The following is a 72089-nucleotide window of genomic DNA, read 5'->3' as shown; positions in this document are numbered from 1 at the left end:
TGATATATTTCACTTAGGAAGTCAGAATTTTACAATACTTCCAAAATCTCCCAGTTTAACTGTGAACATGAATTTAATATTTTAACCTAAAATGCTTAATCTTGTTTGTTCACAACCTTTTAGGTTATTCCAATAGCTATTTCTTTTTTTATTCCTTTGCAAAGTAGATTTTCTTTGAAGGCTAAGAACTTTATCCTTGTAGACTCTCATATCTTTTTCTAAAGAGATGAAAATTTCAAACTTCAAACTGTTATGCTGTTAAGTGAAACTTTTAAAAAATGCTTTGTGAACTTCTACTTTTGAAATAGAATTCATTTCACTTTGCATGGTGTGCAATAGTAAAATATTGTCTGAGACCAGAAAGGAGGAGAAGTCAAACTGGGATTATAATGCACATTACAAATGACAACCTGAACTGAATGCAACACTACCATAAAGTAGTAAAATAAATAACTATAAATTCTATCCAATAAAAATTTAAACTTGTATATTTGAAAATTTTGAAAATGTATCTGAAGATTGTTTAGCCTTAAAGAACTTATGCTCTAGAGACACAGAAATGTAAATTGTTAATGAAAATGTTAGTAATATTGTGCTGAGTCCATTACATAAGTAAAATCAAATATATATAGGGCAAAAGTTGATTAATTTTAATAGCAGTATTGGATAAAGCTATCACAGATAAAGAAGATTTGAAATGGTACAGGAAGCATGAACAGAATTCTGATAGATTAATGAGTGGAAAAAAAAAATAACTTCAACTGAAAAGATCATATGATCAAAGAGCTGACATTCAGTTCAATAATGATAATTAAAGTCAAAAGTTTTTGTTAGTTATATATTTTTTAAGAATTTGAATGTAATACTAAGTTACTAACATTCTGACTTGCTTCATTGATTGTTTCTCACAATTCCTTTGTTAGAGGAAAGTCACTTGAGTGATTACATGATTGCAGTTAAGCTTTTGGAGTTATTCTTGGCTGCATTGCGAAGTATGGAATGGAAGAGAAAGAAGTTAATCCAGGAAAATCAATTATAATATCTTATTATGAATGACAGAAATCATGAGGCCATCTTTGTGTGTGTGTGTGTGTGTGTGTGTGTGTGTGTGTGTGTGTGTGTGTGTGTCAGAGTCCCACTCTGTCACCCAGATTGGAGGGCAGTGGCCCAGACTAGAGGGGAGTGGCATGCTTTCGGTCCCTGCAGCCTCAACCTGCTGGGCTCCAGCGATCCTTCTGCCTCAGCCTTCCAAGTAGCTGGAACTACAGGCACGCGCTACCACACCCAGCTAATTTTTGATTTATTGTAGAGATGAGGTCTCACCAAGTTGCCTGGGTGGGTCTCGAACCCGTGGGCTCAGGCAATCCACTCACCTCGGCCTCCCAAAGCGGGGGGATTACAGGCTGAGCCATCGAGCCCGGCAGAGGCCATCTTTTGAACTTACTAAAAATAACTAAATTATTGACGCTATTGCATTATTGATGATATTACATTTATATTATTCTTCAGTATAAAAAGCCAAAATAATGTACCTAAAAGTCATTGTAGGGAATATTAAATTCAGTAAAGAATGAAAATAATGCTTATATACAGATATAGGGATCTTATCTTTACTTATTATAATAATGATTTGGTTGCGAGTGATATAAATAGAAATCTAACTAATTAATAGGCATATGAGAAATGTATGTTTTCATATCTAGCAACTGTAAGAGGAAGTGGAATTGGCTAAAACTTAAAAATTGCTGAAACCAGGGACTTGAAAGCCATCAATATTTTTTAAAATCAGTTTCTAATTTCTGCTTGCTTTTAGGTTTTGCCTGTATCATCGCAAAATGCTTTTTTCTACAGGACTAAAACTATAGCCATTAAGTAGATAGTTTAATGATATCATAGTTTCAGATCAGTGAGGATCAGGAATACCACCACTTGTTGCATGACTGAGTCAGCATTGATCATAGTCACTGTGACTGGGGACATGGAGTAATATGTAAGGACAGAAGTTCTCATCTGGATCAAATAAAGTGAAGGAGAGAGTATTTCCATAAAGGATATAGTTTTCTATTATTGCTGTCACAAACTTTCAAGATTTTCTTTAAGAAGTTTCTATTTTAAATATAGATGCAGCAAAATGTATCATGCCTCATGCAGGAAGAAAAAAGAAGTAAATATAGGGCTTTTCCTTGAACTCCAAAACGGGGCCAATCCAGTAAAACCCACTACTAAGCATGTCCTCCTGGTCCCAAATTCCAGGTGAGTACTCGTACCCTGAGCTTCCAGACCTGCTTGTAGTGAGGTAAAATACTACAGTTCCAAGGTCCAGGCCTGCCTGGCATTTAGTCTCAGTATGGACTCATTGCTTGGCCAGTCTCAGTAACCTCAAGTTTAAGATTGCTGCTAATACGTAGCTGGACACCATGGTCCTAGGATACAGGACAGTACAACTGACTCCAGGCAGCAGACCAGCACCGATGATACTAGACTCTATACTATATCCAGAGACCAAACTCTATGCACTGGTCTGGCCCGAGGCTCCATGGAAGTCTGCATGGCAACAGGCTTCAGAAGACCCGGGTTCTGCCCTGTTACAACAGATCCAGGGTCTAAGTTCATGCTAGTGAACTTTGTTGCCAAGCAAGACCTGAGACCCTAAGACTACCAGCGTTAAGTCAGGTTGTAGGCCTGAGTAAATCCAGGATTTAGATATGCACCTGGGGATTCAAGATCCAGGCCCACTCCAGTGTCCGGCCAGCACCCATGAACTTAGTTCCAGGCACATTCCAATAGACCCAGAAATTAGGTTTATCCTAGTATGTGACCTACCCCTGCAGACAGGTCAAGGGCCACCCTAGAACCAGTTCAACCCCTGTGGATCCAGGATTCAGTCTGGCCTTGTGGACATAGACTCTAGGCCTACCTTTTTTTACCCAGACTCAAGGCTTATCTCTACAGACCCAATCAACAAGTCCAATGCAGTGAATAAGACTTTGGGCCCAACACCATGGAACTGGGAAACAGTTCTTTTCTACTTACCCAGACATCAGGCCAACCTGTCCAAGGACTCCAGAAGCAAGTCTACCCTCAGATCACACCAAACAGCTTTCCCAGAACCTCTGAAAAGGCTGATTGGTGAAGATCTTTCCCAGATTAAGCCAGTTTACAAACACCAGAACAAATTTCTTCTTCAAATATGTAGATATTAAAATAATCAAGAAGAAATAAATTTTAAAAGAACATAACTCCACCAAAAGAATATACTAATCTCTCTGTAGCTGACACCAAATAAAAGGAAATATCAGAACTCTCTGGAAATAAATTAAAAATAGTTTGTTTAAGAAAGAATAGCAAGCATCAAGAAAAAGAGAAACATTTAGTAAAATAAAAAGGGCTGAGGCAGAAGGATTGCTGGAGTCCAGTAGATCGAGGCTGTGGTGACTGAGAGCAGCCACTGCACTCCAGTCTGGGTGACAGAGTAAGACTCCAACTAAAAAAAAAAAACCAAAAACCAAAAAAAAAAAAAAAAAACCATGGAATTTAAAAGAGAGATTAAAATATATATATATTTTTAAAAATCAAGCAAAAGTTCTGGAGCAGAAATGAAATAAAATGAAGAACATCAGACAAAGAATTGATCAAGCAAAATAAAGACTGTGACTTGAAAGCCAGGTTATTTGAAAAATACATTTAGCAGAGGAAAAAAAAAGAATTTAATAATAAAAATGAGGAAGGTTACTGGATCTATGGGACAGCATCAGAAGAGCAAATGTTTAAGTTACAGAATTTTATAAAGGAAAACAGAAAGACATAGGGGTAGAGAGCAAAGCAAAAACCTACCACAAAACAAAAACCTAGATAAACAAATAATTAAAAGCATTCCATGAGAGAAACTTCACTCAATAACCAAGGAAGTCAGCTGGAGAAGAAAAATAAAAATTTACAAAACATTTAGAAAGAGATGAACAAAATGGTGATAGTAATTTCGTACATATCAATAATTTCAATTACCTTGAATGAAACTGTATTAATGTTTTCTATCAAAAGTTTTACATTAATATATCAAATTATCACATGTATTCTGAAAGTATAGACATCTATTATTTATCAATAAAAAAGTCATAGAATGTCTAAATAAATATAAAACAACACCTAACTATATAATAAACTTTCTCCATAAGAACACATATTGATTGAAAGTGAAAAGTGAAAAGAAACTTTCTATGCTAACAGAAACAAAAAGTGAGCAAAAGTAACTACACTTTTATTAGATAAAATAGGCTTGAAGTAAAAAACTATAAAACTGAATCATAGAAGGTAATTATACAATGATAAAGAGATCATTTTAGCAAGATAATATCACACACACACACACACACACACACCCAACACTGGAAGACTTAAATATATGAAACAAATAGTAACAGATACGAAGACAGAGAGAGTATATAATACAATAGTAAGAACCTCAATACCCCACTTTCAATAATGAACGGATCATCTAGACAGAAAATCAACAAGGAAACATCACACTTAAAGTACCCGTTGCACCAAATAGACCTAGACAAGTACAGAACATGCCAGCAAACAGCTGCAGAATACACATTCTTATTAAGTGCACATGGAATATTCCCCAGGATAGGTCATATATTAGGCCACAAAAAAAGGTTAACAACTTAAAAAATATTAGAATCGAGTTTCTTTTCTGACCACAACATGAAAATAGAATTCAATAATGAGAAATTTTTTTTTAAAATTTACAAATATATAGACGTTAAACAAAATGCTCTTGAATAACCAATGGGTCACTAAAGTAATTTTAAAAGAACATTTAACATTACCTTGAGACAAATGGAAACTAGGTACACAACTTACCAAAATGTATGGAATGCAATAAAGGCAGTTCTAAGATAAACGTTTATAGCAATAAATGTCTACCATAAAAAGAAAAAGATCCTAAATAAACAGTGAAATCATGACTAAGAAGACATAGTTACAAAGAAAATAGCATTTAAAAATAAATATGATACTATGAAGAATATTGTCAACAACTGTGTCATGAAAGAAAATGAAATATGAAAGAAAATGCAATGAATAATTTTATATTTATATATGTGTGTATATATAAAAATATATATTATATATAGCCTATTACAACTACAAGACTATTTTTATAGGTCTCATGTTAAAAACATAAGAAAGAAAAGCATTAAATTAACAAGAGCATTAAAAAGCATAAAAACATACAAATAATTTAATCAAAGCATTATTTTTTTTTAACAAGAACTAGTATATTTAACTGATATTGAAAGTTTTGGGTTAAACTTTCCATCCAAATACAAAAATAAATTTTGCGAATTAGTAGACACACAAAACACCCTCAAAAAAAACCAAAGAGTTCATGTTATTTTAAATGAATATTCTAAAAAAAAAAAAAAAATGCCAGGAAGAGATAATTCTCATTATTTTAAAAAGGAGAAAACTATCTAAATATTTTAATAAAACTAGAATTATTTTGATTCATACAATCAATAAGGACAGCATTAGTAAGGAAAATCATAGGTAGATATCACACAGAAAAATATTAGCCAACAAAACCTTTGATGATATATGACATATGATAAACAATATAAGCTTACTCTACAAGGAGGGATTCCCAAAAACCCAGAATTCTCTTTTAGAGGATGAACCCCTTGTAGTATAGACTTCTCGCTAGGTAAGTGTTCTAGGAACCCATTAGAGTCAGTTTACCAGCTAGTATTGCTGTTGTTGTTTTTTACATTATTTCAACATGAATGCCCATTTCATAATAGGTGATTTACAAACACCCTTGTCCGCATCATGCTGAGCATTCTGCAGTTTTTGTTCAGAAACAATATGAGCCCAGTACACCACCCTCCCTATTCACTGGATCTAGCACAGGATGTTTCTGTTTCTCTGGATGAAAAAAGTCTTCAAAGGAAAACATTTTGCTGATGTGGAAGAGGTGGGCAAAAAAATGGAAGAATTACTAAAAGACATCAAGACTGACCAGTTCAAAAACTGTTTTGAGCAGTGGAAAACATTTTGATAGGTGTATTGCTTCAAAGGGAGAGTACTTTGAAGATGACTATCATTTCAATGTGCAAAAATAAATACCCAATTTTAAAAATAAATTCCAAGCCGGGCTCGGTGGCTCAGCCTGTAATCCCACGACTTTGGGAGGCTGAGGTGAGTGGATTGCCTGAGCCCGCGGGTTCGAGACCCGCCTGGGCAGCAAGACCTCATCTCTACAGTAAATCAAAAAATCCGCCGGGCGTGGTAGTGCATGCCTGTAATTCTGGCTACTCGGAAGGCTGAGGCGGAAGGATCGCCGGAGCCCGGCAGATTGAGGTTGCGGTGGCTGGAAGCGGCCACTGCACTCCAGTCTGGGCGACCGAGTGAGACTCCAACTCAAAACAAATAAAAATAAAAATAAAAAAATAAATTCCAGTTTATTTTGGGTCCCTCCTAGTAGAAATATAAGATTTACCCATAAAAGTAATCATCAAAGTAATCATGACATCAAAAATTAAAATGAGAAGAGCTTAAATTATTCAAATTGCTATTAAAAATTAATTATACAAGATGTACTATGTGTTCATAATAAAATCTTTTAGTGACCTGAAAATAGAGGAAGTAGCCTTCATCTTGACAAGGTATATCTTCAAAAATTATTCTGAAAATAACATTTAAGACATGTAGAACCATTATGTTCAAAAATAGGAAAAGGGCAAATGCTCATCATTTCAATTTAATTGAAAAAACTCTATCTGGATCAACTAGACAAGAAAGTAGATTATATCAGGAATACAAATTAAAAACAATATTCTCTATTGTTTTACAAGATATAATTTGCTGTGAAAGCATATATATAAAGCATTGATATTATATATAAAAAGAGTAAATTAAAATTAACTTTATATATAAATATATAATTATCTTATTATCTACACACTTAGCTATCTAGATTAATATCATTTTATACTTTAGCAACAAACATTTACAGAATATGATTTAAGGATAACATTTCGGAAAACAAAAATCAATGAAATATCTGTGAACCAACCTATGAAAATTTTGTGAACATTTAGACATAAAATTTATAAAACTTTATAGATATTAACTCATGTAAGACAAATAATTCTATTGACATATGTTAACTATTCATATATTTATAAGATAGGTTTTATTTTAGGAATATATTCGAGATTTAAAATAATATGTGTATGAAACAAAAATATTTTATGAATACAATGCATGTATAATAGGACATAGATATATACTTGATAATTTTGAACATCAATATTAGGCTAACAATTTCCTCAAGAAAGACAGTGTAGGAAGTTAGTCTGTCTATAGCTACAAGTAATGGTTATTTCATTTGAAAAATGGATATATTGGCACTATATATAGGAATATCTTATTTTGCATATTATATCATTGCACATAACTTTATTGTCCTTCACAGACATTGCATTTTTTATAAAGTGAAGATTATGGCGGGCTTGCTTTGAGCAATCTACCAACACCATTTTTTTCAACAGCAGTGCTCACTTTGTGACCCTTTGTCACATTTTGGTCATTCTAACAATACTTCAAATGTTTCTATTTTATTATATCTGTTATAGTGATTGTGGGACTATAAAATGCACCCATTAAGAAAACAAACTTAATCAATAAATATTACTTGTTCTCTGCTCCACAGACCTGACTTTCTCTCATCTCTTTCCTTCTCCTTGGGCCTCCCTATTTTCAGAAAGACAATAACATTGAAATTAGTCGATTTAATACTACAATAGTTTTCCGGTGTTTTAAAAAAAGAAAGAGTCACAAGTCTGTCACTTAAAATCAAAAGCTATAAATGATTAAGCTTAGTGAGGAACACACGTCAGAATCAAGATAGGCTTGAAAGCTTTTCTCTACTGCCAGACAGACAAGTTGTGACTGCAAATAAAAAGTTTTTGAAGAAAAATAAAGCTGCTACTCTTATTTGTAAACACAAATAATAAGAAAGTAAAACAGTTTTATGGCTGATATAAAGTTTTGGTGGTATGGATTGAAGATCAAACCAGCCACAACATTCTCTTAAGTAAAAGCCTAATTTATAGTAAGGCTGTAATTATTTTCAATTGTATGAATGCTGAGTGAGATGAAGAAGCTTCAGAAAAAAAAAAATGAAGCTAACAGAGGTTGTTTCATAAAGTTTAAAGAGAGAAGTCATTTTCATAACACCAAAGTGCAAGGTGAAGCAACAAGTGTTTATGTGGAATATAAAGCAAATTATCCAGAAGATTTAGTTATAATAAAAATAACTACACTAGATATTTTCCATGTAGAAAAATAGCCTTCTATTGAAAAAAGATGTCATTTAAACTTTCATATTTGTAGAGGAGAAGACAGTATCTGGGTTCAGAGCTTTAAAGATCACACTTACTCATTTATTGGGAGCTGATGTAGCCATAACTAAGTTAAAACTAATGTTTATTACCACTTGAAAATTCTAGGGCTTTTGATAATTATAATACATCTAGTCTGGCTATAAATGCAGAAACAAAGTCTGGATAAAACTAAATCTGTGTATAGCATCGTTTGTTGAATCTTCAAACCCCACTGTTGAGATATCTTGCTCAGAAAAAAAAATAATAATTATTGTTTTTCAAAATATCACTGCTCATTGACAATGCACAATTTGACACTTGCTAACACAATATCCTTTTTGTTACCCCATGGATCAAAGAGTAAATTCAAATTTCAAGTCTTATTAATTAAGAAATACATTTAGTAATTCTATAGCTACCATAGATAGTACTTCCTCTCATGGATGTGGACAAATTTAATTAAAATTTATCTGGAGCAGGGCTCGGTGGCTCAGCCTGTAATCCCGCGCCTTTGGGAGGCTGAGGTGAGTGGATTGTCTGAGCCCGCGGGTTCAAGACCCGCCTGGGCAGCGAGACCTCATCTCTATAATAAATCAAAAAAAAATCAGCCGGGCGTGGTAGCGCATGCCTGTAATTCCAGCTACTCGGAAAGCTGAGGTGGAAGGATTGCCGGAGCCCAGCAGGTCGAGGCTGCAGTGGCCGGGAGCGGCCACTGCACTCCAGTCTGGGCGACACAGTGAGACTCCGACTCAAAAAAAAAATAAAATTAAAAAAAATTTATCTGGAAAGAATTAACCATTCTAGCTACTATTGAAAACATTCATGATTCATAGGGAAAGGTCAAAATGTCAATATGAATAGGAATTTGGAAGAAGTTGTTTCCAACCTTAATAGGTGACTTTAAGGGGTTAAAGATTTCAGTGGAAAAAATAACTGCAGATATAGTGAATGTAGCAAGAGAAGTAGAATAGAATTGGAGTCAAAGATGTCACTGAATTGGTAAATTCCCATGATTAAACCTAAAGAGATGAGATATTGTTTTGTATGAATGAATAAAGAAAGTAGTGGTTCCCCCCCATGAAATTTACTTCTGGTGAAGATGCTGTCTACAATGTTGAAATAATAACACAATATTTACAAGATTATATTATCTAAGGTGATAAAGCAGCATCAGGGTTTGAGAGGACTGATGACAATTTTGAAAGAAGTTCTAATGAGTAAAACATGCAATCAAACAGCAGCACATACTGCAGAAAATCTTTCATGAGTGGAAAAGTCAAATGATGCCATAAACTTCATTGTTGTCTTACTTAAGAAATTGCCACAGCCACCCAACCTTCAGCAACCACTACCCTGATCAGTTAGCAGTCATCAACATTGAGACAAAATTCTGTACAATTAAAATGATGACACTTTACTGAAGGTTCAGATAATTATTAGGCTTTTTAGTAATAAACTATTTTAAAAATTAAGGAATTTGCATTGGTTTTGGGGCATAACGTTATTGTACTATTAATAGACAACAGTATAGAGATAACTTTTATATGCACTGGAAAATAAAAAAGTGACTAACTTTATTTTAATATCTGCTTTATTATGGTGGTTTGGAACTAAGTTCCATACCTCTGAGATATACCTCTCTGTGTATACATAGACAAGTTATTTTATATATAAATTTCAAGTGTTAATACAAGAATTTAGCAGTTTATTTGTAAAGATGTAGAGAGTAAATTTTTTTCGTATTTGTGGGTTATGAACTCTGTTGCAAATACTCAACTCCACCCTTATAACCTAAAAACAGATATAAACAATATGTAAATGAATGAGTATGACTTTTTCCAATAATCTTATATTTATGAAAGCTAAAATTGTTTTATATAAGTTTTATGTATTAAATATTATTCATTTGATTTTTTAAATAATTTTAAAATATAAAAACCATTCTAAGCTTGCAGGCCTTACGAAATATGTATATGACCAAAGTAGTCAACTGATTCTTTTAATCTGAATATCTATGAACGACACGTACAAAATCTCTTTCTTTTTCTTTTTTTAAAAGCTCTACAGCAGTTTATTAGTAACCATGATGTCTGTCACCGGGCGCAGTGGCTCACGCCTGTAATCACAGCACTTTGGGAGATGAGGCAAGAGCACTGCCTGAGTCCAGTATTTGAGACCAGCCTGGGCAACATGGAGCCCTCGTCTCTATAATATTTCTTTTTAAAAATTATCCATTCATCTCTTTCAGTAAGTAAATAGATAAATACACTGTAATAAATACATTCAACGGAATATTATTCAGTACTAAAAAGAAATGAGCAATCTATTTGTGCAAAGTTGTGGGGGGAGCTCTAAACACAAACTACTAAGTAAAATAAATTAGTATTAAAAGACCATGTTATGTACAAATAAAAACTATATAACACTCTGCAAAAATGCAAAACTATGGATACAGTAAAAAGATCAGTGGTTACCAAGATTAGGTTGACAGGGGAGAGAGCAGAGGGCAGAGAACAGAGACTGTATTGCAGTGAAATATACTTTATGATAGTATAAAAATAGATAAAGGTGAATGATGAATCCACGTCTTAAATGTAAATATTGATGTCTCTCAGCATATTTGGAAAGAGTTAAGCCATTACTTTTTCAAACATTCTCTTTGACCCTTTCCATCTTTCTGCTCATTCTGGATCCACCTGATGTAGGTCTGCTTAAAGGTTTCTCACAAATACTTATAGCTATATTTACTCTCTCTCTTTCTTTTTTTTTTTTCTGTTGCTCAGACTTTTTATTATTCCATACTTTTTATTATTCCATCTTTCTGTTTGCTCGATCTTCCTTCTGCCTGCTCAAGTTAGTCTTTGAATCCCTTTAGTGAATTTTTCATTTTAGTTACTGTAATTTTCAGCTCCAGGTTATCTATTTGGCTTTTATTTTAGTTTTCTATATCTTTATTATTTGCATTTTGTTTGAATATTATTATTAATATTGCTATTATTAATTTTCATTATTTTACTTTCTCCACATCCTGCGGGTCATTGAGATCTATAAAACAATTATTCTTAAGACTTTGCTTGTATATCTCCTCTAAATCTTTTTCAGGAACAATTATTTTTATTTATTTATTTCATTTGACTGGACCATATTTTTTACTTATTTATTTGCTTTCCTTGTGATTATTTATTGTTGCTGAAAATTGGACAATTGAATCTAATAATACAATCATCAAATTCTGAAAATAAAATTTTCCCTACCCCTGAGTTTGCTGGATGCTGTCATTGTTTCTATTTTTTATTGTTTTAGGTTGTCTCTGGGATGAGGATCAGAATGAGACGTAAACTTAAGTTTTCTCATATCTTTTCATACTCATTGCCTGGGCATGAGTGTGATCACTTTCTAATTTCCCTTATATAAGTAGTTGTTTTTGAATTGCCTACTGTTTAGTGTCAGGCACCCATAAAAGGAAAAGAGTGACAAATGAAGTGGAAGAGAGCACCTACCATTTAAATCTCTTGGAAGAGACATCAATTCCATTAGAGAGGAATGGGAGAAGGTACATCAATGGCCACCTGACTTTTTGTTTTTGTCTCTATTATCAGGAGCAGCAATCAGCAATCAGACCATAGATCCCCAATATTTGAATGAGAGAGTTCTTTTTTTGCCTATCCTGGCAAGTCATGTGCAAGCTGCTCTCTAGAAATAGGTGCACAGCTGCCCACCATGTGGCTGAGGGTAGTTGCTACTGTGCAAAGAGCTGAAATTGACTAAAATTAACCACAGTTTACCATCCAAGTCTTCCCCTGGAAGCTGCAAGCCTTCTAAAGACTGAGAATTCCAAAATACTTACATTAGACAGATTGTGCCAGTGGAAAAGTTATTGGGGGGAGACAAATTTCTGGTACTTCCTACTCTTCCACCTTCTCAGAATTCTCAGTGATTTATATACTTTGAATCAACATTCTTCTTAGGTATATGCTTTTATTTTTGTCATTTTAAATGTATTGGAAGAGTTTTTATGTCATATAGACTGCCATTTTGACAGAGATGCTATTCAAAAAATTCTATGTTCACGTATATTTTTGTTTGAAAAAAATAATAGATATTTTTTAATGAAAGTCAATTGCTTAATGATTTTCAAGTATGTGTGGTGTGTTCTTGACCTTTTCTAGCAATAAATGCAAATTTATCTAAAACATTCTAAAAGTATAAAAATGTTGAAACTGGAAGTTAGTGGCTATTTCTGTCAATTTATATATGAAATCTTTAACATTGCAATTAAAAATTAAATTAAATTAAAATTTATTAACTAGTTTATCAGTTTACAACTAATTAAAAACATTTATCCATCTAGCATGTATAATATTCTTTAGTTACCTATGCAAAAGTTCAAGTGTTTTATTATTTATATATTTAATATTTAAACCTTGCTCCCTTTTTAGGGAGTTTGTGATTAAGTAAAATAAGAACATACATATGTGCATTTATTCTTTCATGTCTAAATTTCAGTCATCTTAAAGTACTCTCTGTTTAATGGAATACACCTATTGAGATGCTTCTTCCACTACTCAAAACAGGTTTGAACTCATCTATTTTGATGACTTTTAGTGCTCTGCTGTTTTGTTTGTTTGTTTGTTTCACCTTTTTCACACTGGCAAAGTTTGTCTCTTTGAGGACATTCTGCATCTGGAGCAGGGATGGGGGAAGAAAGAAAGTTTTCAGAGCGAAATCAAGTGAATAAGGAGGGTAAGGCATGGGAGTCAGGTCATATTTGGTCAAAAACTATTGAACACTCAGCATAGTGTGGGCAGATGCACTTCCAAATCAACCATCATGAAATGGACAAACGCCTGAAAGAATCTCAAAAAACAAACAACCAAATAAATAAAAATAACCGAAGCTGAACACAGTCTCTCACAACACTAGCTGGTACACTAATCCAATGGGTTTTTAGAATCTGTGGTGGAAGCCAGCATTACAAGAAACTCGCCCTTCCAAAAGATAATTCTGTTTTTTGGGGGTCCCCTATTGTATTTACTACTCAACAACACATATATATGCAGACAAAAAGCAATCAATGAATGATACTCATAAAAACTGAAGAACACAGTATATTCAGTAAAAATGTAGTTAATATTTTGTTCGTATATACTGTAGGTGCATTAATAACATTTAAGAGATTAAAGATTACTTAATCTGAATTTCATTTCTACAGTCATGCGGGTTTTTTTTGTTTTTGTTTTTGAGTTGGAATCTCACTCTGTCACTCAGACTGGAATGCAGTGGCCGCTCCTGGCCACCGCAGCCTCGACCTGCTGGGCTCCGGCGATCCTTCCGCCTCAGCCTTTTAGGTAGCTGGAACTACAGGTGCGCGGTACCTCGCCCGGCTTATTTTTTGATTTACTGTAGAGATGAGGGCTTGCCAACTTGCCCAGGTGGGTCTCGTACCCGCGGGCTCAGGCAATTCACTCACCTCAGCCTCCCAACGCGCTGGGGATTACAGGCTGAGCCACTGAGCCAGGCAGTCATGCTTTTTTATTGTAATAATTTGAATTCATTTAGCAAATATGTGGGAAATGATATGCTTGTGTGAATTTCTAATTTAAAGTAGTAAAAGTAAGGAGAAAAATAACAAGTATAGTAACTATAATCTTTTCTTTTGCTTAAACTAATAAATTATGGTACATTGTTCCAAAACTCCAGAGATACAAATGATTGTATCATATGCAATTACATTATAGAAATTTAATATGAAGCTAATCAATATTATCTTTAATCTTAAATGGCATAAAGTTTTGCTAGATTTTAAACTGAATAAAATATAAAACTTTATCCTGATGGAAGACCTTTACAAAGGAGAAAAAAAAATCCTATATAGTTCTTTAGACTTGTCAGGAAAAGATGTTAACATTGTAACAAATCAGATAACGGGTAGAGATTTACTGTCTCAAGGGACCTACAATCATTTTAAAAGTGACTTATAAAGGTCTCTTTTGAGTGGAAGATGTAGAAGACTAAGAAATAAAGTAATAGACTGACTGCTATTCATGATTCATACTAATATAATAGTAGGGTTAGAATGCATACACACATTACAAATGCACAAAAAGCAGCTCAGTTAGTTCCTCCAAGGTGAAATTTATTCATTTCTTTTCTGGGAAGTACTGCTATGGGAGTGATAAATTACAGTGCTCTTGGGAATGAGAATAGCTTCATGGTTCCATATTCTACTGCCAGATCTTTTGAGACGTGTAGTGTTTGTGATGGCCCCTGAGCATTTTTCTGAGCGTGGATTTTCCCTTTCTGATGCATCACTGTTAATTTCAGAAATACCTAGCATTGGATGTCCTGTATAGATCCCCGTAACTAGCAACTGAAACCTAAGCAGAAGCTTGAGATTTTCTGGATAGGGATGAACAGATGTTCAACCCTCACATCATATTCTTATAACTTACACACATATCCTAATTGACAAGAAACTAACTGAGAGCTTCAAAGAGAAATTAAACAAATGTTTTTATCTCAAATAACTTTTAGACTTAATTCAACCAAATCTCTTAATATAATTAAGAAATAACAATTTTGTTACATTGATAAAGCTGATTGAAAAATGTATTTTTATCTCCCAAAGTGTGTTAACAGTAAAATTATTTTACATCTTTTCAAACTTTTTAAAAATCAGGCTTCGTAAAATGTATTTTTGCTTCTGGATTTAATTTGTTCAGGTTTGTTGCTTTGGTTGAAGTTTGAGGAAATACGACCTTGTGTAGATATATAGTTGGAAAGGTCAAGAGAATTTCAAAAGGCTTTTCTGTAAATTTGGGGTGTACATTGTTAATATATCTAAACTGGATAAGTGGGGTGGTATTCTTTCCTGTTAACACATTAAAAATATACAATTTTTTTCTTTGAGAATTAATTGCAAAGCATGATACCAAATTGTGTCAATAAATTTTTATACTCTATTTTGCTAAAGTCAAGCATTCAACCTGAAACAAGTTTTCAAACATTCAGAAACAGCCAGCAAAATACTGATCTCTGAGTGAAAGGAAACAGGACAACTGCACAAATTTACGATCTGAGAAGACTTTCCACACCCCAACAAAGAGATCGAGGAACCAAAAAGGAACCTACCTGTTGTAAATCAACCTAAGAAGACAAATTTTAAAAAATAGTAGAAGCTAGGATTCATAAGGCAAAAAGTAAAGAAGAGAGAAATACAGAGGGAAAGAGTTCCAAAGATCTGCACAGGGTTCCCTTGAGTCTTTAGTTAAATACTAATCATATAGCTTAAGTGAAGATAAAATCTCAGTCTGGGGGGAAACTCACCAGAAATTAGCAGACAGATCAATACCAGGAGTTTACATATGGCTTAGAAAAACAAATGTTCCCACCAGCCAGGGAACTCCTTCCGCCTGAGAAGGAGATTTTAGTAATGAAATGTACAAAATGATACATACTGTGGATGTCATTTATCAGTTATGCTCAGCTTCCCCAATTCCTTGTTCAATTGGCCCATGTACAAAATTACCAAGTAGCATGACCTGCGAGTTTAGGTCTTTCCTTTTTAAAAATGTGATTAATTTATCATTGATGGTTCTAGTTGTTCTTACAGCTTTCTGTTATATTAACCTTCTCAATAGCCGACATCCTACCCTCTTCCCTTATTTATTATATAAATATCGGAGGTGCACTTTCTTATCTGATGAGAAGTCTTATTATCAAATGGAGATTCAGAACTTCGAAATGATTAGTTACTGATGGGAACATGGGTCTCCTTTTTTGATAGAAGATGTACGTCTTTAAGCATTAAAAAGTAGCTTCCTGTTAGCAAATTTAACTTCGTTTTTATTTTAATTTTTTTATACAGAAGTGAAACAAAGTAATTAATGATTGTTAACTTGTTGATCGTGTGTTTTTTGTGGCCATTGATGTTTATTTCTTATCATTGAAAACATCTGTGTATAGTAGATATCTTGATGGATTTTTAAAGGCTTTATTGAAATGTGGATTTTTATTTGGGGAATTTTTGTCAGCACCCTCATCCGCGCAAAGTCTCATTCTTTTTCTCTGTCTTTACCTCACTCTTTCTCCCTCTTTTACTCTCTGCCTCTCTTGTGTTTTGTGTCTCTCAGTATTGAAGCTTCTGCTCAATCTTGCCTCTCAGTGAAGGTTTTTTATTCTTTGTTATAAAGAAGTATTCTCATATATACTGTATATTAATGCATTTACTTATCAAATAGCCAAATCATTCTGACTTTATGTATATAAAATATGAAACTTTTATCATGATTTTACACTAATGATCAAATAAGAACAATAAAATGATTGAACATGATCAAATTTGTCTGTTAAAAGTGAATAACCAAAATTTGCATTCCAGAAACAAGAACATTAACTGTGCCCATGGAAATTTTCTCATGAAAATATTATATAAAAGTTTTCATTGGAATGAAGAACAAAAAGAAATTAAAAATTATATTTAATATCAGATAATTATAACCAGTCTACAAACCCACCATAAAATTAACAGCATTGTGTCTCCGACTTTTCTGTTTTAGGTAATTCATGAAAGGCATTTGTTTCTTTCATATTATTTCTAAAATAATATAATATTATTTTAGAATAAAAGTTTAACTTCTAACAGCCCTTTGCTACTCACAATGGCCTTGTCCTCAGGGTATATGTTCTAAGCACCTGAGAGGATGCATGAAACCACAGATGGTACCAAACCTGCTTATTTTCTAATCACAACACATTTCTGTTCATGCCTTTCACCCATAAATGTTATACCTTTTCCATCTTAACTAACCACTTATATCACATTGTGCCTGTAACTTTTGCAGTTTGAGGTGTGACAGCAAAACTAACACAATTTTTTTTCTTCTTCACAATTTCACAAATAGATTTATTTTTACCATACATCTTAGCAACCTAAGCATACAATCTTTTTTCTTTCCTCATTAAGTTGAGAACTTGCACCATGTCATGTCACTTAAAGGAAACTCTTCACTGCTTCTTGTTGACATAGCCAAATTGCTGTCATTACAACTCTCATATTTTGGGCGCATTACTAAGTAAAATGAGAGCTATTTGAACAAAAGTATATTTATTTGTATTATATTTATTACAGATTACATTTGTTCATCATTTCTACCTGGACTCCTGTGCTATGACAGTCCTTGTTTGATTATATTTACAGCTTTGAGGAATACTAGTCAATAATTTTTCACAATATCCCTGAATTGGGATTTCCTGATCATGTTCTCATGTTTAAATTGGGTTACAGATTTTGGGGAAAAGATCACAGATATAAAGTGTTATTCTCATCACATAATATCAAGAGCTCATACTTTCAACTTGATGAACATAATTGATGCTAACCTTCATCATCTAATTCAGGTAATACTTTTCATTTTCTCCACTGTAAAGCTACTGTCTCTCACTCCCTCCATTTTTATATTGTACTCTTTGAAAAAAAGTCAGTATGCATAGTCTGCCCTTAATAACGGGGAATTATGTTTGTACTCCAAAAGAGTGGAGTATCTACTTAAGATATTTTGAATGCCTCTGTATGGAGATTTTTCTCTTGTTACAATTTTATTTGATCATTTATTAGTGTAGACAAATGGATATCGATTTTAAACTTTGAGTTATAATCCAATTTTATGTTTGTTTTTTCCTTATTACTTAAATTGCTCTAGCTCTGGCCACTGACGGTCTTTCACTTGGATCCTGTGCTCCTTTGACAACCCCATTAATGTGCATGCATGTTTGTGGGTGTGTGATTGTGTGTTTGAACACTTCATTTTATTCTGGCATTACAAGATGTTCCAGACTCATCTTGGACATACTGCACCCCAGGCCCAGAATCAGCAATTTCAACAAGCAGCACTGACTCCTCATTATTGAAGAATAATAGTAAAAACCCAAACCTGAGAGCCAGTTGTGCCTGTTGCTACTCAGTGTCCTTTTCTAAGTCTTTCTTAGCTATTCAAGTAAGACAATACGTGTGTAAACACTAGCACATGTATGCTCTTATATCTATAAATATTTCTATATGTATCCATATATATGTATGGTAACATGAGTTCTGTTCTGATGTCTTCATCTTTACCCTATTATCGCATATATCATTTTAACTTTCTCCCCTTGCTAATCTATAAACTAGTAGGTCATTAATGAGAAATGACATTCCCACCACCTGTCATCCATTTAAATGTTCAATTCCATACATAGTTTATATATTTAATATTTCTGACACTGATGTATAAATCAATATCGAAATTGTAAACTTGTACTCCCATGGGAAATAGTTTTATCAACTACAGTACAATATTTATGAGCAGTTGTTTTTTATTTATTTTATTTTTCACATTTGATCTTATAAATCCCACTCATTTCCAAGTAACTTAGGCAAACAATTTTCTTTTTTCCACACTATTCACTTAGGTTGTTTCATACATTTGTAATACAGTTAGATTACCTTGTCATACTCTATATTCCTTCTTGGAATCAATGGCTTCCTACACAATTTTTAAAAATTTGCTTATATCAAGTCATTGCCTTGCTAGACTCTGGTGTGGCCAAGTGCTCTTTGAACTATGGTTGTTGCCATGCTTCCTGGCTTTGACCCCCTCCCCCACCTTGGGGAGGTGAATCTTGTCTTTCTTTCTCTCTCCCTCTCTCTCTCTCTCTCTCTCTCTCTCTCTCTCACACACACACACACACACACACACACACACACACACGCACACAAATTTACTCAAAAAAAATTGCATTTATCATTTGTAATTGTATGGATGTTCCAGAGATTGGTTATCCATTCACCAAATGTAGGAGATTTTAGTTATTTGCAAGTTTTTGTGTTCATGAAAAAATCTTCTAGAAGCCTTCATGTGCAGGTTTTGTTTAAACCCTAATTTTGAAATCAAATTGGCATATTTTTTGTGATATAACGTTTTAGAAGTATTGTCAAATGCATAATGCTATATATGTATTATTATAGAACCATATAAAATATTTTTAGTTCCCCAACAAACCTCTATGCCCCTCTTGGTCAATCATACTCTCATCCTCATAATCCTGGTAAATAGTGATCTTTTTATTGTCTCTGCATATTTGCTTTTTTTCATAAACACATGTAATTGAATCCACAAAGTATGTAGATTTTTCAGACTGACTTCTGTACCTTAGCAATATGCTTTTACTTTTTATGTATATTTTGTGGTTTTATCACTTATTTTTTTCTATGACAAAATAGCTATCATATTTATTTATTTATTTTTATTATTTTAGGGTTGTGGTGTGCATGTAAGCATTGGCTACATAAGTAGATTGTGTATAGGTATGGTTTGGGCGTCTAGTGAGCTCCTATCATTATTACTATTTTTTAATCACTGAATGCAAATCCAGGGTATGGAAGTTCCAGAGTTTTGTAATTCATTCACCTATTTTAGGAGATTTTAGTTTCTTGAAAGTTTTTGTGATTATGAATAAAGCTTCTAAAAGCATACATGTGCAGATTTTCATTTGAGTATAAATTTTGAAACCAGTTTGGTAAATGTCTATGAGCACAATTTCAGGACCATATAATAAGATTATATTTAGTTCTGTAAAAACTGCCAAATTGACTTATAAAGTGTACGTTTGCATTTCTACCAGTAATGAAAGGCAAGTTCTGTTGCTCTGACTTCTTATCAGAATTTTGTATTGTGAGACGTTTGGATTATAGCCATTCTAATAGGCTAATACCCTTATAGTGGAATCTCACTTTTGTAGTTTGGTGTGCTATTCCATTATGACATGTGACATTTAGCATTGTTTCATATAGTTATTCGCCATCTGTATATATTATTTTGTGAAGTGTCTGATTAGAGTGTTTCCCTAAATTTAATTGGATTGTTTAAGTTTTATTGTTGAGTTATAAAAATACCTTGTATTTATATATACAAATTCTTTACATGTGTTTGCAATTTATTTATTCCAGAATGGAATTAGTTCTTTTGGTTCATTAATTCCACTAACAATGCTTATTGTAGGAGAGAAGAGTTCAATTTCAATAAAATTTTTTATCATTTTTTTATCTTTCATACTCTATGAATTCAGTGTTATATGAAAAATCACATAATTTTTTGCCTCAGTTTTCTTCTAGGAGTTTTATAATGTTGTGTTTTATATTTAGTACTATGATGTATTTTGAATTATGTTTGTGAAAGGTATAAGATATGTCATCTGTCCCCATATTTTTTTGACATATGATGTCTAATATTTGAGATCATTTATTTTAAAAACCTATTATTTCTCCAAAGACTCTTGTTTCTTTGAAAATCACTAGATTTGTGTGATTCTATTTATAAGCCTAGTATTCTGATAATCAATGTGCCTGTTCTTTTATCAATGCCATGTTATATTAATTATAATAGATTTATGGTAAATGTAGAACTTAGGTAGTTTCAGTTTCTCAGCATTGCATTTTGCTCATATTTTGCTGGTTATTCTGGAACTCCTATCCTCTATATAGCACTTAAAATAGTTTGTCAGTAACTACAGTTCAACTTGCTTGGATTTTTATTAGAATTTCCTTAAATTCATAAAAAAATTGAAGAATAATGGCCATCATATAAACTTTGAAACTTTTTTATCTGTAAATATGGAATTAATGGCTGACTTTAGATGTTCTTTGATTTATTTTCTGGTTTTAAAATATTTTCTACATATATATCCTGCACATATTTTGTTAGAGACACACCAACATATTTTGTACTATTGTATTTATATACCATAATATATTATAATAACACTAATAAAATGCTAGAGAAGCTATATTAATTTTAGACAGAACAAACCTCAGAACAAAAAAATTATCTAGGATGCCAAAGGGAATTACAAAATAATAAAGGTGTTAAGTTTCCAACAGGTCATAACTTTTAACTCTAGATCTTATCTGAGACTTGCTTTTTAGTTTTATACCAGTATTCTGGAGCAATAACATAACATGGTATATGAAGATCTATCATAAGGGTGATATATCAAGAATGTAATCTAATTTAAATTGTTACATACATCATATTATTAATGTAAAGTTAATATATGATTTTAATTTGATGCTCTATCTAGGGCTGTCAGTGGGGTCTTTAAGTCCCCTGCTATAATAGTGTTAGAGTCAATATCTTTTTTTAGTTCATTTAGTAGTTGTTTTATAAATGCTGGTGCTCCTGTGTTGGGTGCATATATGTTTAGGATGAATTTTTTTTGTTGATGGATTTAACCTTTTATCATTATGTAGTGTCCTTTTTTAACTTTTTAAATTTTTGATAGCTTAAAGGTTGTTTTGTCTGATATTAAGATTGCAACTCCTGACTTCTTTGTGATCCATTTGCCTGAAAAGCCATGTTCCATCCTTTAATTTTGAGTCTGTATGCGTCCTTTGTAGTGAGATGAGTCTCCTGGATGCAGCAAATAATGGGGTCGTGGTTCTTATCCAGTCCACCATTCTATGTCTTTTCAGTGGTGCATTTAGTCCATTCACATTCAGGTTAATTATTGAAATGGGAGTTTATCCCTGTCATGAGGTTCTTATAGAGTTGTTGTTGTTCCCATTTATTTGTTGTCTTTCTTTTGGTTTTTGGGTTGATTCATGTGTGTTTTCCATTTTTTGCCTGTACTCTTGTGAAGAACATTGTAGTTCATTTCTCCTTTTCTTCTGTGTTTAATACTTTCTTAAATGTTTCTTGTAGAGGCAGTCTGGAGGCAGCATAAGTTCTTAGGGATTCGATCTCTGGGAAAGATTTTAATTATTCCTCATTGATGAAACTTAGCTTGGTTGGGTAGTTTATTCTTGCTTGAATTTGTTCATCTTTGAGAACTTTGAAAACTGGGTTCCGTATCTGTCTGGGGATGGGGAGACACCTCTTATCAACAAGGGTGCCTGAACGAAGCATATTTGTATACCTAACCCTTAACTGTACCCCACAATATCATTAAAAAAATATTGATTATAAAAAAAAGACTACATTGACAGTGACTACAGTTTAAACATGTAAGAATAAATACATAATTATTAATAAATAAATCCTGGGGTTTTTTGGATACTCCAGATCCAAAAAAAAAAAAAAAAAGAAAGAAAAAGAAAACTGGGTTCCAAGTTCTCCTAGCCAGATGGATTTCTGTAGATAAATCTGCTGCTATTGTAATTGGTCTTCCCTGGAAGGTAGTCTGACCTTTTTCTCTTGCTGCCTTTAGGATGTTTTCTTATATACCTACTTTTTAAGGAATTATACATGTCTGGAAGTTGGTCTTCTCATTTGTTGTCTTGCAGGGGTTCTCTGAATCTCTTGTGTTTGAATTTTTGCATCACTGATGAGATGAGGGAAGTTTTCTTGAATAATTTCATGGAATGTTTGTTCCAGTGTGGCCTCTGTCTCTCTTTCTGCCTCAGGAAGTCCAATTACTCTTAGGTTCAGTGTCTTGGAGTAATCATTTATGTCTTGAAAGTTTTGTTCTGTCTTTCAAAACTTCTTTTCTATGTTTTTGACAGTATGGGTTAGTTCTGTATTTTGGTCTTTAATCTCTAGAGTCATTCTTCTGCTTGTCTAATTCTGCTTTCCATGTTTATTAGTCTGTTATTTATTTCAATCACAGTATTCTTTACTGCTGTTATTTCAGTTATCAGCTCCTTCCTATTTTCCTCTTGTCTCTCCTCAATTTTTTACATTCTCTCTATTAATGTCTTGATGTCTGAGTTTGACATATGTGAACAGTCATTCTGGGGGCTCTTCATTGTTTGCGTGCTGAAGTCTGTTTTCTCAATGTCTTACCTCCCAGGGGTCTGTGTGCTACCTATAGTCTTCTTTTGGTTTTTCTTCATTTGTGTAGATTTTCCTCCCCACTTTTTCATTTTCCCCTCCTCCATCTTCTTTAATTCTGTTTTTCAGGGGTGGGGGGGTTGCATTTTCTTCTGTTTGTTCAATCTCCTATTCTTACTTAAGTATATCCTCTGACTGTTCAATTCTGGAGCTGGGCTGTAGGTTGGGGACAATTCTTTTTGCAGTTTTGAGATTTAATTGAGGTTTAATTGTGATTCAAAATCTATCTGCAGATCCCAGTATCCACTGACAGGTGTATGGATAATCTGGAACCCACTTTCCACTGCCTTGCAATATGTCCATGCAGTGGGGTTATAGGTTTACTCCCTGAAAGCAAAATGAGGTAACTAAGGGAAAAGAATGGAGCAGGGATTTGGGGGAAGAGGAAGGTGGAGAGAGAGAGTAGTAAAGGGAAAACAGACAAATGTACTGACTATCAAATGAAAAGAGACACGGAGACAAATACATGTGAAAAGAAAAACAGCAACAACAACAACCCAAAAGCCATATGAAAAAGCTGAGACATACATTCATACAAACATACAAGCTAAACAACCTCCTTATTGATGTGCTATTTCACTATACAAAGATGGGGTCTAAAGAGAAAAAACTAGAATAGAATAAAGTCAGTAAACTAACAGAACCAAAGCAGGTATAAATACATTATTGATAACAGCAAGTATGAATACATTATTGATAACAGTAAGAAGAGATGGAAAGCAAAATGGGTAAGACAAACAGACAAAGAATTTTTTATAAAGTTAAAACAGGAAAACAAGCACACTCTGAGATTTTCCTTTAAGTCCAATGTCCTTTCAGCTCTGATTTCTACTTCTCTTTGCAGGCTGGTAGATTTGTTCACAGCTAGGGTCAGTTGCCTCTGGCCTGCTGTGGAGGTGGTTCAGATCTAGACTACCTGCCAGATCTGCCCCTTAGATCTTGCCTGTGTCTATTTAGCATGGGGGAGGAGCTTCTTTCCTTCCCATCTTGATGTTGTTACCTTGGATCCCAAGCTGGAAGGAGGATTGAGTTGGTGGAAGCTGATCTCTTTTTCTGCTGCAACTGGAGACTGCCAGGTGATGCTGGTTGTACTGGGTAGAAGTTGGAGGCCACCCAGGATGGGAGAAGTAGGCAACAGTAGCAACAGTGGTAGCTGCTGCTTCGTAGTGCATGGGAGGAGATCCATGAGGCTGGTTGTGGGTGAGGGGAGGGATGGGGTGTGGCAGAGGCAATGGTAGTGACTGTTTCAGTAGTGCAGTGCTTAGGTGGTGACTTCACAATCCCGGAGTCGTGGATCATCTCAGGCAGGGGCAGGGCGGCTGCCATGGCTGAGGTGGTGACTGAGCAGCATGTGAATAGCAGGCTGCCAATAATGGGATCCGCAGTCCCCAGGGGGAGAGCGAGAGTCTTTATGCATGCTCTCTTTCACTGAGGGTCTCACGCACCAAACTGCCCCATTGCCATCTTGCTAGAAGTCTGTAATTTTAGTCTGGAAGTGTGATACCTCCTGCTTTGTTTCTTTTGCTGAGAATTATTTTGGCTCTTCATAGTCATTTATGTTTCATATGAATTCTGTATTGTTGTTTCTAGGTCTGAGAAGAATGATGCTGATAATTTAATGGGCATGGCATTGAATCTGTAGATTGCCTTTGGTAGGATGGACATATTTACAATGTTTATTCTTCCTATCCATGAGCATGGAATGTTTTCTTCATTTGTTTGTGTCTTCTTGGATTTGTTTGAGCAATATTTTGTAGTTTTCATTGTAAAGGTCTTTCACTTTCCTGGTTAGGAAGATGTCAATGTATTTTTTTTTTTTTTTGTGCAGCTATTTTGAATGGGATGGTGGCTTTTATTTGTTTCTCTGTCTGTTTGTTGTTGGAGTACAAGAATGTGACTGTCTTTTGTACATTTATTTTGTTTCCAGAGACTTTGCCAAAGTCCCTTATCAGTACAAGGAGGTTTTTGACAGATTCTCTTGGATTTTCAAGATATAGAATCAGATAATCTGCAAAGAAAGATAATTTGACATCATCTTTTCCTGTTTGGATACCACTAATTTCCTTCTCTTGTCTAATTGCTCTAGCTAAGACTTCCAACACAATGCGGAACAGGAAGGATGAGAGTGGGCAGCTTTGTCTTGTTCTAGTTTTCCAGGGAAATGCTTCCAGTTTCTGTCAATTTACCAATATGCTGCTGTAGGTTTATTGCTTATGTCACTAACTATTTTGAGGTATGTTCTTGCTATGCCTTGGTTGTTCAAGTGTTTATATCAAAAAGGGATGCTGGATTTTATCAAAAACTTTTCTGTATCTGATGATATAATCAAGTGGTTCTTGTTTTTACATCTGTTGTTATATTTAATTATATTCATGTTCTTGCAGATATTGAAGCAGTCCTTCATCCCAATGACAAAGCCTCCTGGGTCACAGTGGATAATTTTTCAGATGTGTTGTTGAATTCAATTTGCTAGAATCTTGTTTAGAATTTTTGCATCTATGTTCATTAGGGATATTGACCTGTAATTCTCTCTTTTTATTGGATCTTTACTGGTTTGGTTATCAGTTTGATGTTAGTTTCACAAAATGATTTGGGAAGAATTTCATCCTTCTCAATTGCCTGGAATACTTTCTATGAGATTGGTATCAGCTCCTCCTTGTAGGCCTTTAGAATTCTTCTGGAAAGCCATGTGGTCCAGGGATTGTGTGTGTGTGTGTGTGTGTGTGTGTGTGTGTGTGTGTATGTAGGTAGTTTTCTTATGATGGAGCCAATATTCTAGGTTGTTATTGATGAATCTAATGTCTCACTGACTTCTTATTTCAACCATGGGAGATTGTACAATTTGTGTAATATCGAGTCCTCCATTTCATTCAGGTTATCAAACTTGTCTCCATACAGGTATGAATAATAATCTCTGATAATCTTTTTTATTTATTTGGGTCAGTTGTGATTTGATCTTTTGTGTTTCTGACTGTGTTTATTTGGGCCTTTTCTCTATTTTTCTTGGTCTTTCTGGTTAAGAATGCATCAATCTTGTTTATCCTTTCAAAGAACAAGCTTTCTGTTTTGTTGTTTTCTCTATAATATTTTTGTCTTCTATGTTCTATATTTGGCCTCTTACTTTGGCGATCTGGATTCTTCTGCTAAAGTTAGTGTTCAAGTGGTCTTGTCATCCCAGCTTCCTTAGGAGATTTGTTAGGTTGTTAACTTGTGATCTTTACATTTTCAATCTTAGAACAGCTTTCATGGCATCCCAGAAGTTTTGATAAAATGTTTTTTTATTTTCATTTTTTTCCAGGGATCTTAATTTTTTTTCAATTTTTTTTCTTTTGAGTTGGAGTCTCTCCCTCTGTCACCCAGACTGGAGTGCAGTGGCAGGCTCCTGGCTGCTGCAGCCTCTACCTGCTGGGCTCCAGCAATCCTTCCTCCTCAGCCTTCCAAGTAGCTGGAACTACAGGCACGCCCTATCATGCCCAGCTAATTTTTTGATTTATTGTAGAGACAAGGGCTCACCAAGTTGCCCGGGTCGGTCTCAAACCCATGGGCTCAGGAAATCCACTCATCTCGGCCTCCCAGAGTGCTGAGGTTAAAGACTGAGCCACCAAGCCCGGCCAAGGAATCTTAATTTATGTTTTGATTACTGTGTTGACTCAGTAGTCATGTTGCTTAAACTCCGTATCTTTGTGGGTTCAGGAGGAATTTTATTGGTATTGATATCTATTTTTATTCCACTGTGGTCTGCATGGCAGTATTTCAATCTTATGAAATTAGTTTATGCTTGATTTATGGATGAGGATGTAATCAGTCTTGGAGTATGTTCCATGTGGCGATGAGTAGAATGTATATTCTGTGGTTTTTGGGTGAAGTGTTCTGTGGGTATGCTTCAAGTCCATTTGGTCAAGCATCAAGTTGAGGTTCCTGATCATTTCATTGATTTTTTTTTTTTTGGTTTGATGATATATCTAGGGTTGTTAGTGGGGGTATTTAACTTCCCAACTATGATAGTGCTAGAATCAATCTCTTTTTTAGTTTACTTAGTGGTTGCTTTATAAATGCTGGTGCTTCTGTATTGGGTGCATACAAGCTTAGGGTGGATATTTATTGTTGCTAGATTGAACTTTTTATCATTATATAGTATCCTTCTGTATTTTTTAAAAATTTTGATAGATTAAAGACTGTTTTGTCTGATATTAAAATCACAACTCCTTCCTTCTAAGTCTGTGTGTATCCTTTATGGAGAGATGAGTTTTCTGGATGCAGCAAATTATTCAGTCATGCTTTCTTTTGCATCAAGTTTGCCATTCTGTGTCTTTTCAGTGGTGCATTTATTCTGTTCACATTATGGCTGATTATTGAAATGTGAGTGTTTATACCAATCAAGAGGTTCTTGTAAATATTTTTCTTTATTTGTTTTCTTTTACTATTTGGGTTGATGTATGTGTGTGCTTTCAAGTTTACAGTTGTGCTGTAATCTCTGATGATTCTGTGTTCTCCCATTCTCTTGGGAAGTGTATGTTCATTCTTCTTCTTTTTTTTTTCCTTCTGAGTTTTATACATTTTTAAGCATCGCTGGTCTGGAAGTTGCATAATCTTTTAGGGACTGGCTGTCTGTGAAGGATTTTTATTCTCCATCACTAATGAAGCTGAGCTTGGTTGGGTAGGAAATTCTTGGTTCAATTGTCTATCTTTGAGGCCATTTAAAATTGAACTCTGGTCCCTTCAAGATTGTAGTGTTTCTGTCAATAGGTCTGCTGCTTTTCTGATTGGTCTCTCTGGTACATAGTCTGATCTTTCTCTCTTGCTGCCTTTATGTTTTTTTATTTTGTACCTACTTTGTGTAGGTGAATTACCATGCATCTAGGGGTCTTTTCATTTGATGTCTTGTGGGAGTTCTCTGTATCTCTTTTGTTTGAATGGTCATATCTCTGGTGAGATGGGGACAGTTTTCTTGGATAATCTCCCATAATACTTTCTCCAAGGTGTTCTCCATTTGCCTCTCTCCTTCTGGGATATGAATCAGGCATAAATTTGGTCTCCTGATATAATTGCACATCAGTCTCTTGATATTATGTCACATCTCTTATAGTCTAAGTTATTTATTTCTGGGTTTTCTTTATATGTTTTTTAAAGTTCAAGTGACTTCCATGTTTTGGTCTTCAATTTCTGATATTATTTTTCTGCTTGATTAATTCTGCTTTCCATGCTTGTCATCTTGTTATTTATTTCCTGTATAAAATTTCTTACTGCCAAAATATCTGTTACAAGTTCTTTCAGTGAGGCATCTTGTCTTTCTTGAGTATTATTCACTCTTTCCATCCTTTTCCTAATCCTTGTTGTATCCTGGGACTAGTTGTTGGTGACTTCCATTGTCTTTAAGGCCTGATTTTTCAAGGCATTGTCTCTTTGGTAGCTGAGAAATACCTGTGTTTTTCTGTTGATGTTTCCTCATTTGTGACAGATCTCTTTCTTTTCTGTTTGGTTCCATTGTTTATTGGCAGTGGGAGGGTCTTTGACTTCTGATGTTTGCTCAGCCCTCTATTCTTCCTTATTCAGGGTTCTTATTTTTTGTTCTATTTTGAAACAAGACTTAGAGTGGGCAAGCTTTGCTGTCTTTTGTAGTTTTGAGAGTGGACTAAGATAGAGGATAGAGAGCTAGGATTCAGAAACTTCTTGCAAATCACAATGTTCACTGACTGGAGTATGGGTTCCCTAAGCTTCACGCCACACAACCACTCTATATGATGATGTGATGAGTATGTGAGTGTTCTCCCCTGAGTCTGAGATAAAGTATCAGCAATGAAGAGAACAATGAAAAACAGAATGAAACAGGATGGACAAAAATAATAAAATAAAACAAAAACCATCCAGGCAAACAAGCTAAAATTCACAGAAAAACAAAAGCAGAAACCAAAGCAAAAAACAACAAAACAAACACAAACAACAACAACAAAACAAACAAGCAATAAAGCAAAGCAAAACAAAACAAAACAAAAAATCCAAAATAACTAAAAAAACAGGAACAGCAAACACACACACACACACGCGCGCACACACACACACACAATGGAAGAAGAAAGAAAAAAACAGAGAAAGAAAGGGGAGAATGTAAATAGAACTCTCACAAATACATCCACATACACAGTAAGCTAAAAAAAGAGAAGACTGGAAAAAAGAAACTGAAAGATGAACATTCAATCATTCACATACACACATAAACAGAAAACCAAAAGCAAACAAACAAACAAAAAAAAACAAAAGAAAGAAAGAAAGAAAGAAAGAAAGAAAGAAAGAAAGAAAGAAAGAAAAAGAAAGAAAGAAAGGGGGTGGGTGGGAATATAATCCTCACATTCATACACATTCTTGAACAAAGAAAAAAGAAAAAAATTCTGAGCACTAAGCACTCTCTTGTGACAGGTCCTGCAATTGTTCTTCTTGGATGCGCACAAGTAAGTTTCTCTACTGTCTCCTGTGGGGCTGTAGTCTTAGTCCCAATATCCCCAGTTCACAACCCAGGAAAGGTGGAGAGGGCAGTGACGGTGGGTGGGGCTTCAGATCTCCCTTCCCAGTATCATTTGACCCCCTCTGATGGGGAAGTGCAGAACTCTCTCCTACCCAGGTACTTATGAGGGCACCCAGTCAGGTTTATCTTGGAGTGGAGTCCTCCTATAGGGGTCGATGTCCAGGATCTGCCTGGGTTCATCCCTCTCAGTCACTCCTCAGCAGTTAGGGTCTGACATTCAGAGGATTACTGGGGAGGAGGGAGCTGTGGCAGTGGACTCATCACTGATCTCTTTGGGGAGCTTCCTCGTCCTTTTCTGGTCATACCCTTTGTCCCACAACTGAACTGGGGTGAGGGGTGGGTCGCCTGAGACTCCGCACTTGTCTTCTTTCTCTGAAGTTTGTTCTTTTGGAATATTCCCTCTGAGTCACAATCAACCCCAGAGTTGTTAACCCATTAATCACAGACATTTCTTTAAAAAGGCTTAGAACACAAAATACTTATGAAACTATAGCAGTTGAGGTAGTACCCAAAATTGTCTCCTACAATTGAAATTATATTGAGTTGTGGTGACATTTGTGATCTCAAATGGACATATATAAACATTTTACAATTTCCTACTATGTCTGTTGTCAGGGAAATCTTCTAAACTTAAAAACTAGGAAGTACACATTGACCAGCTCCATCTGAAAGAAAGCAAACATATCATTCTCAGATTGAATTACTATTTTGCATGTAGCATTTTCACAGAATGAATCTTCAATGAAAGGCTTGAATTGTTTCCTTCACACTCAATACAGAAAAACGCGTCAAAGTTACAAAAGGATACACACAATGGAGGCTCCTTTGCCCCATGCACAAAGAGTACAGACAGTTCTATGTAAGAGATTTAAGTTATAATGAGAGACTGAAGAACCCTACAAATTGTAGCTTAAATTGAGCTCTTTACTTTTGTATAAATGAATCTGGAAAACTTCCCAGATTATTACTGCTTTTATAAGGCAACATCTGCTTGAATGGTGTGGCTGAAATTGGAGTGAGAATAATATAGCCTAGTCTCATCACTAGTGCAAAGGCTGTGGATATTGACTTATTTCTAGTGTCGTCCAAGTATTTTCACCTTTTTTTTTTTTTTTTTTTTACTTTTGGTAATCCATCTGAACATCTCTTTACCTGATATCTTACTCAAAATAGACACCTCAACCATTCGTGATTTCAAAATAATTTAGTAAAACAGAGTATCTCCATATTTTGTATTCAAATTTAAAAATAATTAAATATATTTTATGACATAGTTAAATAACACTTCAAAAGTTTACAATTACGCAAATTAAAGAGAAAATTATAACCAGCCTTCGATCCTAAATTTTACTTTTTTTTTTTGCTTGAGTTTTGAACACTAGCAATAAAATGATCAAATAATCTGATACTTTGTTTTTAAACACATAAAACTTAATGAAACTTTTAAATACGTTTTTTAGACACATACAATTTTATTTATAAATGGGGCATAAGCATAGAACTTTAGAAAAAAATATTAGTTTGAAATACATGTTATCTAAAAATAGCCCTAAGATCATAAAAATTGTTTATTCTTTCATTTTTGGTTGTTACAAATATTGGATGACCTACATTGTAAATAATGATTATCAGTTACATTTTAAAAATTATTTTTAAATGAAATTTAGTCCCATCTAATCCCTGGTTAACAAAAGTATTTACTGTACCAAAAATAAGGGGCTGTTTTATTATTTTTTTTCCTTAAAAAGTTGGTTATGTCTATCTGAACTTTCTTCAGTATAAGCATTAAAGGAAGATTTCTCCCTTCTAAAGTGGTTAAGAGAACTAAAAAGAAAATGCAGGCTGTTTTGTTCCGCTAAGAGAGGCACTAGAAATATGCTGGCTTTGGGAAAGTCAGCAAATAGGAAGTTTGCCTTAAGGATAGGCAATAATTTGGTCTCACCTCCTGTGGCCAGTAGTTCACTCCCTCTTGACAGAAAATCTATGAAAAGTTCCCAGAAAGACAAACTCTTTGGATTAGGTCAGAATCCAGACTTTTCATTGAAGACCAGATATATGATTAAATAAAAAATGAAAGATGTATCAGACCTACATGTATAAAAGATATATGAAGAGAGAAAGCTTTAGAATCATGGCACAGAGTGATTTTTTAATCTTTAATTACATTACTCAGCATACATCTCTAATAAAGTGATTTTTATGAGATATCTTAATTTCAAATGTTCAAATTTATTTACTTATTTTTTAAAATTTAAAATGTTATTTTATGATTTTGAGAAATAGATGTCACTGAAATATATTTTTCTTTCAATTTCTTCAAGAAAACATTCGTTTTCCATAGTCAGATTATTAGAAAAATGCATTAAATTAGAAATGGATCATACTCATAGAAATAAATGTTCCCAAAGACGTATTACTTTAAATTAACTACCCATAAAAATGTAACTTAGTTTTTATAAATAAATGGTATCATTTACATTTAATATATACAGTACAACATTACAAGGTACATATATATAGAAAATTGGTTATTACAGTGTTTCTGCAGTTAACAATATTACTACAGTGTGTGATTACAGTTAACAAATTGACATATCCATCATTTCACATAGTTGCTTATGTTTCTCACTTTGACAGGAGTAGTTATCATTTACTCATTTAGCAAAAATTCTGACAACCACAATTTTTACCATAGTTCTTATGTTGTACATTGGGTTTTTGACTAGATATTATATACATTGTATTCTTTACCCTCCCATTCTTGACTCCTTAGCTTCTATAGCAGTCTTTACTGATCACTCTTCAACACATTCAAAAACACATGTCAGATATTGACTGGCTCTTCACCCTTCCATGTATTCCCATGTTATTCTACACTACTCCATGTGTGACCCTCATTGCTTTATTTTATTATTTTCTGCTTACTCATCTGGATCCCTATCTAGGAGTATTTTGATCCTGTTCATTAAATAATGTATGCAGCATGGTGCTTAGAAGGGTAAAATAATGTTATTTTTTAAAAAAATTATTTCAAATTTGGAAACAAATAACAAATACTTATTTCTACTTAGTATTTTTTTTTTTTTTAGAAAACTTCAATGTTTAATCTTGTTCATTTTATGTATCACATTTTGGTAGATATAATAAATGTATAAATGTTGAACCTTACTAATTTTTTCTCAAAATAGTAAGAGCCTTCTACAAGAAACCCATAGTCAGAATACTGCTAAACAGACAGAAACTAGAACCACTAGTAATCAAAACAATGCTCAGAAAAAACAAAACAAAGCAAAAAAGAAACAAAAGCAAGAGGTATCACACTCCCAAACTTTAAACTTTATTATAAAGCTACAATAGTCAAACCAGGCTGGTATTCGTACAAGAACAAGCTTATAGACCAATGGAATGGGATAGAGATTCCAGAATCAAAACCTCAATCACTCAACCAACTCATATTTGACAAAAACCCTACCACCAACCATAAGGAGAGGAGAACCTATTCAGTTAATGGTTATGGGAAACCTGGTTGATCACGTGCGGAAGATTAAAACAAGACCCCTACCTATCACCAAACACAAAAATCAACTCTAAATTGATCAAACATCTAAATATAAAACCTCAAACTATAAGAACCTTAGAAAATGCAGGAGACACCCCTATGGAAATTGGAACTGGCAACCAATTCTTGATCAAAACCACAAGTGCCCATGCCATAGGAAATGAGATAGACAAGTGGGACCTCATCAAACTGAAAAAACTTCTGCAAAACCAGAGAAACCATCAAGAGAGTGGGGAGACAGCCCATAAAGTGGGAAAAAATATTTGCCAACTGTGTGTCTGACAAAGGCCTAACATCTAGATCTACAAGGAACTCAAATGTGCCAAAAAAAACCACACAAAAAAACAAACAAAAAAACCCAGCTCCATTACAAAATGGGCAACATATATGAATAGACATTTCTCAACAGAAGACATATGAGAGCCAACAAATACATGAAAAATTCTCAGCCTCACTAGTCATCAAAGAAATGAAAATTAAAATCACACTGGGATACCAACTAACTCCAGTCAGGATATCTGTCATCAATAATTCAAAAAAACAACAGACGCCAGAGAGGATACAGTAAAAAGAGAACAGTTCTACACTGTTCGGGGGTGTGTAAACTAGTACAGCCTCTGTGGAAAATGGTGTGGTGATTTCTAAAAGGTCTAAAAATCGACCTGCCATAAAACCCTGCAATCTCCCTACTGGGAATATTCCTTGGAGGAACTCAGTCACTCTTTAAAACAGATATGTGAACATGTATGTTTATTGAAGCATTGTTCATGATAGCAAAAACACAGAACCAACCAAGCTGCCCTTCAAAAGAGGACTGGATAAAAAAGTGTGGTACATACACACAATGGAATATTACACAGCCATAAGCAAAGACAAAATTATGAACTGCATAGCAACTTGGATGAACTTAGAGTCTATAATACTGAGTGATCTATCACAGAAACAAAGAGCTGTGTATCACATGTTATCACTCATAAGTGGATTTTAAATAATTATCATAATACTATAATGAAAGGATTGGCAGTAGTGGAAATCTGTTGGGGGTGGGAGGAGGGTGAAATTGGCAGTAGTGGGAATCAGCCGGGGGTAAAGTGGGGCACACTTCATCAGCAAGGATACCTGCATAATGAATATTTGTATAGCTAACCCTGAATTGTACCCAGAATTTTTAAAATAAACATTTTTAAAGGTAAAAATATAAATAATAAATAAAAATAATTATTTTTTCAGAAAACAAAATAAAACAAAAAAATTGTTCTACTTGGAAGAGTGATGCTCTAAATAATTATATCATTATATCAGTTAATAACAATTGACCAATATTTTGACGATATCCCCAGAAATTATATTTTAGTGTTAATTATTTCAGAAACTATGAAGACAATATTCACAAATGTATTGGAATAAAATATTTTGTAAATACTTCAAAGTGACAGCCAACAAAAGCAGAAAATGTTTAAAAGTATCTGACCATAAACCCTAAACAATTATTTTTCACTTGTCAATAAAAAAATAAAACTATAAAAAGGAATATAAGTTCACCAATAAAAACAAACACCTGTATTTTATAATATAATTTTAAGTATTCTGTATTTTGTATAATTTTTACAAAAAAGAATAAAACTGAACTATGAAATTTCAATTTCCAATACATGCAACGCTAAGTTTGTCTTTAATATGTCAAATAATACAGATAAATTGAAAGATAGAGGAAGAAGTAAATGAAATTTTTAAAAAAATCTATTAAAGATTATAATAGATGTTGGAGAATTTTCAAAGAAGACTCATATGCTACCAGTTGGAAAGCTACTTATAGCTTAAGTGTATGTGAGTAAGACTATTTTATCCCTACACTTATGCAAGCCCTAAAACCAAGAGTACATCTACTAGACCAAAACAAAACAAAACAAAACAAAAATGACTTTGCTATTTAAGTATTATTTTTATCTTTAATAGGACTCCATTACTTATCACCAAAGACTTCAGTATTAAACTTGGTTAATATTCTTCTAGTTTTCATTTGTATTTTTTTCTCATACAATCTAAAAATTACCATTTTATTTTCTGACTTCTAATTTTTTCTGATGTACTTTTGTCTTAAATTTTCTTCAATTAAACCTAAACCTACATTTTTCAATTTATCTGCTAATAAATATCAACCCTAAAACTTCATAATAGCTTCTAATCTGTGTGTTTGTGTCACTTTATAAAATCTGTTCATCCTTGAAGACACATTTTTAATGACCTTGCATTATGCATCTTGTATGTATTAAACAATTATACATACTAACCTCAAAATTTAAAAAAAGACTGCTCCTAACATACAAATAAAGCCAAAAATTTTTTTTTAACTCCACTAGTGGTTGGTTATTCATATCACAGCATAGTGACATATCATCTGTATTACAACAAGAAAACAAACATGCAATTTCTGATATACTATTTGGTAAATAAGGGTGTGAAGGAACGTGCAATATGAGTAATCTGGAAACATCAGTTAGAAGGTTGAGTTCATTTTTATTCAAGTTATATAATCTCATCCAAGCTCACTGAAATAATTTTAGAAGTTATCTGTTTTAGTTTACTTATATATAATGCTTCCATACATGTTTAAAATCTATCATCTATCTGTCATAATCTATTTATCTCTATTTAAGCAGGATTTTGGAAGTTAATTACATATATATTGCTAGATAAAAACTAAACATATTTGGTTTTCCATTGACTCAATGTGAATTGACTCAGTCACTATTAAATACATAATGACATATATTTAGGTTCTAGGAACATGGAACATTTGAATAATTTAAAGAAAATTCTCATGATAAATATTTAGAAATGCTGGATAAATAGGAACACTTTCAATTCACTATTCATTTTGACAACTCAAATAAAAATAATAGCCAGGCTTGGTGGCTCAGCCTGTAATCCTGCGCCTCGGGTGGCTGAGGTGAGTGGACTGCCTGAGCCCGTGGGTTCGAGACCCACCTGGGCAGGCGAGACCTCATCTCTACAATAAATCAAAAATTAGCCAGGCGTGGTACGCGTGCCTGTAGTTCCAGCTACTTGCAAGGCTGAGGCGGAAGGATCGCCAGAGCCCAGCAGGTCAAGGCTGTGGTGGCCGGGAGTGGCCACTTCATTCCAGTCTGGGCGACAGAATGAGACTCCAAATAAATAAATAAATAAATAAATAAATAAATAAATAAATAAATCAGACTTAGTATGTATTACAAAAAGCAAAATAATTGTGTAAAGACACTTCAAGTGCACTGTGGAGATATGGAAATGTAGAATAGATGAGGAAGATACTAAAAGGGAAATTAATAAATAGTAATAAATATCTGAAAAAAATGAAAAGCATTTCATATAGTAGGGGGAAAACATAGTAATGTGAAAAAAGATAGATTGTCCACCTAAATAAAGTATAATGAGTAGAGACTGAAGATAATAAGGAAAATGCTGCAATTAAAGATAACTCATCCAAAACTCTCTAAAAGTATCTAAAGTTGTAGTTTCTCAAATAATTAAAATTCAATAAATTCAGAATAGTATAAAAAATAAAAACTTAGGTATAGACATTTTGTAAAAAACCTGCATTGAAGGTCAAAAGAACTTAAAGATAACTGTAGAGAAATAAGAGATATAAAGTATTAACACTGACTTTGATAGCATATTTCACAACAAAAATAAAGAAATTAGGGGATAATGGGGTGAGGGAATATAACCATCAAGCAAAAGCAAAACAATTTTTAATAACTAATATATTCTTGCTGAAAAAATTACTATAGGGCATAATTCAGAAATAAAATCAATTCCCAACACAACAAAATAACAAAGGCTTAAGATGTTAGACACCTAGCTTGCCCTACTTTGATCTCTGCACATTCTACATGCCTGTATCAAAACATAATGTATAGCCCATAAATATATACAACTATTATGTGCCCATAAACCTTTTTAAAAATACGTTTAAAACTACAACCTGAAGAAAGTACTATGGAGTAAGAAGAGAAAATCTGAGAAACTAAATTGGTTAATATATGTATAAATCTGAACAAATACATATTTTTTAAAAATAATAATGCTTCCTTGATTATAAGAATTCTAAAGTGCTACATGGTTCAGCATCATGGTATAAATATTAAATACATTTGTATTGTATCAAATCAAATTCATATCCTAAATAACTGTAAATAGAGTTATCTATATATAACACATTTTATAAATGATTATAGAATGGAAGAAAATCACAGAAAGAGCAACAAATGAGGACAACTTGTAAAATCAAATAGAAAAGGGGAAAGAATAGAAGGAAACTTGGTAAGTAGAAAGTACAAAAAGATGAAAAAAAGAATCACAAAACATGAATTATAAAAATAAATGTTCAAGAATTACTCAAAATAATAAATACAAAAATTATCAGATGAGAGTTTTAAAAAATACAATAACAAGCATTTAAAAAGAAGTGTATAAATATAATACCCAGATAGAATCAAAGTAAAAATAAAAAAAGGAAAATGTGTATCTAAACAGTTTTAGATCAAAATAAAGTCTGCAAATGTTTGGTATGTAGTATTATAAGACTAAACAGCCAAGCAAATATTGGAGACAAAAATATGTAAGAAAGTGTTCTAGAAACTCATTGGCATCATTGTACCAGCTAGCATTGTTGTGTGAGACCGTGTTCCAATTTGCTGAATTTTTTTTGTTGTTGAGGTTCTGTCAATGCCTTTGTTTACTTCATGATGGGTAATTTATGAACTGCACTGAGTATTCAACAGTTTTTTTGTACTTGTTTAATCAAAACCAGGTTGACCTCTATGCCCCACCCTCCCTATTCACCCAGTCTCACCCTGACTGAATTTTTTGTTTGTTTCTCCAAATGAAAAAAGATCATCAAAGGGAAGCATTTTGATGATGTGGAAAAGATGAAACAAAAAACAAGAGAAGCACTTTTAAATTGACAAGTTCAAAAATTTTTTGAGCAGTGCAAAAAGTGTGTCAATAGGTGTGTTGCATTAGACAACGAATGCTTTGAAGGTGATTGACATTTAAACATGTAAGACTAAATATACACTCTGTTATTTTAAAAATTTTGAGTTTTTTGAGTCCTCCCTCATATAATTGACAACGTTATATATATTTAAGGTATACAAGTAAAATTTTAACATACATATATTGTAAAATGATTACCACAACCAAGCTAATTAACAAATTCATAATTGTACATAGTTATCTTTTTTCAGTATGTATGCAAGAACACAAGATATAATGCATTAGCATTATTCATGTATGGAATCCAGTTTTTAAATTATGGGCATAATGCTGTACATTAAAAGTTTCCAGAATTAATTTGCTTTATAACTGAACCAATTTATTTTCACTTCCCCCTCTGTCCAGCCTCTGATAATCACTATTCCACTCTCTATTTCTTAAGTTCAACTTTTTTAGATGGCACACATAAATGAGATCACACAGTATGTATATGTAACTTTCTGTAAGTAGCTCTTGTCATTTATCATAATGTCTTCCAGGGTTATAGATGTTTGTAAATAGTAATATTGTAAAGATTGAATTATATTCTATTATTATATTTAAAAAATTTATTCATCTGTCAACAGTCAGCTGTTTTCATATCTTGGATATTGTGAATAGTGTTGCAATAAACATGAGTGTAGCTATCTCTCTGAAATAGTGATTTTATTCCTTTGAATATACACCCAGAAGAGGGACCGCTGAATCATACTAATTTACCTTACTACTAAAAACACATAAGCCTTTTTTTATCCACATCTTCAGCAACATTTGAATATCTTTTGACATTGAAACTATAAGAAAAGCAGTTGAAGAAAACAAAGCAAAACAAAAGTCAAAAGCATATTATTAAAATAGATGAATACCATAGGAAATTTATTATTTAAGAGAAGAAACAATGGCCAACCAAATATTGAGAAAAAATGAAACAGTTACAATAAAGAATGATTAAAAAGACATACAGAAAACATAAACATGTTCCTGTATATTATACATAAACATTTTAGATAATAGAAAACCAAATACATTTACAAAATATAAAAATATGAATGTGTTAAAGAAACACAAAATTTTCTAGGAAAATATGACTGTACTCAGATTTAGTTTTGAAATCTGAATAAATAACCTTGCATTGTCAACTAATAGAATATACATCACCAAAATACAAAATAAACTAAAAAAACACTTTTTGATATTTTTAAAGTGAACTCATATTTCAAGAAAGCAGTATTTTCAGAAACATTTTAAGAAATTGTATGGAATTTTAAAAAACACTTAGAATCATATTACCGTCACAATATAAACAGGACAAATATAAACCTAAATATGTATATCGTACTTAGTATAAAATCATATGCCAACAGCTTGGGTTTGTTCAACAAATAAAAACATTATTAAAATTTAGAACAATTTTAATGCAATAATTAATTCAGTAAAGAAAATAAAGGTTATAATAAAGTTTCAATTCACAAAAATTATATTATAAAACTTCACTTCAATTTATAATTACACTTCTAGTAAAACCAAGAATATTATTGTTAGGAGTCTCACTCTGTCACCCAAACAGGAGTGCAGTGGCCGCTCCCGGCCACCGCAGCCTCGACCTGCTGGGCTCCAGCGATCCTTCCGCCTCAGCCTTCCGAGTGGCCGGAATTACAGGCATGTGCTACCACACCCGGCTGATTTTTTGATTTATTATAGAGATGAGGTCTCGCTGCCCAGGCGGGTCTCGAACCCTCGGGCTCAGGCAATCCACTCACCTCAGCCTCCCAAAGGTGCAGGATTACAGGCTGAGCCACAGAGTCCGGCTATTTTTTGTTTAATTTCAACAAAAGCCCAGCATCTTATCCATGACTATTCCAACCGAATTACCATTTCTTACTAATCTATAAAAGAGAAAAAAAGCAATCGATTTAAAACTGAGTTGAGTAGAATAATAAAGGTTGATGTTATTTGTACATGTATTATATTGTGCATAAACTATCAAACAAATCTAGAGTTCAGGAATAAATTATATAAAATAATCCAACATGGTTTCTAGATACAATATAAATAAAATTTAAAGAGTTCTATATGTGACTAAATAATCAAATACTTATATTTTATACACTTCTATTTGCAATAGCATGTAACAATACACATTGAGCCGGGCTCGGTGGCTCAGCCCGTAATCCCGCGCCTTTGGGAGGCTGAGGTGAGTGGATTGCCTGGGCCGCAGGTTCGAGAACCGCCTGGGCAGCGAGACCTCATATCTACAATAAATCAAAAAATCAGCCAGGCGTGGTAGCGCATGCCTGTAATTCAGGCTACTTGGAAGTCTGAGGCGGAAGGATGGCCGGAGCCCAGCAGGTCGAGGCTGCGGTGGCCGGAAGCGGCCACTGCACTCCAGTCTGGGCGACCGAGTGAGACTCCAACTCAAAAAAAAAAAAAAAAAAAAAAAAAAATACACATTGAATGATATCAGTAAGTACAAAATATTCTATATTTATGTGAATAAGTTGAATATTTTAAAGATGGTAGTTTCATTTTGATGTATTTAAAATAAAATAATCCTTCATAAAGACTCAGTGTAGTGCTTGGAAAAATGTTCTTGATATCCACATAAGGAAATTTACAAAAAGGACGAAGATAATTTTGAAAAATAAAAGCAATAAATTTGTTGAGCACACACAGATAATAACACACTACAGTGAAGCAGGAAATTTTTGCCTTCTATTAGAAGATTGGTATGTAACAAAAGTGTCATTAGATGTCAGTAGAGAAAGGTTAACTCTTCAATAAGTGGTTCCCAGGACAAGTAACAATTATGAGAATATATATGTGGAATGTATGTCAGATAAACAACAAAATATCCTCAACATATAAAATGTAGCTTTAAAAATAAAATCACTTCAATATTAAAATATATATTTCTTCTATTAAAAATAAGCATGCCCTGAACTATACACGTATATCACATTATTAAATGAAAATACACTTCTTAATGCATTCTACAGAACAATACTATACAAAAAGTTCAAGACAAACTTTAGACTAAGTGGGATGTTTTTGCAAAAAAATTCAATCACAAAAAATCTTAATAATTGTACAGATTATAGCATTTCAAATAAGCAAGAAATGCCACACACATTTCAGTTGAAATACAGAAACTAAATGAAACAGATGATTATAAAAATGGAATACCAAAGTGCTAATATATGTATGAAATCATATACAAAATCTCAAGTAATTAAGAAAATGCAAATTTTAAGGGAAAAATTTAAGTTTTTAATCCAAAAAGCAGGAAAAAAAAACAAAACAAACAGAATTGTGGCATTAACTGTAGGTGATCACTGTTGAAAATGTCAGCTTTTATATCTGCTTAGAGAGCAATTTGGCAATTCCTAGAAAATGTAAAGATAGTAGTTTTATAAGATTTATGAATTTTACATCTTATCATCCACAATTAAGAAACTCTCTTAAATGTATGCAAGTATATTCATAACTGTGCTTTCTGTATTGGTAAAAGTATGAAAAAAATTGTCCTCAATATATGGTGACACACAGACATAATTTACTCATTAATTGTAATGCTATATTATCTTTAATCAGTGAAATGTATGCATGTGTATCAATATGAGCTATAGTTAAGAATAATATTGAGCAATAAATAAAAATTATATAAGAATAAAAAGGACTGTAAAATATGATAATGAATAATAAAAATTTTATAAAGTTTACAACACAGCAAACAGTTGTATATAATATAGACAGAATGTTTTATTAAAAAAGTGAATATATCTATATATATACACAGACACATATATATGTATATATATGTTTATATATACATATATGTATATTTTGAAACAGGGTTTCACTCTGTGACCCAGGCTGTAGTGCAGTGGCATGATCACAGCTCACCACAGTCTTGATTTCCTGCACTTAAGAGAACTTTCTTTTTTAGCCTTCTGAATAACTGGAACTACAGATGTGTGCCACCATGCCCAGCTAATTTTTGGACGGTTTTGTAGAGGCAAGGTCTTACTATATTACCCAGGTTCCTCTCAAACTCCTGGGCTCAAGCGATTCTTCTATCTTGGTCTCCCCAAGTGTTGGCATAGCAGGTGTGAGTCACTGTGCTCAATCTACAAAAATATTAATCAGAAAAAAGACATGTTCTTCAGAAGAATAATAACTTGTATTAAAAGGGGAAATAGAGTTGTTAGGTCTATTTCTTACGTGTAGCGGTTACACCTTATTTAAAAATAATTACAAGATTGAACACCGTGACTAATGCTTGTAATCCCAGAACTTGGGGAAGCCGAGGTGGGAGGGAAACTTGAGGCCAGGTATTCAAGACCAGTGGAACAACACAGCAAGACCCCGATCTCTATTAAAAAAAAATTTTAAATAGCCAGGAATAGTGGAAGATGACTGTAATTTTAGTTATTAGGAAGACTGAAGCGAGAAGATCACTTGAGATTAGGACATCAAGGCTTCAGTGAGGTCTTTGATCATGCACTCCAACCTGGGAGACAGAGTTATAACTTATTTAAAATGAATTAAATGACACAACACATTGACTCACTTCTGTAATTCTAGAATTTTGAAAGGTTGAGGTGTAAGAATGCTTGAGGCCAAAAGCCTGAGACCAACTTGGGCAACATAACAAGAGCTCATGTCTATAAAAAAATACTTTTAAAAAAATTAGTCAAATGTGGTGGTGTATTCTGTAGTTCCAGCTATTAGAGAGGCAGAGTCGGGAGGATCACTGTAACACAGGAGTTTGAGGCTACAGTGAGCAGTGAGCTATGATCATGTCACTGCACTTCAGCTTCAGATCATATCTCTACTCAAAAAAAAGATTGAAAAATAAAAGAAAAAAATAATTATAGTACACTACTATATCAAGTATGGCAAAATGTTTACATTTAAGGGAAGGTATATATATGTGTATATATGTGTGTATATATGCAAAAATCTTTATGAATTATATATATGAAGACAGATCACGTATTTTTCTGTTACATCTCTTGAGCTTTCTACATATTCAAAATATTTAATAATTTGAAAAAAATACATTTGATGACACATTATTTAGATAGCTATATTTCTGAATATAATCTTATTTATCATTCAATTAAATAAAAGAAAAAAGCACACTAAAATAATGGATTTATTCCATTATACTGAATTTGATATTCAGAAAATATTATTAGACACCAGATGTCAAAAGCCCCCAAAAAAAATTAATTTCAAAAATTGATTTGACACCCACAGTTCGGAGATACACTCAGAATCATTGAAATTAGTTTATGTCAATGTTCAGAGACTAGATAAATAAATTATGATATATTCAAATGACATCCTATCCACATCATGCCACCTTCTTGCCTCATATGGAGAAAAACCTTCTCATATACCATTTTGTAGTGATCTTCACAATATACTGAAATATGTAAAAAATAAAATAATATGTTGGAGATGGGTTATCATGTTTATATGCACTTTCACAGTAATTGAGAAATAAACTATTGGAAAATGCTTATAAAATCTGATTTACTTTATTTACATTTTAGTGAAGTCTGACCACTTGAGTATTTAAAATATGAGATATTTTGAAGCACACAATCATCTGCTGTTGAAAATCTAAATTTGCTTGGTAATTTCCTGGTGTCAGTGTCTCTGGTGATAAACCAAATTATAGGAGATCTGAAGTATGGAGATTTAACAACTCTCTAATTAAAACTGCGGCATTTGTGCAACAGATGAAGACTATTTCAGAATAAATTAATATCAATAAAAACCAAGAAACTAGCCGGGGTGTTTTGTGGGAAGCTGCCAGAGCAGTCATGAGGGGTAGAATAATTTGCTTCACACCAAGAGCAGCACAAAAAGTATACAGTGAGTACAAATGTCAATTAGAAGAAGCTAATGAGATGTAAAAAGCAACATTAAAAAAACAGGTATCTTAGGACCTGCCAACATTTGATTAAACAGAGAAACTAAGTTCTTTTGTGGTGAATAACACAATGTGTTAAAGCATAATGAACAAACGCACTATAAAGGAAAAATAATTGTAACAATTATTTGCATGTGATTAGAATGCAAAGAGTAGTAAAATGAATTGAATAAGGTGAATGTTTTCATTGTTTGACTACTGAATATCATGAAATATTTGGAGATTTTTGGCATATGGTAAATTCACGCATGCTGAAAATTATTTACAAAGATAGTCCATGTATGAATGCATGTGGATTAAAAGATAATTTGTTTCTTTTCAGACTTTGTGAAATGAAATAAAATAATGAATTATGTACTTTGTTTCAAGAATATATTACCATAAATTGAATTTGTAGATTTTAAAAATGTGCTTGTAGTAAAGAGATACCTTGCAAACTAAAAAGTCATCTTGGACTATATTTTTGAAACTTTAAAATTTATAATGGATTGAAAAATTTAATTTTCTTAGTGCTGTATTATGTTTCCAGAGTGACACTTCATGAATAAATATATGCAAATGAATATATGCAATGGAAATAAACAAATTAGTCAATTGCAGAATTTTAAAGATTGCCTCTGAAAACTGTCATAGAAAAGTATTACAGTAAAGAGTTCCTACAACTTATTTTCATGATGTAACTAAAAAATTCTTAGAGTTTATAAAAAGGTTCAGATATAATATACAAATTCTAGTACTTTCTCACATTCTTTAGCTAAAATTAATTTCCTTAAAATAACACACAAAAGACATAGGCTTTTGATGACACTAGGATAAAGCATAGAGAGTTATTAAGAATGTTAAAAATTATGAAGCAATCATCTGAATAAAAATAATCAGTTAATGACTGGGATATTCTATCATGTCAGAGAAGTGCCTTTATATCTAAATCTTGATTTCAAGTTATACTGTTTTGCAAAAATATCCATCATTCACTTTGGCTGAAATGAATTAGTTGAAAAAATAAATACAACATGTTTAAAATAGAATAGTCAATAACCAGTGTGAATTAGGCACAACTAAAAGACCAGCAAAGTTTTTTAGAATGAATAAAAATAAGAAAATATTAAAAATTTTATAGAACAAAAAAAATTTTTTTTGTTATGTCTTTTTAAATTTATATTTGTATTTGTAAGGTACAGGTGATCATCTTAGACATTCAGTACTTATTTTTGATCCAGTAAATTATTGAAAAACAATTTGATGTAGTGGCCAAAATACTAATATCAAAGACACTGCACAAAATAACTGTATAGTCTTAGAAAAATTACTTAATTTCTTTGTGACTCTTTGAATTGTGCTCTTTTGTCTTTTAATTTAGCATTTATAGACAAAAGATAAAAGACACATGGAAAAATGCTTTTAGTTCATTCAACTAATTAAAAAAACTCATTTCAGAAAGTTGAGGGTACTGGTTAAAATAAGTTAATGTTAATTATTTTTGATTCATGTTGTTTATTATTCATTCTTGATTACAGTATGTTATAATTCTAAGGGGTAGAGATTTCCAGAATGTTGGTTTGGTCAAAATTTATTGGTTTAAATTACAGGGGTTTTTTTTTCTTCTTATCTCTAACAACACCTATTGCCGTAGTTTGAACTGTCTTTTTTTTTCACTCCATGCAAAGAACAAATTTTATAGCTTAGTCTTTCTAAACAATTTACAGATTTTTAGCAAGACTTTATATTTTTAATCTTCATGACATTTAATTAGTAATTAGAAAATGCTCTTTGAATTTAAAACTCCAAAACTTTTGACTTTAGTATAAAAAATTTTCCTCTGAATTAACAATTTGTTTACACTTTAAAAATCAGCTTAATTTTGCAGATAAAAGCCTCATTTTTATGTATCTTATCAATATTTTTTAAATTGTTACTTCGAAATCATATTAAGTATTTTTTAAAAATAAATCTTTTCAAAATGTTTGGAAGTGTTATAGATACAGAGAATTTATGAAATTAGTACAGAAATTTTCCACAGGGTACATACTCATTTTTTTTTTAAATTAAAACATCTTGCATTAGTTTGTTACATTTATCACAATTGGCAAGCCACTATTTACACATTACTATTAACTACAGTATATTTGTTATTCAAATTTCTTTATTTTCTACATAATATATTTTTTTTCTGTTTCAGGATCTTTTCTATATCATATTATTTTTAGATGCCATACATTCTTAGACCACTCTTGACTGCAACAGTTTCTCAAACTTTCATTGGTTTGAAATCTTTAATAATTTTAAGGAGTACTGTTCAGTATTTTACAGAACATCCCTTAATTGAGATTTTTCAGATTATTTTTTTTAAATGAGTAGAAACAAGTTATAGATTTTGGAAAGGAAGACTACAGATGCAAAGTACCATTCTTACCACATCATGCAATATCAAACAAAGGTCTATACAATCAATATGGTTTACTATATTTGTCAAATTTTCTCCACTAGAAAGTTATGCCTCTCCCTTTCAATATTGCATTGCTGGCGGAGATGATGCCAGGCGCAAACTATAATTAAGAGTGGTAGTTATGAGCCATGTTCTTGAGGACTGACTATATAACTTATTTGAAAGTGTACAAGTCAGATTTATCTCTTCTCCCTCATGTACTTACGTATTTAATTATTTATTGATATTATGAACTCATGGATATTTATTTTACATATTAGGTCATCATTTAGTAACTCATTATTTTGTTTCTCAAAACATCCCAGCTTTGTAAATTCTTTCAGTTGGTTTCTATATCCCTTTGGCCTATTTCCTAAAACTGATGATTTGCTGTTGTTTGTTTTCTTTTAGTGCTATTATTTTTTCTGGCTGTGAATGCCCCAGATTCCTTTTCTATGTATCTTTTCCCAAATATGCAATAATTTATATTCTAAAGAGCTTTGCTTTTTTTCATTGAAGAATGGTATTAGAAGCCAAGATCTGTTCACAAAGTATAATTTTATTTTTAATAGAAAAATATTTTTATTTGTATTTTTTCACTCTTTATCTCAATAGCTTTAGGGCTGCAAATAGTTTTTGGTTATATGGATGCATTGTTTATTGGTGAAGCAATCTGGGTTTTAAGTGTATCCACCACCCACACTTGTATACATTGTACCCAATAGGTGACTTGTTTGTTTGTTTGTTTGTTTGTTTTTTGTCTCTCCATCCCTTCCATCCTCCTCTTTCTGAGTCTCCAGCATCCCTTCTGCAGATCCTCAGTTTAGTTTTCACATATAGATGAGAACATGCAGTGAACGATTTGTTGTTCCTGCATTAGCTTACTTGGGATGAAGTTCTCCAATTCCATCCATGTTGCTGCAGAATACGTTATTTCATACACACACACACACACACACACACACATATAGAGTAATATAATATGTTAAAATATAACATATCTCTATATATGAAATATATATTGAATATACATATTTCATATTTTTATTATTCTCTGACCAGTTAATAGACACCTAGGTTGAGCCCTCATGGCTGCAATTATATATTGTGCAGCTATGAATATGCAAGTGCAAGTCTTTCTTGTATAATGACCTCTGTTATTTTGGGTAGATACCTACAGTGAGATTGCTGCTTCAAATGGAAGATCTAACTTAAGTTCTTTGAAAAAGCTCCATACAAATTTCCAAAAAGTTGCACTAATTTGTGCTTGTACCAACAGTGTATAAGCATCTATTGCTTTTTGATTTCCTTAATAATAGCCATTCGGGCTAGTGTAAGATGGTATCTTATTGTTGTTTTAATGTGCATTTCCCTGACGACTAGTGATGTTGAGCATTTCTTAATATGTTTGCTGTCTATTTGTACATCTTTTGAGCGATATCTGCACATGTCATTGGCCCAGTTTTTAATGGGGTGTTTTGTTTTCATCTTGTTGATTTTTTTGAATTTTTTTTTTTTTTTGAAATACTGGATATTAGTTTTTTGTCAGATGTTTAATTTTTGAACATTTTCTCCCAATTTGTAGGTTGCCTATTTATTTTGTTGATTTCTTTTGCTGTGCAGAAGATTTTTAGTGTAATTAAGTCCCAGTTGTTTATTTTTGTTTCTGTTGTGTTTGTTTTTGGAGTCATAACCATAAATTCTTGGCTTTGAATAATGTCCAGAGTAAATTTTCCAAGGTTTTCTCCTAGAATTATTATGGCTTTAGATTTGACATTAAAGTCTTTTAATTCATCTTGAATTAACTTCTGTATATTTTGAGAAATAACTATTTCATGTTTCTGCATGTAGTTATCCAGTTTTCCCAGCACAATGTGCTTTCCCCAGTGTATATTTTTGTCTACTTGGTAAAATATCAGTTGGTTGTAGACAATTGGGTTTACTTCTGGATTCTATATTCTGTTCCATGAATGTACTCTGGTATCAGGACCATACTGTTTTGGTTACTGTAGTATAATTTGAAGTCAGATAAAGTGATGCCTCCAGATTTGGTATTTTTGCTTAGGATTACTTTGACTATTCTGACTCTTTGTCAGTTCCATATAACTTTTGGGATTGATTTTTCTAATTTTGTGGAAAACGACACTGATAGTTGGATAGGGAATGCATTAAATCTATAGATTACCTTGAGTAATATGGTCATTTAAACAATGTTGGTTCTTTCAATCCACAAGCATGAATGTTTCTCCATTTGTTTATGTCTTCTACAGTTTTTTCATTAGAGTTTTGTAGTTCTCCTTGCAGAAATCTTTTATCTTTTTGGTTAAATATATTTCAAGATATTTTCATTGTTTTATCTCCTGTTGTAAAAGAAATTGAGTTCTTTATTTGATTACCAACTTGTTTGCTATTGGTGCATAGCAGTACAACTGATTTGTGTGTGTTGATTTTGTATCCTGAAACTTTACCAAATGCAGATATCAATTTGAAGAATCTTTTTGGGGAGTCTCTGGGATTCTCTAGGTTAAGAGATAATATCTTTGGCATACAAAGAAAACTTATTTCTTCTTTTCCAACTTGGTTATTCTTTATTTCTTTCTCTGGCCTGATTGCCATGGCTAGCCATTCCAATACTACGTTGAATAGGAGTGGTAAAAGTGACATCCTTGCCTTGTTCCTGTTCTGAGGGGAAATGTATTCAACTTTTTTTCTGTTTAGGATGACTTTGGCTGTGAGTTTTTTGAATATGGTCTTTATTATTTTGAGGAATATTTATTCTAGACATACTTTGCTGAGGGTTTTTTTTATCATGAAACACTGTTGTATTTTATCAAATGCTTTTCTGCATCTATTAGAATGATTGTATAATTTTTTTTAAATATTTTGTGTATGCAGTGGCACACATTGATTGACTTGCATTGTTGAACCATCCTTGAATCCTTGGAATAAAGCCTACTTGATTGTAGGGCAATATTATTATTCTGTATTTGCTAATGAATTTGATTTGCTAATTTTTTGGTGTGGATTTTTGGGTTTATTTTCTCTAGGAATATTGGTCTCTTTTCCTGGTTTTCATATAAGAGTATTACTGTCTTCATAGAATGAGTCAGGGAGAATTCCCTCCTTTCAAACTTATGGAATAGCTTAGGTAAAAATGATACAAGATCTTCTTTGAAGGTCTGAAAGAATTTGGCTGTGATTCTGTCAGTTTCTACATTTTTGGGGGGTAGGGACTTTTAATTACTGTTTCAATCTTACTACTTTTTATTGGTTTGTTCAGGGTTTCTATTTATTTGTGAATCAAGGACGGAGGTTGTATGTGTCCAGTAATTTATTCACTTCCTCTAGATTATCTAGTTTTTAAAGAAAGGTTCATAATAATCTCAGGTGATTTTATAGATTTCCATTGTATCAGTTGCAATGACTTTTCTTTCTGATTAAGCTAATTTGAAACTTCTTTTTTAATTTCATAACTAATCTAGCTAGTGGTGATCAATTTTGTTTATCTCTTCTTTTTTAAAAAAAAAACTTCTTTTTTAAAGATTTGGGATACAATTCAGGATTAGGTAAATAAGTGGTCACCATACAGGAAAAGTTTGGGCCTTCCTTCGGTCTCCCCTTCACCTAGTGTGAGATCAGGTACCCTTATTGATGTTAGGTGACCACCTTTCCTCTGGTGGCAGTGTCCTGCTACTGCCAAAACCTTTCTTATAGTATTATGATTAATGCTTAATTCATATGAAAATATAAATGGTCAAAAAAAAACTACTCAGCAAAAGAAACAAAGTGGAAGGTATCACACTTCCAGACTTTAAACTTTAAGGGTAAAAAATCAAAACTGGCTTGTATTGCTACAAGGACAGGAATATAACTAATGGAACAGTAGAGATTCTGGAAGCAAAACTTCAATTTCTCAACCAACTCATCTTAGACAAAGCCTCCACCAACAACCACCGGGGAGAGGAAAACCTATTCAGTAAATGGTGCTGAAAAACTAGCTGACCACATGCAGAGGAATGAGCAGGACCCCTACCTATCACCATACACAAAAATAAACTCTAAATGAATTAAATAACTAGACATAAAACTCAAACTATAAGAATCTTAGAAAATGCAGGAAATACCTTCACAGAAATTGGAATAAGCAACCAACTCCTGATCAAAACCCAGGATGCCCATGCCATAAGAGATAAGATAGACAAGTGGGACCTCATCAAGCAGAAAATCTTCTGCAAAGCAAAAGAAGCCATCAAGAGAGCAGGGAGATAGCCCATAGAATGAGAAAAAAGACTGGTTATAAAACAGCCTTCAGGGAGGGTTGATATCCCAAGAAATGGCAGCTGAAACCACTCAGGGTTTTTCTCCTGGACTGCCTCATGTGGGTTTTGGCAGAGCATGGCTGTGGGTAAGGCTGTTTCTCATGAAGTACTAGAGTCCCATGAGGCTCAGGAAGACCTCCAAGTTTGTGGCAGGAGCACAGAGCTCCTGAATTCCCCTTACTCACTTCCTATGCTCTGCCTGGAGACTGCTCATGGTTTGCCAGAATATTATTATTATTATTATTATTATTTTTATTTATTTTTTTTTGAGTTGGAGTCTCACTCTGTTGCCCAGACTGGAGTGCAGTGGCCACTCCCGGCCACCGCAGCCTCCACCAGTTGGGCTCCGGCGATCCTTCCGCCTCAGCCTTCCAAGTAGCTGGGATTACAGACATGCACTACCACACCCGGCTGATTTTTTTGATTTATTGTAGAGATGTGGTCTCGCTGCCCAGGCGGGTCTCGAACCCGCGGGTTCAGGCAATCCACTCACTTCAGCCTCCCAAAGGCTCAGGATTACAGGCTGAGCCACCGAGCCCAGCTGGAATATTATTTTAAGAGTTAATTTTTTTCTGACTCTAGGGCACTTATTCTTTCTCTACCGTCTATGACTTCAAGTATTTAATTCTCAACTATTAATATTTATTGGCATAATAAACATTTGACTCAGTAAAATCATAATTATTATATATTTAATAGTTACTGCTGCAGACAACTGAAGAATTGTTCCTTAATGCAATGAACTTCTAATACAATTATAAGCTTAAGGGAAATCCTTTATTTTAATTTTAAATAGTGTTTTAGATCAAGCCCATTTTTTTTTACATAGACATTTATAATTACAAAAGTTTAAGAACTAGTCTTTCTGTGCACAATTTTTCTCCTATGAATGCACATAGAACTTTGCTACTGAGTCTAGTTCCTAAAGTATTATGATTAATATGCAGTCTTAATAAGTCTTTAAAGGAAACTTCCAGTTTATTGACATCTTGTTTGCACCTGTTTCCTATTAAAATCTTTTTAAAAATTAAATTTCCTATTGAAATTTTTCAAAATCTGCTAAGATATAAGTATTATAAAAACTCATGAATAAATTGAAAAAATAGAAAAAAAATTATATTAAAGTAAATGATGAATCCTCACTAAGTATCCGGACATTAAAAATAACTCAAAATGAAAACTAAAAAAAAAGTCTAAGTAAAAATATTTGTGTAATAACTTTTCTATTCTCTCACTGCTCACTGAGGCAAAAATGGTGGTGTGACCAGGGATGTCTCTTGTTTCTTCAGTCAATTGCACTATTATCTTTTTTCCTAAACCTATGCTTTTATTTTTATACACATTCATTAAGAAATTCATTGAGTGGGTTTTTACTTTGCAGCTCAAATTATGTCTTCTCAAGGAGAATTAGCAAGACTATTTTCCTTAAAAAAGTAAAATAAATATTTTCTATTATTTTATTCCAGTTATTACCTTAAAAGTGTATATTATAGTTCAAAATTATCATGCTTATTTAGTATCTTAATTGTCCCACTAGAAAGCCAATTCATTGAAGAAAGAGAATGGTCTCTATCTTATTTACTATTATATTTCCAATACATCAATTTATCCTTAGTATATTGATGAGTGAATAAATAGATTAAAATATTATAATCTAAATATTAAATGACAATAAAAACAATCATATTTATTACTTATGAATGAATGACAGAGACCACTCACTATGATCACAAGCTTACACTTACTTAATTTGCACTCCTTGACTATGACTTTTAATCACTTCCTACACTTCTAGCAATGTTTCAGCTTTGTTCTGGTCTATGGATCCCAGAACATGTTTGTATACTTTAAATGATTTCAAATTTTGCTTTATTTTATTCCCCATCATTGATATTATCAAAATAAAATCTGAGACTTAATTTAGTAAGTATACTTTTAAAATTCTGTATATCCTAAAATTTCTCAAATGTATTCAATCGCAAACTGCTTCTCTCCTTTTACTATTTCTCGTCATTCTTGTTAAAATAGTATATTCTAGAATCTAAAATAAGTATCCTCTTTAAGATGAAGAAACTGTGCTAGTGTACTAATTTTTTTTTAAGTTCAAGATAATTTTTACATCTCTTTATTTTAAGATTTACTTTGTGGTTTTAAGGTTGTTTCATTTTATTTTGTACTCCACCAAACATAGTTATCCTTTTCAAATTTACATATCCAGCAAAATTCACAGGTATACTTTATTTAACTTATTGTCATCAAAACTATTGAATTGACATCTAGAAACAAACAAACAAATGAAACAGGTCAAATGGCATATAGTTAGATTTTCTTCTAAGCTCACATTAATTTAATAATCATGAGAAAACTATTTTTCAAGTCAAGAAATAATTTTTCTTGTAATAAACTTCTGATATTCCATCTAGTGACCCTTTCTCGAAGTGGAAATAGCTCTGATTCTTGACAGATTTTCCATGATTATATTAAAATTAACCCTAGTGACACTTTCTTTTTTTCTAAATACTATCTTTAAATCTTTAGATTTTCTAGCTTTCTTGCATATAGATATTTGTATTGATCTCTGATTAAATTTTATATTTCTTCCAGGTCAGATGTAATGTCACTCTTTTCATTTCTAATTGTGTTTATTTGATTTTTTTTTTCCTCTCTCTCATTCCTCTAATCTGGTCAGGGTTCTGTTAATCTTACTTATTTTTTCAAGGAACCAACCTTTCGAGTCACTAATACTTTGTATAAATTTTAATCTCTATTTCATTTAGCTATAATTTTATTTTGATAATTTTAATTATTCTGCTGACTTGGGGATTAAGTTTTTCTTGTCTTTCAAGTTATCATAGGTGTGATGTTAGACTGTTTACTTGAGATATTTCCATTTTCTTGATGTATGTATGCAATATTATAAATTTCCCTTTGAGCAGTGTTCTCAGAGGTTTTGTTTTGTGGTGACTTTGGTTTTTTTCTAAAAATCTTTTTATTTCTACCTTGATTTCTGTGTGAATTCATAAGTCATTCAGAAGCATGTTGTTCAATTACTATGTACTCATGTGCCCTGAAATTTTTTTTTCTAGTTGGGTCTTTGTTATTTTGAGTTATCAGGTTGATGTCATTACTTCATAGGATGAGCTAGGGAGGATCCTGCCCTTCTCATTCACCTGGAAAACTTTCAACTGGACTGGTATCAACTCTTCCTTTTGTCTCATAGAATTCAGTTAAGAATCCATCTGGCTAAGGACTTTATCTTTTGGGGAGCTTTCTTATTATTAAATCAATTTTTGAGTTGTTTAATGTTATTATTGGGAGGTTTCTGTTGGTCATAGTATTTATTTTTATTCCACTGTAGTTTGAGAAGATGGTTGCTATAATTTCAACCTTTTGAAACTTTTCACACTTGATTTATGTTCCAGTATGGTGTTTACCTTGGAGGATGTTCCATATGCTAAAGTGATTTTTCTGTGATTTTCTGTGATTTCTGAAGTGATTTTCTGTGATTGTTAAGTGAAGTGTTCTGCACATGTCTGTTAGATTTAATTGGGTCAGTGTTAAGATTTCAACTTTCTTTGTTAGTTTTCTGCCTTGATGATCTTACTAAAGATGTAAGTGGGATATAGAAGACTCTATTATTGCATGGCTGTCTATATCCTTTCTTAAATTCATTAGTAATGGTTTTATTCATTTTATTTTATTTTATGAGTCAGAGTCTCACTCCGTTGCCCAGGCAGGAGTGCTGTGGCATGCTCAAGGCCACAGCAGCCTCATTCCGGTGATCTTTCTGCCTCAGTTTTCCAAGTAGCTAGAATTACAGGCACATGCTACCATGCCCAGCTAATTTTTTGATTTATTGTGAAGATGAGGTCTCGTTAAGTTGCCTGGGCTGGTCTTAAATCCTTGGGATCAGGCAGTGCTCTCACCTAGGCCTCCCAAAGTGCTGGAATTATAGGTGTGAGCTACTGTGCCTGGTCTAATTAGCAATAGTTTTATAAATCTGGGTGCTTCTATGCTGGGTGTATATACATTCAAGGTGGATATTTCCTGCTGGTGAATTGAGTCTTTTAACACTATGTGTGCCATTTTATGTCTTTTGTAATTTTTATTGTTTTAATGTCTATTTTACCTGACCTAAGATTTCAACTTTCTTTTTTAGTTTTCTGCCTTCTTTCCTGATTTCTTGTCCATTTGCTTGACAGTTCTTTTTTCTGTCCTTCACCTTCACCCTTTGGGTGTCATTTACAGAGAGATGGATTTCCTGAAGGTAGGAGAAGGATGGATCATGCTTATTTATCCAATTTGCCACTCTGTGCCTTTTGAGGGGCATATTTAGTTGGTTCACATATAAGTCAATTATTGATATCTAGGAGTTTGTTTCTATTCACAAGCTACTTTGTGATCAAGGCATTGCGGTTAATTTGTATGGTCTATAAACTCTATGTTTCCTTATGCTTTAGTGATGGGTGAATCCTTTTTATAGCTTAGCACTTTTTAAAACATCGCCTGAAAGGCTGGTCTGGAGGTGGTATATTCTCAGAAATTGCATATCTGGAAATGATTTTAACTATCGTTTATTAATAAAGCTTAGCTTAGAAGTATAAAAAATTCTTGACTGGAATTGTTTTTCATTCAGAGTATTGAAGGTAGGGGTCCAGTTCTTTCTAGCTGGCAAGTTTTCTGTTGAGAAGGTGTGGCAGTTTTGATGGACCTCTCTTGATAGGTAGTCTGTCCCTTCTCTCCCGCTGCCTTTAGAATTTTTTCTTTCATGCTCAACTTGGCAAGTCTGATTATTATGTGACTTGGGATAGTCTATTCATGTAATGCCTCCCAGGAGTTTTCTGAATTTCTTGTATCCTCACAATTGCCTGCCTAGTAAGGTAAGAGAAGGTTTCTTGACTGACATCTAGGAGGACTTGTTCTAAGATGTTCTCAGTTTCTCCTTCACTCTCAAGAATGCCAATCAGTCATGGATGCTGTTGTTTTACATAATCACAGGTCTCTCGCAGACTTTGCTCATACTTCCTGATACTTTTCTTATGTTTGTCAGACTGGGCTAACTCAATAAACCTATTTTCAAGCTCCGAGCGTCTTATCTCTGCTTGATTGATTCTACTATTAAGCCTTGCTATAAAGTATTGAAAATCCAGGAAAAAAAATTCTTCATACCTAGAAATTCAGTTTGGTTCTTTCTTAGAATGGCCATTTCAACTTTCACTTACTGTACTGTTTTTTGGGCTGGTTGCTTTGAGTATCCGCTTTTTCCTGGATCTTGTTGCGTCTTTTTGCCATCCACAGTCTGAATTCTATGTCTGTCATCAGGGACAGGTCAGTTTGGGTAGGTTTCATTGCTTGGGGTCTGAGAGAAGCCCCTTTGTGGGTGTCAAATTGTCAAGGTTTTGGGGATTATCAGTTTTTTGTTTTGTTTTGTTTTGTTTTTATGGTTATTCTTTATCTGTAAGGACTGTTTCTTTCCTTTTTATTTTTGTTTTGTCATTTTTCAGTTGATAGTGTTATTACTGAGGTAATAGTCTGTGTTGTTTACTTATTTGACCACTCTTCTCTGGTCTGTCTGTGGAAGGGGCAAATGCGAGGACATGATAGTGAGCCAAGGTAAACCACATACTGTCTGATTGATGCATTCTGGCAGAGCCAGGGTAAGTCTTTTCCTCCAGATCAGGAGCTTTCTTTGCCCTCTGGCACAGGGCCCAGGGCCCTGCCTGACCAGGAGTTCTGGTGCCCCGTATGTGTCCTGCATATCACATCAACAGAATTGAAAGACAGCCAGGAGGGGCCCATGGCTCTACTCTGGCACAGGTATTCTAGGAGGCATGAAGTGGCCTTGCATTTAAGCAAGTCCCCTACTATCGCTCAGAGGTGGGGGGGCATTACCTTATTGGCAGAAAACTGATGTTTCTTTTCTCTCTCAGTCTGTAAGTTGGTGGGACACCTCCTCTACTGTTGTGCAGAGATACAACACCTCTTAGTTCCTGCTCTGCTCTGTGGGAGGGGTGATCACAGTATGGTAATTCCATAAAAGCAAGTGTATTTGCATTCCTGATTTGGTGCCAAATGGGTGCTGGCACCATTGGAGAAACTCCCATCAACACCCAAACTGACTTGTCCCTGACGACAGAGAGGTACCTCACTCCTAATGGGAACTGGAGTGGGAGGAAAATGGAGCACCCTTTCCATTTCCACCCTGCAGAGCCTCTCCATAGGGACAGGAAGTTCCACATGAATCTTGCTGGTTCCTCTGCCCTGATTGCAGGTAGTTGTCTGTGTCTACCTGATGTGGTAGGAGGACCTTGGCTGTCTCTCCTTTGACTAAGACAGCAAGGTTCACAAGAAGTGTGTAAAAACTCTCTTGTTTACTCACCGTTTTTTTCTCTAAGTGTGATTTTTGAATGTCATATTGGGGCTGCTTCTAGGAGTGGCTGGGGCCTGGAGCTGTCTGTTTTTTGTGTCCATAGGTGATCATTTAATAAATCCCAACTGGGGTTTCCAGGCGAACCCAGAAAGCACCAGGCTCACTCCTCCATTTAGATTTCTTTCTTGAGAGTGACAGTTTATCAATGTCTCTAGTTAGCCATCTTGGCTCTCTTCATGCTTTGGAATCTTTTATACTTCCTGCTTTATCTCTTTGAACTTCAACTTATAAATGTTTTTTTCTGTCAAAAGTTTTATATTTAACACAACTTTGCCTTTCACAAAGGTACTCTTTCCTTTTAATCTTTAAAATAAATATTTTCTTATGGCTGTGAAAATCACATAGCATAATCTCTACCATCAAAACCATTTATAAGTGTACAGTACAGTGGTAACAACATGTGTATTGCTGTGCAACAAATTTCTAAAATTATGTTGTCTTGCAAAGTTGAGACTTAACAAAAACTCTGCTTTAAACCCTACCTGAAGCCCCAGGCACTCAATCACCATTCTATTTACTGTCTCTAGGAGTTTGATGATTTTAGTTATTACATATAAGTAGAACATACAGTACTTGTGTTTGTTGTGGTCGTCTTATTTCACTTAGCATAATGTCTTCAAGTTTCATCTATATTGTAACATATAAGTAAATTTACTTATTTTTTAAGACTAAATATTATTATATTCTATGTTTAGATCTCATTTTATTCATTCATCTTTTGATGGACACTTAGTTTGTCTCTACCTCTTGACTCTTGTGAATAATCCTATAATGAATGTAGGTTTACAAATATCTTTTTGAAATCTTGTTTTTTATTCTTTTGAATACATACTCAGGAGAGGGATTGCTGAATCATGTGGTAATTCAACTTTTAATTTTTTTGAGAAATGTCAGTGGTGTTTTTCAGAAATGTCAATGGTGTTTTTCATAGTGGGTATAACATTTTATACTCCCACAAACAGTGCCCAAGTGTTCCAGTTTCTTTATGTTTTGCCAGCACTTGCTATTTTTTATAGTATTCATTCTGAAATATCACTGTGAAGTAATATTTCATAACTTGGATGGGGAGTCCCTTAATGATTAATTATGTTGAGTATTTTTTTATATGCTGGTTGCCATTTGTATTATCTTCTTTGGAAACATGTCTCTTCAAGATGTTTTGTCCCTTTTGTAAATCACCCCGTATCCCACATATGGAAGTTCCTTTGTACATGACAAGCTATTTTTCATTTGCTCTGACAATATTCTTGACAATATTATTAGAATGTGTTTTGGTGTGGGCGTTTTGATTTTTTCCTAGTTGCAGTCCTTTGAATTTCTTGAATCTAGATTTACTTTGCTTTTTCTTTATTTTTTTGCTCAGACTTGAGAAGTTTTTTGACTATTTTTTTTTTTCAAATAAACTGTTTATCCCATTCTTTTTCTCTATTTTTTTTTTTTTTTTGAAAATTTTATTTTGGATTCAGGATGTACATGGGCAGGTTTGATTTATGGGTATATTTGAATCATGCTGTAGTTTGGGTTTCTACTGAACCCATCACTCAAATAATGAGCATACTACCCAATTAGTAGGTTTTCAACCCTTTGCTCCTTCCCTTTCTCTCTTTTTTTTTTTTTTTTTTGAGTTGGAGTCTCACTCTGTCGCCCAGACTGGAGTGCAGTGGCCGCTCCTGGCCACCGCAGCCTCGACCTGCTGGACTCCAGTGATCCTTCCGCCTCAGCCTTCCAAGTAGCTGGAACTACAGGCTAGCGCTACCACGCCCAGCTAATTTTTGATTTACTGTAGAGATGAGGTCTCGCCAAGTTGCCCAGGTGGGTCTCGAATCCGCGGACTCAGGCAATCCACTCACCTCAGCCTCCCAAAGGCGCTAGATTACAGACTGAGCCACCGAGCCCGGCCCCTTTCTCATTTTGAATCTGTATTGTGTATTATTTCCATGTTTATGTCCATGTGTAGCCAATGTTTATCTTCCACTTATAAGTGAGAACATGCAGTAATTGATATTTGGATTCTGTATTAATTTATTTAGGACAATGCCTTCCAGCTACAAAATGACACAATTTTTTTTCTTTTTTTTTAGGGCGTGTCAATATCTGTTGTTTTTGACTTTTTAATAATAGTCATTCTGACTAGTGTGAAATGAAATCTCACACTACTTACTGTGGTTTTAATTCATATTTACCTGCTTATTAGTGATATTGAGCACTTTTTCATGTTTAGTGGCTGCTTGTATGTCATCTTTTGAGAAGTGCTTGTTAATGTCCTTTGCTCACTTTTAAATCAGTCTGTTTTTTCTTTTTGAGTCATTTGCATTTTTAAAACAGATTCTTAATATTAACACTTTATAGAATGCATAGTTTACAAATATTTTCTCCCATTCTTTAGGTTGTCTATTTATTCTGATGATAGTTTATTTTGCTGTGCTTAAGCCCTTTAGTTCATTTAATTGTCAATTGTCAATTTTAGTTTTTGTTACATTTGCTTTTAAGGTCTTGGTCTTAAATTCATTGACTAGGCTAATGTAAATAAAACAGTTTTCTAGATTTTTTTTCTAGCATTTTTATAGTTTCAGGTCTTAAATATATATATTTAATTCGTTAGGAGTTAATTTTTATATATGGTGAAAGGCAGGAATACAGTTTTATTCTTCTGCAAATAGCTAGTGAGTTTTCCCAGCACCACTTAATAAGAGGGGTATCATTTCCTTTGCTTTTTTCTGTCAACTTTGTTGAAGATCTGTTTGTTTGGGGTGTGTGGCTTTATTTTTGAGTTCTCTATTTTGTTCCATTGATCTATGTGTCTATTTTTTTCTACCAGTAGTATACTATCTTGGTTGCTATAGCATTGTGTAGTTTGAAGTCAGATAATCTAATGTCTTTAACTTTATTCTTCTTGCTTAGAATTTCTTTTGACTATTTGGAATTCATTTTGGATCTATATAAAATTAGAATTTTTATTCAAATTCTGTAAAATATGCCATTGGTTATTAGACAGGATTTCCATTAAATTTGTAGATTGCTTTGAGCAGTGTGGGCATTTTAAGTATATTAATTCTTGCAATTCATAAGCATGGAATATTTGTCTATTTGTTTGCAATTATGATGTATTTCAGCAGTGTTTTGAGTTCTCATTATCTTTTACCTCCTTGTTTAGATGTATTTGTGACTATTATAAATGGGATAATTTTCTTTATGTAAATCACAGCTTGAATGTTATTAATGTATACAATTGCTACTTATTTTTGAACATTGATTTTGTATTCTGAAGCTACTGAAGTCATTTATAAGGTCTAGAAATCTGATAAAGGGATCTGTGGGATTTCTTGGTAAAGAATCATGTTGTTTGTAAACAGAGGTAATTTTATTTTCATTTTTTCAATCTGAATAACTTCTATTTCTCTCTTTTGCCTGATTGCTCTGGCTAGGACTTCCAGTAATGTTTTGAATGGAAGTGGTAAGTGTGGCTATTTTTGTCTTGTTTTAGTCCTTAGGGGAATGCTGTTAACTGTTGTGCATTTAGCATTACATTGGCTGTGGATTTGTTCATATAATGCTCTTATTGTTTTAAAGTTTGTTCCTTTGATGCTTAGTCTTTTGAATTTTATCAAATGTTTTGGCAACTATTGAGATTATCATATGATTTTTATTTTTAATTTTATATATGTGGTGAATCATATTTATTGATCTGTTGAACTAGCCTTGCATCTCAGGAATTTTTAAAATATGCTAAATCATGGTGAACTATTGTTTTCATGTACTGCTGAATTTGATTTGCTAGTATTTTATTGAATATTTTTTATGTCTATGTTCATCAGAGATATTGACCTGTAGTTTGTTTTGTTTTGTTTTGTTTTTATCCTTGATAGTTTTGTTATCAGAATGATATCGGTTTTTCAAAATAAGTTAGGGAGAAATCCTTCTTCTTCAATTTTTTGAAATTGTTTTGATAAGATTAATACAGACTCCACTTTGTACATCTGGTAGAATCTGACTGTGAAGTCTATGAAATATTATTTGGTAGATTTTTTTAAATGGATTCAATATTGTAAATTATTACTGATTGATGTAGAATGTTGATTTCTTTCCAGTTCACTTTTGGAAGACTATGTATCCAAGAATTTATTCATTTTCTGTAGCTTTTTGCTTGTGCACATAGAGATGTTCATAATAGTTTCTGAGGGTCTTTTTAATTTATATGTTTTTAGCTATAAGGTTTTCTTTATTATTTCTAATTGTGCTTATTTGGATTTCTGTTATTTTTTTTCTGTTAATCAGGCTAGTGATATACTACTCTTGTTTATTCATTCAAAGAATAATAAATTAATTTTATTCTCAATTTTATTTAGTTCTGCTCTGGACTTAGTTATCTCGTTTTTACTGCTAGTTTTGGGTTTTAGTTGTTCTTGTTTTTTAAGTTACCACTACTGCTACCAGGTTGTTAATTTGAGATCTTTTTTATCTTTTGATGTAGGCATTAGTCCTATAAATTTTCTTCTTAGCACTGCTTTTGCCATATTCCAGAGGATGTTGTGTGATGTGTTTCTACTTTTATTTGTTTCAATAATATATTTGATCTCTATCTTAATTTGGTTATTTACCCAAAAGCCATTCAGGAGCAAGTTGTTTGATTTTCATGTACTTTTGTGGTGTTGAGAGTTTCTCTTGGTATTGATTTCTGATTTTATTCTACCATGGTCTGAGAAAACGCTTGATATGATTTTGATATTTTTAAATTTGTTGAGATTTGGTTTTTGACTAAGCATGAGGTAAATTTTAGAGAATGTTCCATGTGCAGATAAAAATAATATATATTATGTGGTTGTTGAGTGGAATACAATGTAAATGTCTATTAAGTCCACTTGATTGATAGTCCAAATAAAAAACTTCAGTCTGGTAGTATGTGTTTTATAAATGTGAGTTCTCCAGTTGTATGTATATATTTATCAAAACTAAATCTTATTTAGTTAAGCCCTTTATTATTATGTAAATATTTCTTTTTATAAGTATAGAAACACTTATTTTATAAATTCCCATTTTGTGATAAATCTTGCTCTATTTCTTTGTTTTTGCCTATGGGTATCATTATATGTGAGATAGGACTCTTGAAGGCAGTTGAATACACCTTGTGTTTTTTTGTCCAAATTGCCACTCTTTGTCTTTTACATGGAGCATTTAGGCCATTTACATTCAAGGATAATATTGATATATGATTTTTGTTTCTGTCATAGTTTTGTTCTCTGGTTGCTTTGTAGTCTCATTGAGCAATTGCTTTATAGTGTCTGATCTTTGTACCCACATATGCTTTTATAGTAACAAGAATCTTTCCTTCATTTTATTTTTATTTGTTACTTTTAAAATTATTTATTTATTTATTTATTTTAGTTGAAGTCTCACTCTGTCGCCCAGACTGGAGTGCAGTGGCACGCGCCCAGCCACTGCAGCCTCGATCTGCTGGCTCCGGAGATCCTTCCGCCCTAGCCTTCCAAGTAGCTAGAACTACAGGCACGCGCTACCATGCCCAGCTCATTTTTTGATTTATTGTAGAGATGAGGTCTCACCAAGTTGCCCAGGCGGGTCTTGAACCTGCGGGCTCAGGCAATCCACTCACCTCAGCCTCCCAAAGCGCGGGATTACAGGGTGAACCACCGAGCCCAGCTCTTTCTTTCATTTTACATTATTTTATTATTATTATTTTTTTTAGTTGGAGTCTCACTCTGCCACCCAGACTGGAGTGCAGTGGCCGCTCCTGGCCACCGCAGCCTTGCCTGCTGGGCTCCGGCGATCCTTCTGCCTCAGCCTTCGGAGTAGCCAGAATTATAGTCACGCGCTACCATGCCCGGCTAATTTTTTTGATTTATTGTAGAGATGAGGTCTCGCCTGCCCAGGCGGGTCTCAAACCCGTGGACTCAGGCAATCCATCTTTCATTTTAATGTTTAGAACCTTTTTGAGCATTTCTTGTAGAGCTGTTATGGTGGTGGCGGCCAATTTATTTAGTATTTGTGTGTCAAGGAATTTGTTTGCTTGGTTTTTGTATTTATCTCTTTCCATATGAAACTTAGTTGGCAGCGAATTAAATGCTTTTTTGGTAATTTTTTTTAAAATATAGGAAGTCTAAAAGTAGGTCCTAACTTTTTTCTGATTGATAAAGTTTCTGTTGAGAAGCACTGTTAGTTTGATGAGTTTTTTTATAGGTGATTTTGGTCTTTTCTCTAGCTGCTTTTAATATATATTTTTTACATTGTTCCAGTATAATAATTATTGGACTATGTCATCCTGTATAGTCTCACAGGAGTACTCTGAATGTCTTGGTCTGGATGTCAACCTCTCTAGCAACATTAGAAGAGTTTTAATAAATTATTTCTTCAAATATGTTTTTCAAGTGCTTTCTTTTTCTTCCATTATCTCAGGAATGCCAATAAGTCAAGAGTTTGGTCACTTACATCATCCCATATGTCTTGAAGGCTTTGCTTTTTAAAATTTTGTTTGTTTTTGCTTTAAAATTAGTTTTCTCTATGTTTGTCTAGCTAGATTAATTTGAAAGACTGATCTGTAAGCTCCAAGATTGTTTCTTGTGCTTGATCTAGTCTAGTATTAATGCTTTCAGCTGTATTTTGAAAGTTCTTTAGTAAAGTTTTCATTCTTTTTCATTTTTTCTTAGTTTGACATTTTTTATATTCTGAATTATTTCTTTATATTGGATTTCAACTTTCTGTTGTATCTCATTAAGTTACCTTGCAATTCATATTTTAAATGTTTTATCTGTCAATTCAGACATTTCAGTCTGGTTAGGATCCATTGCTACAGAGGTAGTGTGACCCTTTGGAGTTGCCACATACTATCAGTTTTTGTACTGCCAGAGTTCTTACACTTATTTCTTCTAATGTAAGGGTGCTGTCAACTCTTATTTTTCCTTGAGGGTATGGCTGTGATGTATGTTCTATATAACTGCTTGCCTTCGTGTCTGGGTGTTTTCAGGGGTCCAAGCTTCTGTTTGTACTTCTTGGTTGTGAATAGCCTCTGTGCAGTACATTTTTTCAGAAGCTGCTTGTTTTAATGATGTATTGGGCAGAAGATAAGACACACTATCCCCTGCAGGACTGAGTTTTCAGAGGTCCCAGAGGGCTTATCTCATGGACTAGCTCTAAGATCTTTTGGTTGCAGCTTTTTATTTGGTGATGCATTTCAGGTTACAGTCTAGTAGATGGTTCTTAAAAGTAAAATCAAGCTGGCAGGCTTGTATTGATTAGAAGCATTCAACCTGATGTGGGATTTGGGGGAAGAGATTGTGTTGGAAGGGTATGCTAAGTTCTCAGGGGAAGGGGCCGGGATGCACCCACTCTTCAACCTGAGCTGACAGGTATGCAATCTGCTTCTTTATCATGCCTGAATTGCATGGTTCATGACCTTCGTTTCATAAAGAGTTTGTCATTTGGTCTCTAGTCTCAGTGTGGCTGCTGGCCAGGGATACACCCTCTGACGACTTCTACCAAAATAGACTCAAAGCAGAATATTCCCCCAATACAGAAGCAGGAAATTCAGTGACTTGTTTGTCCTTCATTCCTGGGTTGGTGTAGGAAGGGGAGTAGAGCCCCATCCTTTGTGAAATCCTAAGTGCACTGGGTTCACTTTCATTGCTAATGGAGTTTCTGTGAAAAGTACGAACAATGCTGTCTTTTAAGTTTGCACTTTCTGCCTCCAGGTGGAAAGAACCACTGCTGCATCTGCCACAGTGTAAGGGTTGGAAGAATGACTACCTCTTAATGTCCTTTTCCAGGCTAGGGTGCCTCCCTGTTCAGCAATTGGTGCCGAGTGTCTGTTTTCTTTGTCCCAAGGGGAGATTTGGTGTACTGCACTCTTCCTTCCCTTAGGGGCAGCTCACAGTGAGAGTTAGAGGATTGTTCCTGTGAAGCTTATTTTATTTTTGTTTAATCAAATAAACATGAGGATTTTTCCATAGGGGGAAAAAAAATTCAAAGTAAGTATTGTGTCCTTCAGTTTCAGAATTTTTTTTTAAGAGTTTCTATTTTATTGTTGATATTCTTATTTTATCCTTACACTGGTCCCTGGTGCTTGCAATCAGAGCAGGTTGTGGGATCTGATTGCAGAAGATCTAGTGGTGCCGTGACTCAAGGGTGGAGAGTCCTTGGGAAGGGCAATGTTTCACGGTGGGTGCAAAATCAGTATGTCCATCTCAGGTTATGTCTGAGGGAGAGTACAGGCATGTCTGCATACGCTGGCCACCCCGATCTCTATCACTGGGAATTTCTCAAATTGCTACTAATAGTGTTGCCTAGGTCACAAGGGCAGAGGAGCTCCCTAACTGTTGTGTGGTCAGGGGATTGTAAGACAGGAAAGGGGAGGAGAGAAGCACTCCCATCTTTCCTTCCTATGGGACTCTGAGTTCCTTGGGGTTTGATCTCCTCTATACATCTGCTATATTCCTTTCCTGCACTAGAACCTCTTCCAGTGTGCACTCCAAAAGGTCCTAGATCTCTCGCCTCCCTTTTCCATTCAGAATTTCTTCATTCACTAGTTACTTTGATCTATTTTCCCTGAGGAGAACTGTCTTTCAAGATCCTTAGTTAGCCACCTTAAAAAAAAAAAAATCATTTTTTGGCTAAGAATTCTTTAACTTATATATTGGCACTATTATGAATGTCTTATAAATCCCTTACATTTTCTTCACTTTTTAAAATCTTTTTTTATTTCATTTTTCTGACTTGGTCATTTTACACTATCTGGCTTTGAGCTTAACGGATTTTCTTTTTGCTTTTTTGGTATGCTGTTAATTCTTTCTAATAAATTTTTCAAAGTAGAAACCACACTGCAAGCCACCTGGGGCATCCACTGCCCTCTGCCATGTTTTCGATGGGCATTGCAGAGATAATGTGAGTCCCATCAATTCAGTGAATGGGGTGGGGAAGTGAGGCTATGTCCCTAAACCCTTAGGTAAAACTGGATTTTTGTTTGTTTGTTTTTTCTCTTTTGACTTTCCTTTTTTAAATTTTGAATATTTCAGGCCGCAGGCATGACAGGCAATGAACAGGGGAAGAACCAACGGAAAAGTGTTCAGAAAATCCTATGTTAGTTAACACGCTTCTGAATGTATTGCCGTTTTCCACAGAGAAGGCTGTGGAAGGTAGCAAGGAGATGCTGTATCAGCTACTGCAGCCTTAAAACAAAGTTGGTATCTCTCTGGACTTTAAAATTGTTCCTGTGCAGCATATTTTATTTTTGTTTAATCAAATAAACATGAGGGTTTTTCCATAGGAAAAAAAAAAATTCAAAGTAAGTATTGTGTCCTTCAGTGTCAGAATTCTTTTTTGGTTCTTTTTAAAGAGTTTCTATTTAATTGTTGATATTCTCATTTTGTCCTTTCATTATTTTAGTGGTTTGATTTAATTTTCTATTTTTGTTCTTTTGCAGTACATTGAAATTATTTAAGATAATGATTTTGAATTCTTTTTCAGGTATTTTCTATATCTCTATTTTTTTTTTAAGGTGAGTTTCAAAAGATTTATTTCTGCCTTTGTTTGGACCATGTGATTTTTCTGTTTCTTCACATGTCTTGACATATTTTATGGTGATGTATGCATGAAAAATTCCAGTCACCTCTCTCCTTTGCACAAAGGAAGACCTATTAACCTTGTTAAAGGTTCTGGGAGCCTCTCAAACCTTGTATAGAGACACATTTTCTCTGGGCTTACAAATTGGAGAAGTTTACTGGTTTCTTTTCAGAAATTTTTTTGTCTCTTGCTTCCCCTGGTGTCTTTTTATAATAGTGTAGGTACTCTGGCACAATAAACCACTAAACTTTCTTTTGTGCTCTGTGACTCGCAGGCATCCAAGATAATCCATTTTGAATTAATGTACTTTTACCCAAAATGATGAACTCCATTTTAGGTCATATAGAGTTTGAGATCACTGTAGTTTGTTAACATGTCATACATTTTCATTTTAGAGCTACAGCCAAAAGAAGAGCATGGAGACAAAAATGTAAGAGTATAAATCAGAAGATTTTGCCCTTTCATTTTTAAAAAATAATCCTTTTTGTTTCTAGTTGTTTCTATTCTTGTATTAAAATTTTGACACCATGAATAATTGATCTATTGAATTTATCCTTTATTGCTGCTATTATACTCATGCATTCTATTTAATCATATTTTTGTCATTTCCTACATTGTTTTATTTCTTTACTATACCTCATAAGTAATATTTTACATTTAGCTCCGTATTTGATATCAATCAAAAAAGTCATTTTAAAAATTTTATCTTTGTTAAAATGTATGTTTTTTAAAAATCATGAAACTGATTTCTATTCTTATTGTTTTTCATTTTTAGTAGAAAGATTCTATTTTTAAAAGATGCAATAACTGCTTGAAACTTTCTAAATGCATATAAAATGATTAAGGTTTTTTTTTTTTTTTTTGAGTTGGAGTCTTAGTCTGTCGCCCAGACTGGAGTGCAGTGGCCACTCCCGGCCACCGCAGCTTCGACCTGCTGGACTCCGGCGATACTTCCGCCTCAGCCTTCCAAGTAGCTGTAATTACAGGCATGCGCTACCATGCCCGGCTAATTTTTTGATTTATTGTAGAGATGAGGTCTTGCCTGCCCAGGTGGGTCTCGAACCCACGGGCTCAGGCAATCCACTCACCTCAGCCTCCCAAAGGCACGGGATTACAGGCTGAGCCACCGAACCCGGCTTGATTAAGGTATTTTTTATATTCTCTTAAATATTTCTGTTCTGAACCATAGGACAGCAACTTAGGTCATTGACTCTCCTAGTTCTCGGGCATTCAAACTAGCACCACACTAGTTGCTCTCCTACTTTTACAGCTTTCCAATCACAGATCTCAGGAATGCTCTGTCTAAATAATCATATGAACCAATTTTCTATTTTAAACGTATATATATTTTCTATAATATATCTTCATATATAATATTCTTTACTAATTCTTTATGAGGTCTGGTAATTAAGTTTGCGAACTTGCTACCATGCATTTATGTTGGCAGCATTGCAGAAAAACTCAATAAGGTTTCATAACCTTGGTATATCAGTGGCTCACAGCTGTGTTTGTGTTCATGTAAGCGGGTGGCTGTGTCTTGCTGAGTGGTGTTCATTATTGTTGTTGCTTGTTTTTATGTGCCATCACAAGAATGTTGGAGCTTGAATTAGAGCAACAAACAAACATTAAATTTCTTGTTAAATTTGGCAAGAGTGAAACCAGGGACACGTTAGTCCAAATGTATGGGGATAATGCCGTGAAGAAAACAGCAGTATACAAATGGATTAAACATTTTTCTGAGGGAAAAAAAGTGTCACTGATGAAGAAAAGTCAGCACGGCCAGTAATGAGCAGGACTGACAAAAACATTGCAAAAAGTCATTAAATTGTGTGTCAAAATCGTTGACTGACCATGAGAATCATCGCAGACCAAATAAACATTGATAGAGAAAAAGTTAGAAAAATCTTAACTGAAAATCTTGGCATGAGAACGCTCTGTGTAAAAATGATCCCAAAAGAGCTCTTGCATCATGACAGTGTCATAGCTCACTCAGCACTCTCTGTGAGGAAATTTTTAGCTAGTAAACAAATAACTGTATTGGAACACCCTTCCTACTCAGCTGGCCTGGCCCCAATGACTTTTTTCTTTGCCCAAAGATAAAGGAAATATTGAAAGGAAAACATTTTAATGTAATTCTGGACATCAAGTGTAATATGACAACAACTTTGATGATCATTCCAGAGAAAGAGTTCCAAAATTAGTTTGATGAGTGGACTAGGTGCTCATGTTGGTGCATAGCTTCCCAAGGGGCGTACTTCAAAGATGATCATGGTGATATTCAGCAATGAGCTATGTGGCCTTTTTTCTTGGATGAGTTTGCAAACGTAATTGTCTGACCTCATATATATCCATTAACTGCAAAAGTTCACAGAAAATTTTTATTAGAAAATGCATGGATATCAAAATATTTTTGCTTCTCACTGAATTTGTACTAGCTTGTTCTAACATGTCAGAACAGGATCTAGTTTGAAGTACTAAGAAAGATAGGACATTAGTTTGAAAGGAGTCGCTATGAGAGCAACAAGAATTTTGCTAAAATTAATACAAGAACAAACAGTAAATTTATTATGCCTTGCATAAAAAGACAAAAAAAAAATGGTGAAGTCATTGATGCTTCATGAAAAGTTTGTGGAAACAATGTCCCCACAGAAATCAGCAGCCTGCAAGTGGATAACTCATTTTAACAAGGAACAAGTTCATAGTGAAGACAAAGCTCACAGTAGCAGACCATACACTTCAGTTTGAGAGGAACAATTCATAATAATTTTGTTCGGATATTTTCTACACAGTGTTCAGATATTGTGGGTTTTGCTTAACATGTTCTAAATTTGCACGTTTGTTTCAAAATTAAAAAATAATACAGTAAAGCACACAAAGAAAATGCCCATAGGAAAGAAACTTTATGCAAATGAATTGATATAATTTTAATGAAGTAGAACAAAAAATGTGGGATGGTAAATTCTGGAAAGTAGGTAAGTTTAGTTAAATTAGGGTCATCAGCGGGGTATATATTTTAAGACATTTCTTAGCTGCAGAATTATGTAGTCATCTAAGTAAAGTTGGTATAAACAGAGCTGAAAATATCCTGATCTTTTCTAGAATAAGAGAGGAGAGGGTCAAGGGTGGGTTTCTGTGCATTTGAGATAGTTTATAAGAAAAGGAAAGAGACCCGATTATAAAGATCAAAGCTACCAAAAGGGAGACATAAGTGAGCAGTGTCATGAAAATATAAAAATGTAGAAAATTATGCATATTTTTACAGATTATTAATCTAATTATGTATATCAATTTCTCCTAAAATTAAAGCTATTGTTACTTTCCTCTCCTATTAGAAGATAGCTTTTCTGCAATTTTCAAAATACTAAAAAATAATGTTGTTTCTTATTTATAAAGATGATATTTGTTAAGATTATTTATTATTAAATTCGTGAAAACAGCAGGTAAAGTTTTTTATTATCATCATCTTTCATCTATTCTATATTTTTTTAGTTTAAGACAAGAAAGCATTGGAATCTACTTTGAAAACAAATAAAACAAAATTAAATACATTGATAAATATAATTTTTTTAAATTATTGGATAAAAAGACATTATAAAAATATTAATGTTAGTATTGTGTTTAGATAAAACAATTGCACGACACAATTCTCAAGTGCATTAGTTATTTGAAAAAAAAAACTTTCTGAAAATTTGACACTGATAAGTTGACTTAATTTTCTACCAATATGAACTTTTTCTGCAATCATTATTTAAAAATTGGGTCATAGCTTTGCAAATTATTCTAATGAGAGTTATTCCCTTTTCTTTGTGCTAAATGTAGCAGTTACCTGAACATTTTTGCTCTGTTTTAGAATTTTAAGGAGTGTTTGTTAAACAAATATAATACCAAAGAGTCCACTTCCTTCCCTCAACAGATGGTCATCAGCAGATGGTACAGATGATTGTTCATATATTTTCTAGAACAACAAAAAAATCCAGGTGTGTACATTTGTTGGCATTCAACCCAAATTTAATGAATAAAATATATTTAAAATGATCTTTTGAATTTAACTCTTCTTATATCACACCAAGAAAGATTTTTATTTGTAGTCTTTTGTTGATCACCTCAGCCAGTTTACTTGTTATAGTCATGCCTAGCAATCTATGGCTTATTCTTCTTAATTTTATATATTTCAACTTTAAAAAATTGACTGTGTTAACAGAAAAAAACACATGCCAAAAAAGTCATTCTTAGCATTTTAAAAGTCATTCTTAGCATTTTAAAAAACACATGCCAAAAAAGTCATTCTTAGCAATTTTACAATAAAACTTTCAGTATTATCCTAGCTTTCTTACATATATATTTTTAATACGTATATGAATATGTATAAACACATATATACAAATACACATAACTATGTGTCACAAATAATATCTTTACATATCATGTTATAACCACACCAAACATTTATCTGTTCCTTAATTTTGTGGTATGAATAATGTTAATATTTACTGTTTTTAATCACTATAAGTATATGAAATTTGTATAGTTATTTTGTGTGCTCTCTGTTCTGTGTAATTTTTCAACTTTTATTTTAATCGTAAACAATTGTCCTGTTTAATTAACACAGTCTCCTATTAGTTAATTGTTTTATAGTTTATGAAAACATATGTATTCTAGTTAACTAACATATTCATATATCACTACTCAAGTAAAGCTGATATTGAAGTACACCTTTTTTAATTAAAAAATCACAATATTATAAAAATATCATATACCTTGCCCTTTTTTCAGAAGTAAGCACTTCTCCGAATTTTATTTTATTAATTATATTGACAAATATTTACAAATTATATCTAATATGAATTATATATGCTGCTATTAGTAGATCTAATTCCTTTATTTTAACAGCTACATTATTTTTCTATTTATTTTTTCTGTCATATTACAAAATAATATTATGTTTTCTTTTATATTTCATTATTTTATTAAAATTTTATTGTCACATTTATTGCTTTCTAACTTCAACTTTCAAATTGTTACATTTGTAGTAAA

This window comes from Carlito syrichta, unplaced genomic scaffold, assembly GCF_000164805.1.
Source record: "Carlito syrichta isolate Samal-C Ts95f unplaced genomic scaffold, Tarsius_syrichta-2.0.1 Scaffold309462, whole genome shotgun sequence".
NCBI lineage: Eukaryota > Metazoa > Chordata > Mammalia > Primates > Tarsiidae > Carlito > Carlito syrichta.
This window is presented reverse-complemented; position numbering follows the sequence as displayed.